General features: G+C 42.4%; 3 long non-coding RNA genes across 3 annotated transcripts; all 3 read right to left on the bottom strand.

Moving 5' to 3' along the window:
• Window positions 1-17,134: 17,134 nt before the first annotated feature.
• LOC311229068 lies at window positions 17,135-40,899 on the bottom strand. Its single transcript, XR_014619728.1, has 5 exons — window positions 40,827-40,899; window positions 21,257-21,357; window positions 18,086-18,140; window positions 17,770-17,828; window positions 17,135-17,191 (listed from the first exon to the last, which is right to left on the bottom strand). It is a non-coding gene; the product is annotated as an uncharacterized lncRNA (long non-coding RNA).
• A 90-nt stretch (window positions 40,900-40,989) lies between these two features.
• On the bottom strand, window positions 40,990-47,506 carry LOC311228848. The gene is made up of 6 exons (XR_014619700.1): window positions 47,429-47,506; window positions 47,020-47,080; window positions 44,881-45,025; window positions 44,621-44,685; window positions 42,971-43,068; window positions 40,990-41,058 (listed from the first exon to the last, which is right to left on the bottom strand). It is a non-coding gene; the product is annotated as an uncharacterized lncRNA (long non-coding RNA).
• A 5,198-nt stretch (window positions 47,507-52,704) lies between these two features.
• Window positions 52,705-66,907, bottom strand: LOC311228526. The gene is made up of 6 exons (XR_014619666.1): window positions 66,856-66,907; window positions 65,258-65,355; window positions 64,086-64,121; window positions 62,484-62,584; window positions 53,209-53,263; window positions 52,705-52,766 (listed from the first exon to the last, which is right to left on the bottom strand). It is a non-coding gene; the product is annotated as an uncharacterized lncRNA (long non-coding RNA).
• Between the last annotated feature and the right edge of the window lie 1,265 nt (window positions 66,908-68,172).

Raw genomic sequence — 68,172 nt, 5'->3', positions numbered from 1 at the left:
CCCCCCCCCCCAAAAAAAGAGCACCCTTTAGGAAGGGAATGTGTGCGTGGCATGTGCCCCATTGGGACAAAAGGGTGTTTCACCAGCTCATTGGTCTACTGAACTCTCAAAACATAACAGATCAGTGGAGCCTCTACTGTACTCTGAAAACAAAACGGATCAGTGGAGCCTCTACTGTACTCTCAAAACATAACAGATCAGTGGAGCCTCTACTGTACTCAAAACATAACGGATCAGTGGAGCCTCTACTGTACTCTCAAAACAAAACGGATCAGTGGAGCCTCTACTGTACTCTCAAAACATAACAGATCAGTGGAGCCTCTACTGTACTCTCAAAACATAACAGATCAGTGGAGCCTCTACTGTACTCTCAAAACATAACAGATCAGTGGAGCCTCTACTGTACTCTCAAAACATAACAGATCAGTGGAGCCTCTACTGTACTCTCAAAACATAACAGATCAGTGGAGCCTCTACTGTACTCTCAAAACATAACAGATCAGTGGAGCCTTCACACCACATTGAGTTCAACCTCTTAACACTTTCGCAGCCAACCACGTATATATACGTTATTGGGCGCCAACGGTTAACGGCCAAAAACATATATAGGCTTTGGATTGTTCTCCCCTTTTTTTTGATTTTATTATCCTATTCAATGTCAGGGACCTGTATGTTGCCGTTAAAAGGCATACTGGGACTCCGAAGGTGCAGTACCGGTCAGATCCTGCTAGTAGGCAGTATAGAGAGTGCAGTAAACCATGTTCCAGACCGGGTGCTACGTTTAAACCGCTCCGGGCGGACTTTTCTAGTAATGGGAAACCTAGGGCTTCACCCGATCGCATTGAATGTTTTCGGGACGCCCGATCCATATGTTGGTGGGTTATGTCGTGGACCAGATGGCGATCAAATAATTGGAATATTCTTTTTGGAATACCACCGACCACAGGTAAGGACAATCCGACATCAATTTCAGCTTTATCGTGCAAGGTTATCATACCCATCGCCCTGATCGCCGTGTGCTGTGGTAACGAATGGCGTTACTGGCAATCAATTAATCAGAAACGACCCCCGGCTAGCGGCTCCTTTTCCGGGCTCTTAGCAGACTTCTTAACATAACAGACCGACAGTAAGTTTGGGGGAACTAATGGGATAACTGGGGTTGCAACAAAAGTGCAACTAGGGCTAAAAACACAATGAAATAAAATAATAATAATAAATAATATATCCTTCTTAGCAGACTTCTTAGCTTAACATCCCAGGGAACTAATGGGATAACCGGGGATGTTGTTTGCTCCTGACAAGAATCTCAAGTCTGGGGTGATGGTAGACAGAGGAACAGATTGGACATTGAGCATGACCTCAGAGTTGCTTTGCTCTGTCTTCAGCTGGACCAGAGCCGAGAAGCCACTTTCACAAAAGATAGGTAGTGCAACAAAAAAAAAAGTATAAAAAAAAAAAACGCATCGATGCAAAAATTCATTGTCGCTTAATCGTTGCAGCCCTACTTTTTTTAAGTGTACAAAAGGTGATGGTAATTTAACTGTAATACAATGCCTGCTATACTGGAGATGCTAGAGAAAAGATAATAAAAAATAAAAATCCAATTCAAGTATGTAGTCTGCAAATTACATTGGGCATGAAATAGTAAAAAAATAAGCCCCATTTTTGCCCGATGCTCAAGTGGCTAAACGCATCATTCATTCTTAGCCTTCAGCCCCGGAGGCGAAGACAATTCCTGACCATTGACACTAACCCGATAGGGCGGGGTTAGACCAGGTTAAGTAGCTACAAAGCACTTGACCAATCTCAAGCCCCGCCCTCTTCTCTTGATCCTCCGCAATCACAACGGTTGCTCCCTTCAGACAAGTTGTGACTGGAGGATGGAGAAAAGAGGGTGGGTTGAGATGGGTACATATTTTGCACTATGCGAGTATGAAGGAGGAATGAGTCAAACACTCCAGTAATGGTAGGCATTTGCCCGAGGCAACATCTTACTTGGTAATGCATTTGTTCAAGAGTAATAGCCGGTTACATGCAAGAGCATTTTTTTTTTATTGAAATTTGATTTCTTGCTTTTAAGTGTACAAAAGGTGATGGTAATTTAACTGTAATACAATGCCTGCTATACTGGAGATGTTAGAGAAAAGATAATAAAAAAAAAAATCCAATTCAAGTATGTAGTCTGCAAATTAGTCGCAAGTAGGGACAGAGATCCAGTTACTGTGGAAAGCAGACAGGCTTCTCTACCAAAGAACTTTCAGTCCTTCACCAACACAACAGCTGGGAGGAGAGGGTTTCTTTGGCACGCTACAAAAATACATTGAATCCTGTGGAAATACAGAGTCAAGAGCCACACTCACGTCAGATGTTCAACTACTATGCATCATGACAATCTGCTTTGATAGAACAATCTAGAAGCACAGGAGGTGCAGGTGTGTGTGCCACTGCTCTCAGCTGGTGAAATCAGTTCTCATGATTAGATGTTTGAGTGGTTTCAAAATATATTCTGATCTACAATAAACTCTGCGATAAGCCGGGGCTCAGCGGTTTGCGTTAGTGTTACAAAGGGTCAGATTAAACCGAATATATATATTTATTACTTGAGATATATTGTATAGTATTTGTATATCGTCTGATATCCCTTGTATATTCTTTGTACATATACACGGAATATCCCTTTACCTAGTACAGGCCAGACCATAATATTCGTTCTCCTATTGGACAGCGATCCCCTAGGCGCCACGGCCATACCCCCAATGTCTAGTTCAAAGTCACCGCTGAGACATGCCTGGACATGCCTGGTTCTGCGCAGGAATACGAGACAGAAATAAGGCTGGTACTAGATTGTTCACCTTACGTATAAATACGTCGCAGGTGGATACAGCAGTTAGTTACCCCAATAAGTTGAAGCCTCACACCACGATACAACGTGCTGTGAAGTGGGCCCGTTTTGCCCCGAAATAGAGCCTTGAGACCGCGTGCGAATTGATAGCTGAAGTGTCAGAGTCTAACGCTGTATCGTCGAGTTCGACCTATTCTATTATTAAGTAATAGTCTATTATGTATAGTGTATCGTGCGGCTACCGTTCTACAGTGACCAGCATTACCAACGTTTCATCGTACCGAGCTAGTGTGCTTATCCAGGCTGGGCGGCCTAACCTGGTGCCATCATCCGAGGAGCCCTAGACGAGAACCGTGTGGATATGTACACTGGATAACCTACCCCGACGACTACAGAGCCCTTTTAGGCTGGATTATATTTGCTTTGGTCCTGTGGCTGTTGGAGCGGAGAATCGTCTACACCCACTACTGTGTGGGATCTACCCTGTGAGGAGCATCGTCGAGCCCGCCTCTAGGACTCTGAGGCTGGCTAGCTTTCCTCCATGCGGCACTGCATACCGGAGAATAGCTGTTGCTTCGTCTACGGATCAAGGGATTATTGCACTGTCTCCTGTACCTGGAGTCTCCTTATTCCTCGTTGACCCAGACTTTTGCTACCGACAAATCCTCTCCCCTGCTGGCTTACAACCGGAGGGAACCCCCTTAGTATCTCCAGCTGACCTACTAGTGTACCATATATAATTCTTATGATACAGGTGGTATTAATTATCTCCTGCGTAATATGCTCATGGACTTACGCTCTTGACCTATTCATGCACATTCTTCGCCTTACAAGCGCAACTCTCAATCTTGATAAGTAACGTAAGATAATCTTGGTGCTCTTCTAATAAATATTATTCTAAACAGTATTTCTTGTGAAGCCGTGTTATTGTGGGGGTGTTCATCTCATATACATGTGTACTGTATGGCCAGTAGTAATGTACATAACTCAGTAGTGGTTTAATGATACCATACTTATTCAATACAGTCAGGGAATTGTACCCCTCAGTTACAGTTAGGGATGCACCGATATGAAAATTGGCCACTGATACCGATTGTTCAACTAACACTATCGGCCGATACCGATATTTGTATATAAGTATTTGTATTTTTTATTTTTTTTATGAAACTACTGTATATTTGTATGTGTATGTTTGTATTTGTAGGCCTCTTCACTTACTTAAAAAAAGGAATCATCAAGAAATATGTTTATGGTATCACCATCTCTCTCCCAGTATCGTCTGGCGGCCTGCAGAGGGATACTATTTTCTCAACCAGAGCTTTCAACCAATGCAATGGAACCATTCTGGCGGCCTGCAGCGGGATACTATTCTCTCAACCAGAGCTTTCAACCAATGCAATGGAACCATTTTGATTGACAGTCGATTCGGCCAATTACGCCACACCGCTAGCACCCACCTCCTGCTGTTCTTACCACCAATCGGCAAGCGTTTATTCATTTTCTACTTTCGGGCATGCCGCCATTGATCTGCTTGCGACTCACTCGAGAGCACATCACAACAAACTTAACGTAGCTAATACCTTAGCTGCGGCCCGCCGACCAGCGCTCCACAGCATGACCAAATGAGACATAATGATTTTATTGCAACAAATGTTATAATAAAACAAAGCCTTTCTATACATTTGTCTGGTTGAAAACTTTATTAACAGACTGCAGAATGGGTAGTTTGGTATGGAATGAGCAACGGAGCTATGAACGGAATAATGCCTTGCTTACTTGCTGTGTTCGGGTAAATAATATGCTGATGTTATATTGAACGTGTAACACTAACTATATAACGTTATTAACTAACTAGCTACCGTACCGGGAGCTCACGTTGATGCCTGGATGGTGCTAACTAACTAGCTACCGTACCGGGAGCTCACGTTGATGCCTGGATGGTGCTAACTAACTAGCTACCGTACCGGGAGCTCACGTTGATGCCTGGATGGTGCTAACTAACTAGCTACCGTACCGGGAGCTCACGTTGATGCCTGGATGGTGCTAACTAACTAGTAGTGGGTAGTTGGGTACGGAATGAGCAACGGAATGGAACTGAGCTATGAACGGACTCGGAGTAATGCCTTGCTGCTATGGGTAATAATAATATGCTGATGTTATTGTCCGTGTAACACTAACTATATAACGTTAATGCCACAAAACGAATGCCTTGTTAATCATAAGTAGTAACTGTGATGCAGTAGCTTGTGTGTGTGTGTGGGGGACGGCGGGCGTTGTGCAGGTAGGTCGCGAGTGAACTTTTTTTGCTTTTGCCTTTTGACGCTACACAAATTGATGCTTATTTATCGGCGACTGCTATCGGCACATTTGTGTCACCTCACAGCGCTTTGTGCCAGATCTCTACATTTCAATTTTTCAGATTATTCCAGATTGCTAAAGTACAGAATCTAAGCTTTCAAATGATGTGTCATATGTTGAAATCTGAGAATGTTTTGAACACGATGTGTTCAATTATAACTTCTAAAACTGGCTGTGTTCTAGAATACTTAAGAGGTGAAAAGGCTTCTCAAAGGAAGGCCACTTTTCACACTTCAGACAGTTTCAACTGGGCGTCAACAAAACCCCCTCCAGCAACGCCCCTCACCTGAATAACATTAACATAATTAAGTGCTGCCATCAGAGTTCTCTCTCCTCAGGACCCCTGTCTCTCCAGGACCCCCTATCTGGACTGTATAGGACTGTGAAGCTATGTACCCCCCCCCCCATGCTGCTTTGACACCAGAATTATTGTTAAATCTATGTCACAACGAGAAAAAGCAACAAAGTCCTCACTCAGTGGCATGGGCCATTCTGTGATGCATAAATAATAAAATAATGTATGATTGAAGTGATGGATGTCAGTGTCACAGTTACACATACACACAGTCCTCATATCCCTTCTAGTTACACATACACACGGTCCTCATGTCCCTCCTAGTTACACATGCGCGCAGTCCTCATGTCCCTCCTAGTTGCACATACGCACGGTCCTCATGTCATGAGGTGATGAGCATCTTAAACTATCTGGACTCAGTGGTTAAGAGGTGATGCAGCATCTTAAACTAGCTGGACTCAGTGGCTAAGCGGTGATGCAGCATCTTAAACTACACACACAGTGCTCATATCCCTCCTAGTTACACACACACAGTGCTCATATCCCTCCTAGTTACACACACACACACACAGTGCTCATATCCCTCCTAGTTACACACACACACAGTTCTCATATCCCTCCTAGCCACCACAACCTAATGTTATGTAGCTCTCCACCTTGCTATCTGAAACAATAGCTATCAATATAACGTTAGCAACTTTAACTTACATGGCTGTGTGGCTAGCTAGCTAGCTAACGTTAATGTCTGGAAGGTTCTGCTATGACATCACTACTATGACAACATGTACATGTTCCAGAATGTACTAGCCTGTACACTAACCGGTTTTACTGTGACATCACACTGAAGCTTAACTTGAATTTCACTATGATTGCCATGACATGCTCTCTTAGACACTGAGTCCAGCAGTACTGTCTACCTGTATGTCAATGTTATGATGAATTGAAAATGGGGGACCCTGATGTAAACAAGACGAAAGTCTCTCTGGTCTGCATCCCCTTAACAATTGTGTGTATTGAGCTGTATTGTACTGTACCCATTCTGCAATCTGTTAATAACATTTTCAATCAACCCCCTCAAGACCCAACACACGCAGATATACAGATACAGTGCTGAGATTATAAACTTGTTGTTATTACACACACATGGACCCTGCATCCATACACTTTCGTCTTGTTTACAGCTCTCCACCTTGCTATCTGAAACAATAGCTATCAATATAACGTTAGCAACTTTAACTTACATGGCTGTGTGGCTAGCTAGCTAACGCTAACGTTAATGTAGCATGGGCTCGTCGTAATAACACAATAAATGTGACATGGTTGGACTTGTGGTCGGCAGAAAAACTTGGTGTAGTTTTATCAAAGATGCGGAATTGTAAAGAGTTGGCTGCTACTGTAAACAAACATTCTTAAACTTAACCATGCAGACGCATCTCGACCGATCTCAGTTAATTCCGTTGAATAGCGCAGTGTTTTCACCGGTGAGCCGAGACTGAATCAACTGGTTTAACAAAGTTCCTGTACTCGTTCATTAGATCCAATGCATTCATCTCTTTCTGATCCAGAGTGCAGCTGCTGCAACGTGATGATAATCCCATTGAAAGTGTAAACAGACAGCCAGTGCGTCGCTCTAACACCCCCCCAAAATGTAAATCTCTGCGGGCTTGATTCACATGCAAATAATTACGCCCCCGTTTCATTGAAATAAAGTCTGTGAACAACCAATTTTTAAACAAAGGAATGATACTATTTTTGATATTCTAACTGTTCGTTTTTATAGTAAACAAGTACTTATACATTCAATTTATAATAATATGAAGAAGAAGAGGGGAAAAAAAAAAAAAAAAAAAAAAAACGATAAGGTCTAGACGAGAAGGGGGCGGGCCGAGTTGTGGTCACTAGCGCTGCCAAGTTTCTCAAGTTTCAAGTTTCTTTAATAGTTGTCATACAGAAGTACAGAATACTTTTGTACAAAATGCTTCTTACTGTTGCGCTCCAGAGACTGTGCAAGACAAGATAAGTATGAAATAAAATAACATAGTCAAATTAGAAGTAAAAAAATGAGGTCACAGTGCCAGGTGTCACATTTGAGCTTATCGGCCGATAGGCCGATAGCAGTCAACAAGGCACTTATCGGCCGATACCGATACCCGACCGATATATCGGTGCACCCCTAGTTTGCGTGATGGCTTTTGGTCGAGCGGTGAAATAAGAAGTCATAAATACCTGCGTATGGCTTCCCAGTTCCTGGAAGATCTCCTAGATCTGGTCCTTGAACCCTCCGCTCAACATCTCGTCCAGCACAAACATGGTGTGTACTTGGAAGCTGGGCACGACAAAAGAACAACATTTAAATGATTGAATTCACCAGATACAAGTGTCAAATCCTATAGATACTCTTTCATACAACCCCCTTGCATCAATTGTAAGTCTAAGTAGCTTCATCCAAAAATATAAATACATCTCGCCTCCCTTTAAAGTTAATGAACTCCGTGACCCCAGTGCTTTCAGGATCTAAACGACGCTGTGTTCAGCCAGTGATGTTTCTGATCATGGCTCCAGAGCCTGGTGTTCTGAACACTCCAGCAAGCAGAACGCTGTCTGGGGAAACAGAACACTCAGGGGATTCAGGAGTCAGTTGACACGCATGGATTTCATCATTACACAGTCTTTTATTATTACCAGCCTAAAAAAACTACCAGCCAAAAATGATAAATAGCTTTTCATTATATCGCCATGTGTTATTACTATATAATACTCTCATATGCCATTTTCAATTAATATAATAAACGACAAAGAATATTAGCATCATTTTGAGTGGACTGAAGGAATGAGTCAGTGTTAATAGTTTAAAATACAGATTTATTAAAACATATATATAGTTTAAAATACAGATAATTTATTAAAACATATATATAGTGTAGGGCTGTCCCAAATGCCATTTTACAGGCTTTGAATACTCCTTGGTGTTTCCGAACACATATTCGAATACTCTCAAAAACTAACATTTCATAATTAACCAATCAATTACAAATCATAATTAACCAATCAATTACAAATCATAAGTGTTGGCTAACATTCTGTTCTATCCTGTAGCAACCAGAGACGTCACGTCAAATTGTGTTGGCAACATGCATTCTGAACACCGTTGTACTACCAGTATGCTTCTGCATGTATAGTGTGTACGTACATTCACACGGGGAACTGATCTTTTGAGTTTATTTAAAAAAAAAAAAGTGTCTGTGTTTCAATAGACTTCGCTCTTTTATTTTGAAACCCCCCGACCGGAAGTATTATTGTTATCGCTAGAAAGAAAGAAATCTGATGAAAGAGAAATTTACATTATAAAAAAGCAGATAATTCATTGACAGTTTTTGCTGCACGCCTGGTGATACCAAATCCAGATTGAACTCTGCCATTTGGCCCGATCCATAGACGTGCGACTTGGCCATGAGGTCATTTATAGGCCCGATATTCTATATTAAAATTGCATGCGTCCGGATGGCAGAATTCAGTACTGCATCTACAAAACCTCCTGTTAAAATCATCTGCCCTTTATTAATTTGCTTAGATTTTTGTACACGTGATCTCAAGAAGGTGCTGAATGAGCTCAGTGGCCATTTTTCATGTGGTAAAGAATTTTTATATTCTCCTTTGGTTCATTGCAATTTAGTAACAGAATATTTCTGACACTGGGAACACATTCTCAGAGATGTCCCGTACAGAGTATAAAAAATATACCGTTAACTGGAATATGTTGTTTCTTTACACATACCGGTATGTTGGATTATGTAATTGGATTGTCATGACAAACCAAAAAAAAATTGCAAATTAACCGGTGGCTTAACGGTATATTTTTTTTAATGATTCTTTACGGCGAAATCAATACTTCCATTTGTATAAATTGCGTTAAACGGAGCTTAGTATTGCTGCCTGGCTGAGGGGCTTGTCGCGGCTCATGCGCGCGGAGGGGCTTGTTGCTTGCCGAAAGTATTCACGCCCCCAGGCCATCAGGATGCTCAATGACACTATGTAACAACCCATCATCTACACAAGATTTTCAAACGGTTTGGTTTGTTATAAATGTCAGATGTAGTTATCATATTGCATACTTATAATGGACTTTCATGTGAAAATAATTTCAACATGTCCAAGCATCCTATTACTTAATGACATTAGTGACCATCTACCAATTTTTGTTGTGTATGATACTATGTATAGAAAAGTCATGGAGGCAAAAAATGTATACTATAGCCATGTAAGAAGTGAGGAGTCATTGACTGCTCTGAGAAATAACTTAATTGAACAGGATTGGAATACAGTATACCAAGCAAATAATATCGATGTCGCCTATGACTCCTTTCTGGAAATATTTAAAGCATCATATGACAACAAATGTCCAATAAAAAAACAGGACAAGAGAAGAAATACCACAAAGAATCCATGGTTAACAAAGGGGCTATTAAATGCCTGCAAAAAGAAAAACCTGTTGTATAGAAAATGTATTAAATACAGAACTAATGAAACAGAGTCTAAATATAAAATGTATAAAAACAAGTTAACTATTATTATGAGAAACTGTAAAAAGGAATATTATGCCAATCTACTAGAAAGTAAAAAACATGATATTAAGGGTATTTGGAAGGTGCTTAATAATCTTATCAGAAAGGGGTCTAATGGTGAGAACTATCCAGATTATTTTATTGTAAATGAAAAGTCCATAAGCAACATGGATGAGGTGGTTGATGGTTTTAATAAATTCTTTGTATGTATTGGACCTGAATTGGCAGAGAAAATTACATTCACAACTGGGTCACTGGATAAACTGATAGACTTCAATTCAAGCTCAATGTTTCTTTATCCGGTAGATGAAAATGAAGTAATGGACACTGTATTGAACTGTAAGAATAAAAAATCTAAAGATTATAATGATATTGATTAGGGGTGGGACGATACATCGATCCAGATCGATACATCGATGTAATTATCAACAATCGAATCGGATCGATGCGATGTAATAAGATCGATACTCTTATTTTGAAAATCCTGTGGCGAGTCTCATATCCGCCCAAGAACAACAGCAGTAGCTCCGTGTGTGTAGATGTTACAGCATAGCATTCTCCCTTTCTGTGTGTGTGTGTGCGCGCGTCTTTGGAAAGACCAGATGAGGTCAGAGGAGTTTGATGTTTAAATGTTATTTAAACATAAACAATATAATACATAATAAATGTAGGCCTATACATGATCATGCAACATCAACAAATTGTTGTAGGAACGGTTTGGGAGAGGGAGGTTGTGAGTTTTGAGTTCCAAAAAATGTAGCTTAAAGTTTAAAGCTCAATATATAAAAACGTGGCACTTTACAGTGAACAGGAGGTCTATTTGTATTAAAAACAATAGATTGATTTTCCTTTAAATGTCTGGAAGAGCTCAAAAATACAAATGTCAAATGATATTTTCATTACCTTTTTTTTGTTGATCTAAATGTTACTGATTGTGTTAAATGGGCATATGATATCATCTCATATCGATCGCAGGCACCTGAATCTAATCGTATCGTATCGTGAGAGACTTTGTGATATCGGCAAATATCGTATCGTTGTCCAAAGAATCGATATCGTATCGTATCATGATGAAACTGGTGATTCCCACCCCTAATATTGATATGGAGACGATTAAGAAAATTGTTGGGGGAATTATAAAACCACTAACTCACATTTGCAACTTATCCTTTCAAACAGGAACATTTCCAAATAAAATGAAAATAGCAAAAGTAATACCATTATTTAAATCAGGGGATAAACATACTTTTACAAATTACCGACCAGTCTCTCTCCTACCTCAGTTCTCAACTTCTAGAAAAGCTCTTTTCAATAAGACTTTTCAGTTTTATTGAAAAAAATAACTTGCTTTCCGACAGCCAGTATGGTTTCCGAAAAAATAGATCAACTTCATTGGCGCTTACAGACCTAATTGAGGAAATCACCACATGTATGGACAAGAAATTTGCTGTAGGAATATTTATAGATTTTAAGAAGGCGTTTGATACTATAGATCATGGTATATTATTAAAAAAACTGGATCGATGTGGTATTAGAGGAACAGTTCTAAATTGGTTGGAAAGTTATTTGGAAGACAGGAAACAATTTGTACAAATTGACAAACATAGGTCAACATTGAGGAACATAGTCTGCGGAGTACCGCAAGGGTCAATTTTGGGTCAGATACTGTTTTTATTATACATTAATGACATATGTAGAGTATCATCAATCATGAAATTCATCCTTTTTGCAGATGACACTAATATAATTTGTTCAGGGCAAAATTTGCAGGATCTTTTGCAGGTGATCACACAGGAGTTGATAAAGTTAAAAAAATGGTTTGATGAGAATAAATTGTCGTTGAATTTGAGTAAAACTAAATTAATGTTATTTGGAAAGCGAAAGTGATTTAACAGTGAAAGTTATGATAGACAATGTATGTATTGAAAGAGTAAAGCAAACCACATTCCTGGGTGTAATCATAGATGACAGGATATGCTGGAAACCTCACATCAGTCATGTAAAATCCAAGATGGCCAAAAGTGTGGGGATTATGTATCGATCCAAGAATTTTGTCAACCAAAGGTGACTTCTCATCCTCTACCATGCACTTGTAGTCCCATATTTAAATTATTGTCTGGAAGTATGGGGTAATACTTATCGTTCCAATATATAACTTCTTTATATTCTGCAAAAAAAGGCCATAAGGATTGTGTACAGTGCTAAGTACAACCAACACTCTACCCCATTGTTTTTACAAGCATCAGCTTTTAAATTATGAGACTTGATCAAAATGAAAACTGCCGAAATTATGTTCAAAGCTTCACATAACTCTCTTCCAACCCCCATCCAATATCGGTTCACTGAGAGGGTAGGAACCAGGAATTATAATCTTAGAGGGAAACAGAAACTCCAGCAACCGGGTGTAAGAACCACTCTAAAATCTATGTGTATATCTGTTTGTGGAGTAAAATTATGGAATGGATTGGACGAGGACGTTAAACTGAGTAAAAACATATACCAGTTTAAAAGAAAGTTAAAAAAAGGAATATTGGAAAGGTATAAGGAGGAGGGTGAACATGATGTTTGGCATTAAAAGGAGTATGTATATAAAATATGTATTGACGGGTCAGACTCATGCATGTCTTGTTGAGATGTCGGGGGATGTGGGAAGCGGAGCTGTGTTACATGTTGTATGTAGAGTGTTGTGAAGGGCCAGATTAAACTGAGAATCTACCTTTATTGTTTGATATACTTTGTATATTATTTATATATATACACGGAATATCCCTTTACCTGCGTTCAAACCAGAGTAATATTCGCTCTCCTATTGGACAGCGCCCCCAACGGCAGGTTCAAAGACAAGTTCAGGCATGTCAGAACATGCCCGGAGTCAGCGTATTGATACCAGACAAAGACTGCGGTTTGGGACTAGATATTCACTTTAGTATAAATACAGCGCAAGGTGTGCACACCGTGCCTCGTTCAGTACCTTACCCACCTTCACCACGAGTCAACGTGCAGTGAAGTGAGCAACCTTGCGTCTAACAGAGCATTGAGAACCACGTGCGAATAGAATAGTAAAAGTGTCAGAGTTTAATGAAGTAACGTTGAGTTCGACCTAATCTAATGTGAAGTAAATAGTCGTTCATTTATTGTATATCGTGCGGCCACAGTTCGTTCGTGTGTAGCATTACCCAGCGGTTCGGGGGGGGGGTTATCACAATTTAAGCAAGCCTAGTAATACACAATATTTCTGACACTGGGAATACATTCACTGAGGTGCATAGATGTCCCTAGATACCAAGAACATGCAAATGGCCCTTGTAGAAGTGGAGCAATCTTCCATTTACCTATGTATTTTAGACAGATTCAGAAAATATGGCTAGGGCTTAACAGGTTAACTATGAATGAACACAACACTAAGTTTTTTTTTTTTCTTTTTTTAATCTACTTTTTCTGTGAGTTTTCTCCGCATCCCAATTTAACTCTCATGCCAATTCTCCCTCCCCTGATCGTTGCTCACATATGCACCCCACTGGCCGGTTGTACGGAGGATAGAAGCCTTGCATCACATGTCCCCTCCGATACGTGTGGAGGCAGCCTGTCACATCTTTTCACCTCCCAGCGCGGACTCTCATTTGGCGAGGAGTAACGTGTAGGAGGCTCACACTGCCCCCGCCATTTTCCTGACTTTGCTGTGCAGGCGCCCCAACTGACCTGTAGGAGTCGCTGTTCACAACGACCAGACTACCACCCTTCGACTTCCCACCCGCTAACTCTGCCATGACTAACTCTTAATATGACAGCCGGCCCAAGCCGGAGGCAACGCCGACAGCCGGATTCGAACCCGGTGTCTCTTGCGTTGGTGACAAGCGCAATGTCCGCTGCGCCACCCAGCCGCTTTCACAACACTAAGTTAACATCTTTAGACGTTTGAAAACATTGTTCCACTGAACTTAACTTAATATGGTTCTTCCTCAGAGTCACCCGATAACATGAACACTCACCTTGAAAAGCACCAAGTAGACAAACAGCACATCCCTTCATGGCAGCTCAGGCTTGTAAATGACATCTAGGAAAACAAAACAAGATGGAAGTTGGTGAGATGTTAAGGCGAGACACTGCAGGTGAATAGTCAAATATTTTTTTTTTGTTGATTTTGAGATTGTTATATTTTGCTTCCTAAACATGTATTCTATGAAACTAGTGACAATAAAACGTCAATAACACACATTTAGTTGTTTATTTTACTTCATTTTGCCTTATTGCATCCTTAAATGTGCACATATTAACACTTTGACTGCCATGAAACGTGTTTAGACGTCATTGCTGGCCATGCTCAAGTTGCCGGGGGACGCTGTACAGCGTCCTTATATCAATATTTCAAAAATCTGCGATCGGATTCATATGTCCCCTCCGCTGGCCTGAGATCCACCAGCAGGACCCACTGAGCTCTCTGGCGGTTCAGGAGCGCCATCTGGTGGCCGATCGGCGCAATCGCTTAAACAGGATGTGCCATAGAGGTTGTGCTAGACGTCCGTATTGTTTCCGGCCACTCGGTACATGTCCCGGGACTCTGGCTCGTCACGCTACATAGCGATCGATTGCCAATAACTCGATAAACAACATGATTTGGACGTATATACCATTATACAAGCTGGAGATGGACCGGGTAAATCGCCATCCCATAATGATAGAATTTCTACTCTACGATGATCGGCCAACGGCGCGCGGAGACTGGGGTGAGTTTGAGCGTGTAACGTTACCGTCTTCGATACTAACTGCTATTATCAACATTTGCCCCACATTAGATGATTGGTATAACGCTGCCCACGGAATTATAAACGCCCCCTCGCCCATCCGGTCAACATCAGATGACGTGTAGTAACTTCTAGAAGTACGTCTAGTTGGAATTTTTTATATCGCGCTGATTGCCATCAAACTGTATTTCATCACGTTCTGGAGAAAGCTGCAGAAAGAGATGAAAACATACTTATACATTAGACCATACTTTACTATGAATATGTGAATGAAAAAGTTTAACGTTGCTACACAATGAACAATACATATAGGACTTTGAATGGGCCCTAATAATGGCAATGTAGCAATAGAATTTAAAAAGTTATAGCCCTGCAAAGAAGGGGACTTTCTCCATCGACAAATAGCGCTGGCAATCTATGGTATATCATGAATTTAACCTTAGGCAGCCAAAGTGTTAAATGGGGAAGTGCCTCATTTGCATATATAAACATAAATTTCAGAAAACTTGCAATATATTTTTTCTTAGTTTATATGTACATAACAAACTGGGAAAGTTTCATAGTGATATCTATTCAAATATTTTTTGCCTATTAGGGGGTACTACACTGTACTACACTGTTTGTAGCCTGTGTGTAGTTCTGTTCAGTTCAATAACATCATTATTATTATTATTATTCAGTTATCAGGCATGTGTTTAGGTTGTCTATTACTAATGGTTTGATTAGGTATTGTGTTTGTAAATATCTGTTTAAAAAAAAAAAATGGCATTTTACAATACAGAACTTTGAAGGCGTTTTCCCAAAAATGAGTTTTTAAGAGTTTTTCCTCATACTCTGAGCCAGAAATCTCCACTTCAGTAGCACTCACATACACCAAACCTTCCAGTTCTATTCATATCTATGTTCTGAAGGTATTTACAGAAGGGTTTGTTGATATCGCATTCATACCCTGATTTATATCACATTTTATTCCTAAAAACATGGCGAAATATGGAATTTTACCATAAAAATTGACTGAATGGAGTATTTTATGATTTATGGAGTGATAAAAAGAGATATCCAAAATCCCCTCTGTAAAAACCTTTGGCTCTAATATGTCAACAAAATGAAACTATAATTTTGAAAATGGCTTTATCCAATGTTCAGATTTCTGTCCTGGAATTATATGCAAATTAGTGCATATTTAAGTAGATAATGCCTCATTTGCATATTTAAACATACAATTTCAGAAAACTTGTAATACAAAAAAGTCTTGTCTTAATATAAGTAATCAACTGGGGAAGTTTCATTGTGATATCTATTTTTTTTTACCCTATTCACCTGTAGTGTCTCCCCTTAACATCCCAGTCCATTGAAGACGATACAGTCTGGTCACAACCAGGTCATGTTCAGAAAACCGAGAGTCACCACTAACAATCTGCCGGTAATTCCAGCATTTCAGTTTGGATTTCATCAGCACAGTATTTGATGGCAGATAAAGAGTTTAAGCTACAGATGGCGAGACTAGGATGGGCTAATAATTACCAAGCTGTAATAAGAGTGCATCTTATTCTGGCCACAGGTTCTTCTACAGCTGACTCTGCTTGCATTCAGCAACTCTGAAAAACAAGATGGAGGTTGGTGAGAAACAGCACAATCCATTTCACTGAAGACGAGGACAAGTCCAGGTAATGTTCAGAAAACCGAGAGTCACCACTAACAATCTGACGGTAATTCCAGCATTTCAGTTTAGGTTTCATCAGCACAATGACTGCTGCAATTCACAAGAGGGTCAGTGCTCGTTAAACCCACCTCTGAAGACGTCACCTTCAGACAACTTCTCTGGAGACGTCACCTTCAGACAACTTCCTCTGGAGACGTCACCTTCAGACAACTTATCTGGAGACGTCACCTTCAGCCAACTTCCTCAGGCTGAATCCCAACTGTAAGAAACAAAACGAAACGAACGTTATGAAGATGATCATATGATTCACAGAGAAGCCAGTGCAGGTTTGAAGCCTCAGAAGTTACAGAATCGTCAGTGTTGCATCAGACTCTTCCTATTTCATGTTTACATCACAGACTAAAGGTTTGAGGAACGAAAAATTCTACCTTTTCAGTGAAGAACCACATAAGTCAGTTTTAAAGTTTGACAGACTATATCGGCAGTTGTGAAGTTAATCTAAATCACTTGGTAGTGTGATATATCACAAACTACTAAACCTCTACTGTCTTTAACCATGAATGAAAACACTAAGTTACCATCTTTAGACAACGTTTGAAAACCTTGTTCCACTGAACTTAATATGGTTCTTCCTCAGAGTTACTCGATTAACATGAACACTCACCTTGAAAAGCACCAAGTAGACAAACGGTGCATCCCTTCATGGTCGTTCAAGCTTGTAAATGACATCTAGGAAAACAAAACAAAAGTTGGTGAGACGTTAACATCCCAGTCCATTGAAGACGACAGTCTCGTCACAAGTTGCGAGTGCTTAAAATATAATAGCATTAGATCTAAATAGTTGCTTCCAGTCAACATGCACGAAACAGATAATTTGTTCATACATTTTTCAAATAGACGCTAGACTATCGATATTATATGAGTCATCATGCACGAACAGAAGCGGCGTCTGAAAAATGTATTCTCCGTACTTCTCGGGTTTGGCGCCCAGAGCATGGCGGGTTAACCCGACTTTTCTCGGGTCTGGCCCCGAATGTGTTAATGTAGAACAAATGGCTGATGGGAGCATCATGCAATAATTCCTGCGATCAGAGGTTAGACCAATCAGTCATGAATTGTCAGACTGGGCGGTACTAATTAACTCATCACTTCCAGGAGGAAAAACAGGAAGAGTGTAACATTTATTAAAAAATTCTCAAACCGCTACATCAGTCCATTTAATACAAGCAAACATTGAAGCAAATTGGCAAACGAGTTTAACCCTTTCCCAACTTAATATTTTACAAGAAGCACCATCAAAAACACACCTTGCCGTTTCCCCAGTTTGTCAGCTGTTGGAGGCCAAAGACCAGCAGAATCACAAGACCTGAAAGAGATTTCTCTTAGTACAATGTAATGGTAAAACAATGTGCCATTAATTAGTGGTCTTGGATCAGAGACACCAATCAGTCATGCATTTTCAGACTGGGGCGGTAATAGAAACTCATCACTTCTCAAAGATTTAGTTTAGGGACTAGGAAAGAAATGAGAAATATTAATAGTGTCCAATGCTACAAAATGCTTAACGAGTTTGCATTCAACAGTTCACTACCACATATTTGTGAATGAGAACACATCACATACCAGTCAGTTAAAACGGGACCACAGGAACTCTCAAGACAGACCGTCCCATCTGCACCTGTCAACAGAAGACATTTTAAATGATTTAGACTAAAAAGCACCACCATGCATAAAACAGCACATTCTAGTTAAGCAGAACCAACGTTCCACTGTCTCAGTCATCAACGCGGGGCGGAGGTAAACAATGCGTGGAGAAAGGCTTAGCGAGTCAGCGCACACTGTATACGTTTGAAATTAATCGTTCCAGCAAAGTAGGCTTCCATTATTCGAATTACTTGTTTTAATGGGTATCATAGTAGTAAGTCCTACTGTAGAACATGACATATTAGCATGACGTCAGATTCATTAATGCCAATACTGGACGACAAGCGCAATAGGCTCTTGACAAGTGTAAACCATGGATTGGTCAGTAACGGCTAACTTCGGACCGTTTAGCTCAACGGGTTAGTCCCAGCAGGGCTGTACGCTAAGCTTTTTCACTAGGGGCACACTTGCCCCTAAATGAGAAATTTAGGGGCAAAAAACATTTTTTAGGGGCACATTTTTTAATAACAATTTTACCATTATTTATATCGATTGTTTTTGTTTTTTTATATACCGGTAATCATACTTGTAGTTGTATTATCTGCGAGACATCGCCACCACGCAACAAGTCAAAATGCTCGCTATATGCAACCAGCTCCACTGTCTGTGTGTACTCGAGTAGCCTCCAGCTACGGCCAGGATTCTCCGGAGCTGCAGCTGGACCCTATACTGTAGCCTCCAGCTACGGCCAGGATTCTCCGGCGCTGCAGCTGGCCCCTATTGACTATATTCAGCGTGCCCTCAGCTCGAATACGCATCGACTCAGTGTTATAACTTATAAGACATTGATATCAGGAGCTATCTGAACTATTTAGTTTAATGGGACGTTTCGTTTTGAACAGTAAGCTAACGCGAGCTATCATGCACTACTAGACTTGCTGGAGGATTTGTTGATATCAGTAGCTAGCCGGCTGGCAGGCTCACAGAGGTCCCAGTGTCCCACTAGAGACTAGTGTTTACAACAGCCACGGGTGCGGGAGGGAGGAGGAGCAGACGCCGCAGCTCTCTCCGTGTGTCTGAGTTCAGTTCAGTTCGGCTCACTATAGGAGGTCGAACGCGTCGAAAATATGAAGCAATACTAACTTTACTTTTCTTCATAGCTAAATCAGACAGTCAGCCAGTCTATCAGAGCGAGTGCTCAGTCGATTGTTCCCGCTGATCATACCTGCTGAGTGCTCACTGCTCAGCTCGCGTGAGTGGCGTCATCACACGCCTTGGATAATTTAGGAGTGAAATGCGAATGCAAGGCTTGAAAGCACTGCTCGCAAGCCCGCCCCCAGATAATATTTACCAATCGCAACGGCCAATTAAAGGGGCAATTCGCGACCATCTCGTCGCACTGTACAGCCCTGCCCAGGTTAAAATCTCGGTTACATTTTTTTTTTGTAACGTTAATTCATTTATCCACTCTGGTTGGATGGTGTATTGTACTCGTGCTGTATAATGTGACAATACATTTGAATTGGATCTCATCTTGAGATCGCTACCTGTTGAGTAGGGCTGACCCCTAGATCTATGTGCAGCCTTCGACAGTCAACCACCAGATCCTCCTCGCGGCCCTCGCAGGAATGGGAGTGGCTGGCTCTGCGCTGACATGGCTGACATCATACCTTAATGACCGCTCCTACCAAGTGTCATGGAGAGGGACCCTGTCGGCCAACCGCCCCCTGCGGACGGGTGTCCCCCAGGGCTCGGTTCTAGGACCCCTTCTCGTCTCCCTCTACACTAAATCACTGGGTAACATTATCACGTCTCATAGCTTCTCCTACCATTGTTATGCCGACGATACTCAACTCTTCCTCTCATTCCCTCCCTCAGATATCCACTAAATCACTGGGTAACATTATCACGTCTCATAGCTTCTCCTACCATTGTTATGCCGACGATACTCAACTCTTCCTCTCATTCCCTCCCTCAGATATCCACATCACTGAGGGGATCTCGGCCTGTCTGTCCGACATCTCCGCCTGGATGACGACCAATAACCTCAAACTGAACCTAAGCAAAACAGAATTGCTCCACCTGCCGGCCAAATCCTCCCCCGACCGACCTTTCCATCACAGTCGAGAATGCAGCTGTGACGGTGTCCCCGACCGCCAAGAACCTTGGTGTTGTCCTCGACGACCAGTTGAACTTCTCTGCTCACATCGCAGCGACAACCAGAACCTGCCGATTCCTCCTGAGCAACATCAGAAGGATCCGCCCCTTCCTGACAAAAGAAGCCACCCAACTCCTCGTCCAATCAACAGTCATCTCCCGCCTCGACTACTGCAACGCACTGCTCGCTGGCCTCCCGGCCACTGCCACTAAGCCTCTTCAACCTACCGAAGTCGGCCCATGTCACCCCACTTCTTAGGGACCTGCACTGGCTCCCCATTGCTGCACGTATCCGCTTCAAGGCCCTCGACCTAGCATACCGTGCGGCAAAGGGAACCGCTCCCGCCTACCTCCGGTCAATGGTCTCTAACTACACACCCTCAAGACCCCTACGCTCTGCATCTTCTGGCCGCGTCAGACCTACTCCTATCCGAGCTCTGTGAGGGTCATCAAGGAGAACCTGCCTTTTCTCAGTCCTTGCCCCACAATGGTGGAATGAACTACCCACCCCAGTTAGGACAGCCGAAACCCGTCCAATCTTTCGCCATCGACTAAAGACGCACTTTCAATCATTATCTGAAATGGGGGGGAAAATAACTCTAACCCTACTGTCATGCACTTGTCCTAATATACTAACCTACACTGTAGCACTCAACACTTTGATGAACATTGTTACTCAGCTGATAAGAGTTGTACCCTTCCTGCTGTCTTGTTGTACAAAACTTGTAAGTCGCTTTGGATAAAAGAGTCAGCTAAATGGCAAAAATGTAAAAGAAATATTAATCATGTTGCAAATTTACATAACTTTACCATTGGATGAAGACTGCTAGAAGATACATCGCAGAATGTTGAGCAGCGGGTCCCGTTTTAGACATTTTATTTAATCTCACATCTGTTCTGAGCAGGTTATAGTCATGAGTACCAACACAAGGCAGCAGGTACACAATGAGTACCAAGTACTACCAACATGAGCCAGTAAGCGTGCAGGGTCACCTCAAGTTGTTGGAAGACATCCTCTTGGATCTCAGCTCATAACCACCATCTTGGTGCTTCACTTCGGCCGGGAGAGGCTCAAAGCCACCACTCAGAAGGATCTACAGGGAGACAAAACATCCAGGCCCAGGTGTTTAGGATCCAGTGTGGATTCTGGTTTGAGGGGGTGGGGGCTTGGTAACAACACTGGGATGGGATCAGAAAAAAGACTCAGTCATTGCCCAACAACCAGCACCCTCTTTACAGGATTCCAATAGTCACCTTACACCTGAAGTTCAGGGTTCTCAGTGACATACTGGGCCAATAGAAGAGGGACAGTCTACTGGCTTAAGGAGGAGACGATACTCCACGACTGATCTAACCAATTCAACACTTCCAGCATCCCAGCATCATCTACATTTTAGCTGACGTAAAAGAGTTACAAGTTATGACAAGTCAGCAGGAAAGGTACAACTTCCCTTATTGAGGCCTTAAGCCAAAGACTTGAGAACCCCTGCCATGAACCCTTAAATTGTGGTCAAAAGTTGCACAATACTAAACTAAACAAATGGTGACTCTTGGAATTTATATCAATTTACCATTTAATTTTCCACTGGATGAAGATACTAGTCACAGGATGTTGAGACTGGTCCTGCTCTAGACATTTTATTTAACCCCTTAACACATTCAGTGCCAACCACGAGATTAGTCGGGTTAACTCGCCATGCGTTGAGTGCCAAGACCCGAGAAAACTCTGGTTTTAATAGTCATTTATTTTATTAGGAATATCCATTCATTTTTCATTGGGAATGGGTCTGACCTCGAAAAGGGCAAATACCGCCGCCTATCGTCTCCCGGATGGTATTGCACATCATTTGATTGGATTGGGTGGGGCTGTGCATCAGAAAAAAAGTCCGGTCTGGGGTTTTCCCTTCTCTGGCAAGCAGTATCTGTTACCACATTCACTGGGGAGGCTCGGAGCAGCTTTCGATTATGTGTTTTGGACTATAACGTTGGATCAATAAACACAATCAATATTTGGAATGGCGATCAGGAATTGGATTAATCTTTTTGCAGAACATCTGATGTAAGGTAAGGAATCTATGTTACCAGTCTTGGGTTAATCAGATGTTTTTTTCTCAGCCATCGCAGCGTGTCTGTGTGTATGACGTTAGCGCTGACCAGGTCATGGATAATATATTTTTCAGCCCGCTTCTCTAGCGTGCATAAGTACACATTATCGATAATCTAGCGTTCATTTGAAAACGATAAATCAGCTATTATCGCGGAATTTCTCTGGAATTACTAGAAATCTCCAAAAAGTCGCTTTGGATAAAAGCGTCAGCTAAATGACTAAATGTAAAACGTAAAACTATACTCTTATTCAAAACGGTATAAAACGGAAAAAAAAAAAATCCGTTTCGTACAGGTTGGCTGCAAGCAAATCATTGATAAGCGAGGGGTTTGGCCGGGTCCTGAAGGGACGTCACCTCTGATGGCCAAAGTGATTGACCACCTTTGTAGCCAATGAGATTCAACAAGTAAACAGAAATGATTACACAACTTTTACTTCAGTGTGTTCAAACCTCTGTAACTCATTTCATTAGCACTCGATTGATTCTTCCCGTTGTGGAAGAAAGATCAGAACGTTTCCTTTCAAGAGACGAGACTCGTGCATTAACCTCTTCCACCGTGCCATTCATCATGTGCTTTAACCTCTTTCACCGTGCCATTCATCATGTGCTTTAACCTCTTCCACCGTGCCATTCATCATGTGCTTTAACCTCTTCCACCGTGCCATTCATCATGTGCTCTAACCTCTTCCACCGTGCCATTCATCATGTGCTTTAACCTCTTCCACCGTGCCATTCATCATGTGCTTTAACCTCTTCCACCGTGCCATTCATCATGTGCTTTAACCTCTTCCACCGTGCCATTCATCATGTGCTTTAACCTCTTCCACCGTGCCATTCATCATGTGCTTTAACCTCTTCCACCGTGCCATTCATCATGTGCTTTAACCTCTTCCACCGTGCCATTCATCATGTGCTTTAACCTCTTCCACCGTGCCATTCATCATGTGCTTTAACCTCTTCCACCGTGCCATTCATCATGTGCTTTAACCTCTTCCACCATGCCATTCATCATGTGCTTTAACCTCTTCCACCGTGCCATTCATCATGTGCTTTAACCTCTTCCACCGTGCCATTCATCATGTGCTTTAACCTCTTCCACCGTGCCATTCATCATGTGCTTTAACCTCTTCCACCATGCCATTCATCATGTGCTTTAACCTCTTCCACCATGCCATTCATCATGTGCTTTAACCTCTTCCACCATGCCATTCATCATGTGCTTTAACCTCTTCCACCGTGCCATTCATCATGTGCTTTAACCTCTTCCACTGTGCCATTCATCATGTGCTTTAACCTCTTCCACCGTGCCATTCATCATGTGCTTTAACCTCTTCCACCATGCCATTCATCATGTGCTTTAACCTCGTCCACCGTGCCATTCATCATGTGCTTTAACCTCTTCCACCGTGCCATTCATCATGTGCTTTAACCTCTTCCACCGTGCCATTCATCATGTGCTTTAACCTCTTCCACCGTGCCATTCATCATGTGCTTTAACCTCGTCCACCGTGCCATTCATCATGTGCTTTAACCTCTTCCACCGTGCCATTCATCATGTGCTTTAACCTCTTCCACCATGCCATTCATCATGTGCTTTAACCTCGTCCACCGTGCCATTCATCATGTGCTTTAACCTCTTCCACTGTGCCATTCATCATATGCTTTAACCTCTTCCACCGTGCCATTCATCATGTGCTTTAACCTCTTCCACCGTGCCATTCATCATGTGCTTTAACCTCTTCCACCGTGCCAATCATCATGTGCTTTAACCTCTTCCACCATGCCATTCATCATGTGCTTTAACCTCTTCCACCGTGCCATTCATCATGTGCTTTAACCTCTTCCACCATGCCATTCATCATGTGCTTTAACCTCTTCCACCGTGCCATTCATCATGTGCTTTAACCTCTTCCACCGTGCCATTCATCATGTGCTTTAACCTCTTCCACCGTGCCATTCATCATGTGCTTTAACCTCTTCCACCGTGCCATTCATCATGTGCTTTAATCTCTTCCACCGTGCCATTCATCATGTGCTGTAACCTCTTCCACCGTGCCATTCATCATGTGCTGTAACCTCTTCCACCGTGCCATTCATCATGTGCTTTAACCTCTTCCACCGTGCCATTCATCATGTGCTGTAACCTCTTCCACCGTGCCATTCATCATGTGCTTTAACCTCTTCCACCGTGCCATTCATCATGTGCTGTAACCTCTTCCACCGTGCCATTCATCACGTGCTTTAACCTCTTCCACCGTGCCATTCATCATGTGCTTTAACCTCTTCCACCATGCCATTCATCATGTGCTGTAACCTCTTCCACCGTGCCAATCATCATGTGCTTTAACCTCTTCCACCGTGCCATTCATCATGTGCTTTAACCTCTTCCACCGTGCCATTCATCATGTGCTGTAACCCAGGGTTCGAAATTAACGGGGGCTTGGGGCAAAATGCCCTCGAAAATTTACCAAATGCCCTCGAAAATCAGTTAAGGGGGGCAAAAAAAGCCCCCGACAGTTTACTAATTATATAATTATATATATGCTCTACAGTGCGAGCATTTCCCTCGTATTTGCCCCTAATAATATGTGTGTGTGCAAACCGGAAAAATCATTTACTTGCAGTGTGCGAGACAGACAAGTGATTGTGAAGATTACAAAACAGCTCCGCTGTTAATAGTTCAGATTGAAACTGGAATGAAATTCAGTTTTTGGGTGGAATGTTTGTTCCAAGGAGGAGGGAGGCGGGGCCCGCTGCGTGTTTACAGGCACTTGAGAGGAATCAGAGGATGCGAACACAGACAGAGCGCTCTGCTCTCATCAAGCATTACACTGCTATCTTAACGTTAGCAAGCTAAACATCTGCATAGCGCAACCTGTGTAACGTTAAGTAACTTGTGTTCGGCGGGGAAAGACCGTTCCATTTGTAACACAACTCCAAAGAATAATATCCAAATCCGATCCCGATGCGCATTTCCTTCATTCCACAGCGCTGAGCGTGCAACGTATTTCATTGATCGATCTGGCCAGAGCCTATACTCACAAACGTTGCGTGTGTCGGGTTTTTCACGTATCAATTTGAAACAAGCCTCTTGACTGTTGGAATTAGGGATGTTAAAAATAAAATATCTAATAATATTATTCAATATTAGACATTCATTGATCCAGAGGCAACCGGTTATTCGTCTGCTATTTGTAGATATATCAAGACAACAACACAACTTGCCCTCAGGGACAATAATATTTAATCTATTTAGATAGAGTATGTATGTATTATTTACAGATAATTGAAGGTACCTCAAAACATGAAACCAAGCCATGATGTCACATTGTGTGTGTGTGTGTGTGTTACTTGAACAATTGTCACTGTGCTCCTAAATTTCTGTGTGCTCCTAAATTTGTATTTAGATTTTATTTATTAACATTTTATTTAGGAGCACATGTGCTCCTTGGGAAAAAGGTTAGCGTAGAGCCCTATATATGGAGACATTAACATTACGTTATCAAACATGGGGACGAAGACTGTAAAAAAAAGTGTCAAATGTTTTATAATCTTTATGTTAATTTTCATTATAAAAATTTTGTGCCCCCGAAATACAAAAAAAGCCCCCGAAAATCAATTAAGGGGGGCAAAAAAAGCCCTTGAATTTTTTTTTTAATTTCTAACCCTGCTGTAACCTCTTCCACCGTGCCATTCATCATGTGCTTTAACCTCTTCCACCGTGCCATTCATCATGTGCTTTAACCTCTTCCACCGTGCCATTCATCATGTGCTTTAACCTCTTCCACCGTGCCATGCATCATGTGCTTTAACCTCTTCCACCGTGCCATTCATCATGTGCTTTAACCTCTTCCACCGTGCAATTCATCATGTGCTGTAACCTCTTCCACCGTGCCATTCATCATGTGTAGGCCTGCCGCGATAAGCAATAAATCGATTAATTGCCGCGATAATTAAAATGAATGCAATGATTTTGACGGGCGCGATTAATTGCTATTTGCGCGTTTGTTTTAATGTGGCGGACCCAGTGCCCCTTGTCAGTCACTGTCCGTGTTGGGAGGCGGGCCGCTGGCTTTACTACAGAGCACAGCACAGGAGCTCCGTGGGGCTAACGTTACCCCTCATTGTGTCTACTCATACAAACAGAGTAAACACAGTTTTCAATCAATCAATCAATAACAACATTAACGAGACCCTCGTTGTGTCTATTCTGCTAACGCTAACGTTACCTCTCATTGTGTCTATTCTACAAGCGTTAACGTTAGCTAGGCTGTCTATGCTAACGTTAACGAGCATTAGGCTAACAAGCTGTAACGTTACCAGTCGCGTCTATTTGCTAACGTTAGCATTAGGTAATAACCGGTTTAAAATGGATGGTGATTACCTCACGTTGTGTCTATTCTACTAGCATTAACGTTACTCATACAAACAATCAATAGCGAGTTATATTGATCACGCTATGTACGATAGCCATGCTAAAACGCTAGCACAACATTAGCACCTAACCTAACAACAAGCCTTAACAAGTCAGCGATCTTTTTGCGAGACTAAACTCTCCGCTCGGTGGCAAATTGTGTTGATGTCGGTTTTGTTTAATCAATAAATGAGGCAGAATACACAGTGACTGTATCCTTTGTTTATTGCACTTGTGCCTGCTGCAAACATAATGATTATGAAATCCTAGAGACGCGTCTCTATTCGGTGGTCTGCAGTGTTTCACGTGACTTTTCTGGTACCCAAAAAGTACCTGATAATCACAATACTTCCGGTCCGGTCGGTGGGCTTCAAAATAAAAGTCTTAAACACCGGAAAAGACGGAGCGGTGGGCTTCAAAATAAAAGTTTTGGGAAATAAATTTATCCAAAAAAAAAATTCTCTAACCGGTCGCAATAATATCGCTTATCGCGATATTTTCGGGGGCAATTAATCGCCCAGCAAAATGTGTTATCGTGGCAGGCCTAATCATGTGCTTTAACCTCTTCCACCGTGCCATTCATCATGTGCTTTAACCTCTTCCACCGTGCCATTCATCATGTGCTTTAACCTCTTCCACCGTGCCATTCATCATGTGCTCTAACCTCTTCCACCGTGCCATTCATCATGTGCTTTAACCTCTTCCACCGTGCCATTCATCATGTGCTTTAACCTCTTCCACCGTGCCATTCATCATGTGCTGTAACCTCTTCCACCGTGCCATTCATCATGTGCTGTAACCTCTTCCACCGTGCCATTCATCATGTGCTTTAACCTCTTCCACCGTGCCATTCATCATGTGCTTTAACCTCTTCCACCGTGCCATTCATCATGTGCTTTAACCTCTTCCACCGTGCCATTCATCATGTGCTTTAACCTCTTCCACCGTGCCATTCATCATGTGCTTTAACCTCTTCCACCGTGCCATTCATCATGTGCTGTAACCTCTTCCACCGTGCCATTCATCATGTGCTTTAATCTCTTCCACCGTGCCATTCATCATGTGCTTTAACCTCTTCCACCGTGCCATTCATCATGTGCTTTAACCTCTTCCACCGTGCCATTCATCATGTGCTTTAACCTCTTCCACCATGCCATTCATCATGTGCTTTAACCTCTTCCACCGTGCCATTCATCATGTGCTGTAACCTCTTCCACCGTGCCATTCATCATGTGCTTTAACCTCTTCCACCGTGCCATTCATCATGTGCTGTAACCTCTTCCACCGTGCCATTCATCATGTGCTGTAACCTCTTCCACCGTGCCATTCATCATGTGCTGTAACCTCTTCCACCGTGCCATTCACAGGGATTAAAGCAAAAAAAAATCTCCTGACTGAAATTTTTTTCAGGCCAAGTCATATTCTTATTTTAACCTCCACTGTATTTCTTTTTAATAGCGTTGGCGTTTTAAGGGAGCCTACTTGTTTCGGTTTCGTCGATAATCCAATGTACAGTTACCCCCCCACCCCGCCTACCCAACCCTTCCCTCCCCAACCACCTCCAATGTACAGTCCCCCCCCCCCCCTCCACCCAACCTCCTCCAATGTACAGTTTCTTCGTCAAATGTATATGCTCTCTTTTTTAGACTCTTATTGTATCACAAACAATACTGTGTAAATCTGGTACGTCATAAATGTATAGATGTAGCAGTACTGTCTATCTGTATGTCATGTATGTCATATATGTTATGAATTGAAAATGGGGGACCCTGATGTAAAGAGGAAAGTCTTTCTCTGGTCTGCAACCCCTTGACAATTGTGTGTATTGAGCTGTACTGTATTGTACCCATTCTGCAATCCGTTATAACAATCAATCAATATTTAACCGATTGCAGAATGGGTACAATACAGTATGGCTCAATACACACAATTGTTAAGGGGATGCAGACCAGAGAAAGACGTTTGTCTTGTTTACATCATCAGGGTCCCCCATTTTCAATTCAGTGACATTTATGACATGCATGACATTGACATCATGACATTTATGGCATAGGGACATACTACAGGTATATAGTACTGTTACATTTGTGACATATACGATATGCAAATATACAGTAATGTTACCCATAGATCCTGACAGAATATATACGGTGGGGAGGAGACTGACTACAGATACACCTGTGTGATGTTGCTACGGAGTTAAGCTAATAAACGTATACTCACAACCACAGCAGGGGACTCACATATTGTACTGTGAAGTAACACGACAATGACAAACGTGTTGTTTCTGTTTTTCTTTTTGACATCGTTGCGGCACACGGAACAAGTTAACTCACCACTACAGCCCCCAGTAGCGCTGCCTAGCCAGTCTCTTCAAACGTCCTCTCCTCTCGAAACTTTTTGTTAGGTGGTCCCGCGCTGATCCTTTTCATCTGAGAACCCCGCGGTGGGTTCTCTTTTTAGTGGCCGGCTTACTCCTTCCATTTAACAGACGCTATTAAGCTAACGTTAGCTAATCGGTATATAGCAGCGAGTGCAAGCAGCGTGGTGGCTGTGACGTTGGTAAACAAACAGTTGACGCGTGAGGCTGCAAAAAAGGCGACCTGTCTCTCGAGTCGCTGAGTGATGATGACTGCTTGGCGCGATAGGAAAAAAAAGCCCTTTTCCATATTTGGCGCCTCTGATTGGCTCAATTTTGTTTCAATCTGTATGCATCTACAAATCATGCAAATACTTCCGTCAGACTGCGAATCAAATGGACGGATCTCCCCAATCAAATTGACGGAAATCCGTCTGGAGACGGAATGCTTTAATACATGCATTCATCACATGCTGTAACCTCTTCCACCGTGCCATTCATCATGTGCTTTAACCTCTTCCACCGTGCCATTCATCATGTGCTTTAACCTCTTCCACCGTGCCATTCATCATGTGCTTTAACCTCTTCCACCGTGCCATTCATCATGTGCTGTAACCTCTTCCACCGTGCCATTCATCATGTGCAGTAACCTCTTCCACCGTGCAATTCATCATGTGCTTTAACCTCTTCCACCGTGCCATTCATCATGTGCTTTAACCTCTTCCACCGTGCCATTCATCATGTGCTGTAACCTCTTCCACCGTGCCATTCATCATGTGCTTTAACCTCTTCCACCGTGCCATTCATCATGTGCTTTAACCTCTTCCACCGTGCCATTCATCATGTGCTGTAACCTCTTCCACCGTGTCATTCATCATGTGCTTTAACCTCTTCCACCGTGCCATTCATCATGTGCTGTAACCTCTTCCACCGTGCCATTCATCATGTGCTTTAACCTCTTCCACCGTGCCATTCATCATGTGCTGTAACCTCTTCCACCGTGCCATTCATCATGTGCTTTAACCTCTTCCACCGTGCCATTCATCATGTGCTTTAACCTCTTCCACCGTGCCATTCATCATGTGCTGTAACCTCTTCCACCGTGTCATTCATCATGTGCTTTAACCTCTTCCACCGTGCCATTCATCATGTGCTGTAACCTCTTCCACCGTGCCATTCATCATGTGCTTTAACCTCTTCCACCGTGCCATTCATCATGTGCTTTAACCTCTTCCACCGTGCCATTCATCATGTGCTGTAACCTCTTCCACCGTGCCATTCATCATGTGCTGTAACCTCTTCCACCGTGCCATTCATCATGTGCTTTAACCTCTTCCACCGTGCCATTCATCATGTGCTGTAACCTCTTCCACCGTGCCATTCATCATGTGCTTTAACCTCTTCCACCGTGCCATTCATCATGTGCTTTAACCTCTTCCACCGTGCCATTCATCATGTGCTGTAACCTCTTCCACCGTGCCATTCATCATGTGCTGTAACCTCTTCCACCGTGCCATTCATCATGTGCTTTAACCTCTTCCACCGTGCCATTCATCATGTGCTGTAACCTCTTCCACCGTGCCATTCATCATGTGCTTTAACCTCTTCCACCGTGCCATTCATCATGTGCTGTAACCTCTTCCACCGTGCCATTCATCATGTGCTTTAACCTCTTCCACCGTGCCATTCATCATGTGCTTTAACCTCTTCCACCGTGCCATTCATCATGTGCTTTAACCTCTTCCACCATGCCATTCATCATGTGCTTTAACCTCGTCCACCGTGCCATTCATCATGTGCTTTAACCTCTTCCACCGTGCCATTTATCATGTGCTTTAACCTCTTCCACCGTGCCATTCATCATGTGCTTTAACCTCTTCCACCGTGCCATTCATCATGTGCTTTAACCTCTTCCACCGTGCCATTCATCATGTGCTTTAACCTCTTCCACCGTGCCATTCATCATGTGCTTTAACCTCTTCCACCGTGCCATTCATCATGTGCTTTAACCTCTTCCACCGTGCCATTCATCATGTGCTGTAACCTCTTCCACCGTGCCATTCATCATGTGCTGTAACCTCTTCCACCGTGCCATTCATCATGTGCTTTAACCTCTTCCACCGTGCCATTCATCATGTGCTTTAACCTCTTCCACCGTGCCATTCATCATGTGCTGTAACCTCTTCCACCGTGCCATTCATCATGTGCTTTAACCTCTTCCACCGTGCCATTCATCATGTGCTTTAACCTCTTCCACCGTGCCATTCATCATGTGCTGTAACCTCTTCCACCGTGCCATTCATCATGTGCTTTAACCTCTTCCACCGTGCCATTCATCATGTGCTGTAACCTCTTCCACCGTGCCATTCATCATGTGCTTTAACCTCTTCCACCGTACCATTCATCATGTGCTTTAACCTCTTCCACCGTGCCATTCATCATGTGCTGTAACCTCTTCCACCGTGCCATTCATCATGTGCTGTAACCTCTTCCACCGTGCCATTCATCATGTGCTTTAACCTCTTCCACCGTGCCATTCATCATGTGCTGTAACCTCTTCCACAGTGCCATTCATCATGTGCTTTAACCTCTTCCACCGTGCCATTCATCATGTGCTGTAACCTCTTCCACCGTGCCATTCATCATGTGCTTTAACCTCTTCCACCGTGCCATTCATCATGTGCTTTAACCTCTTCCACCGTGCCATTCATCATGTGCTTTAACCTCTTCCACCATGCCATTCATCATGTGCTTTAACCTCGTCCACCGTGCCATTCATCATGTGCTTTAACCTCTTCCACCGTGCCATTTATCATGTGCTTTAACCTCTTCCACCGTGCCATTCATCATGTGCTTTAACCTCTTCCACCGTGCCATTCATCATGTGCTTTAACCTCTTCCACCGTGCCATTCATCATGTGCTTTAACCTCTTCCACCGTGCCATTCATCATGTGCTTTAACCTCTTCCACCGTGCCATTCATCATGTAGTCGAGTCAATATATGGTGTAACCCCAAAAAAATTGATACAAAAGGTTTTTCAATGGATTCTGGTAGTATTGGGCGTGCTAAATAACATACTAAAAGTCGACCAAAATCGACCCCTCCGAAAGCCGTCATTTCCAAGATGGCGTCCCAGATGGCGCCGGGGCGATTAAAATGGCTATATCTCAAATTAAGAAAATGGTGGAAAGGATTTCTCAACTGATTCTGGTACCTCTGGGCATGCTCACTAACATACTAAAAATCTAGGAAAATACACCTTCCAGAAAGGCTTCATTTTCAAGATGCCGTCCAAAATTGCGGCTGGCCAAGCTTAAAATGGCTATATATATGTCAATATAAAAATTATATAAATGATTGTCATTTGATTCTGGTTCCCCAAGTACCCCTAGACATACTTAGGAACATACTAAAGTTTTAGGGAAATACACCTTCCGAAGAGTCTTAATTTTCAAAATGGTGTCCAAAATGACGACTGGGAGCTTAGAATGCCTGTATCTCAAATGGGAAAAAATTTCTAAGGGATTTATAAACTGATTCTGGCACCTCTATACATTAATAACGAGCAAAATATCTAGCTAAATATATCTGCTAGGAATGCATCATTTGCATCATCAAAATGGCTGCCTGTAGCTTATTTTGGCTAAAATTAAAATTGGTTATTATATTCAACCTAGAAAGCTGGCTTTGGTGTTGAACACAAAATAAATGACCCACTTATTGTGGTCTTTAGGCCTACTCATCATCATCTTCAGGATCCTCTGGGAGAAACTTGTTATGTGGATTGTCACATTCATGAAGTTGACATGGTCCACAGACAGTAGTACAAGGTAGTCCATATTTTCTGCATGAGCAGCGAAGTGTCTTGCAGGCAGTGGTACAGTTACAATGAATGACCTTCAAGAGACTGTCTGGAGCAGCATTCATTGTTGACATGAGTGGGACAAATCTATTGTCCTGCAGGTTCCAGCCCCAGTCTAGAGCATCTATACCATCATCTGTTCCCATCCAGACCATGACCTGGTAGTATGCTCTACGACAGTGGAATTTGGTAGCAGATTCAGTTGGTGGTAGACGTTCAGGCGTTACCGTTGATGAAGCTGAGACAACCTTCTTGCTGAAAATGTTATATCTCATTTTTGCAAGCGAATCTGTGCACTTTCCACCAAAAAAGACAGCCATTGCTTGGCACCCAAGGTCATCGATCACATCTGTTGTCTGGTTTGGTACAGTGAATGCATTGGCACAAGCCTGAAGGACAGGATCCCCTTTTACAAGTTTTTGGAATGCTGTCTTTTTGCCAACTCCGAAGATCCGGGAAGTTGTGTCACAGCCAGTCACAGCATGGATGAACAGCAACTGAGAACACACATCCTGTCCGAGTACTTCTTTCAAATGGTTTATGGCGTACACTTTAAAACTGCCATCAGCTTTCGACTTGTCTGATCTGAAATAAAGGCCCTTGCTATCTCTCTGTGCATAGTAAAGAAGTAAGACGAGGAGATCAGTATCTTCTCCAATCAGCGTCGTGGTGTGAAGAAGAGATGATCCCACTGCGGCCCTTACTATGTCTACATCAGCATCTCCAAGTGAATTGACCACAGTGCAATCCCGTTCTTTCAGTTCATCACTTATCATGTGGATCAGTTTCTGTTTATTCAGATCTCTTGACAGGAACTCCTCCTTCTTACCTGAGAACTCTGTCTCAGCAGTGAAGTTGACAATGGGATGAATATTGTTTCCTCTTCTTTGATGTGTGTTGTCTTTAATGGATGGCCCATCCTCATAGCCATCAAACACAATGGTTGTAGCTGAGCCATAATGTTGGATGGTGAAGTCTGCATATGACTGTGCAATTTTACCATAGCTTTGTCCGTGCTTCCATTGTATTCGGTGAAGGAGTGAACCACCATCAAGAACATAATGCTCAGTTTCTGGTACAGAATCTAGGATTGCATCACTTGCATGATCACAGATCGCGTGCGCTAGTTGTGGTTTATCAGCTTTGCGGAAGACGTTTCCGGCTTCAAAGAGGGCAGGAGGGAAAGGACTGAGTTCGTAACGCATAACCTCCTCCAATGACAGCTCTCCAGTTTGGGAGACAATAAGGAAACGTTGAAAAAAGAAGTGCAGAATCAATGATTCGATCAGGAGCAACCTTGATAGACGATTTTTGTCCAAGGGTTATGGCTTTATCCTTTCTACTAAATGAAAATGTGAATGCCGGCTGTCCGATCATTTTGTGCATGATGTTGCGTCCAACAGAGTCATAATCATGCACGTTCACTCCATCCTCAGCGACAACACCTGTAACAACATTCCTTAAGAAGAGTCTGGAGAGAAAGGTGAACATATAGCAAGTTTTGAAGTGATCTTCTCCAGGTCAGCAGCATCCCTTTTCATCCTTGCCTCTGTTGAATCCTTGTGCTGTTCTGATGTTGTGTATGTCTGGTTTGAGAACTCCTGCATTGCGGTGTTATACTCTGATGTTATGCCCTTTGACATTGTCCAAAGGGATCTCTGATTGTCGGTCATTCCACTTCCATGTGTCATCCCTCCTGTAGTCTTCAATGACCTCATCAATGTTGTTTCGATTACAAGATCTGAGCTGAGGCCTGCCCATGATTGGCTGCTGCGACGGATAACATGAAAACCCTTTTCAAATTGTCTGAAGACATCTGGGTGGTTGATGTGAAGCTGACTCATCTCTTAGACATAAAAGTGTGCCGATTTCAAGTAATTGTAATGCCCAGCCGCAGCGAATATCGGTATGCATTCAGAAACAGCGCGTAGGTGCAAAAGCCAGGAACCTGTGCGATCTGCTGTTATCAGTGACCTAGCAACTTCTAACATGTGTTGGTAATTTAGCCACAACTGACTAGTTTTGGATCTAGCACACAGTTCCATCTTCCTTTTTCCCAGCTCTTCATTTATTGTAATGAGGGTCTCTGATGTGAACACTGTTTCCAATGGCATTTCACCCTTAACTATTGAGGTATACATTGCTTCAGACTGTTCAACCATTGCTGCAAATTCATGACTATCATCTACCATTTCTGATATTATCATGCGGTTAAGACATTTGTCAACCAGAAGATGGCCACGGAATGCTCTCTGAACTGATTTGCCTGTCATCATATGGGCTACCGAGTTCTCCCCATAGACTACCCCTAGAATGTCCTTAAGTCCTGTACCGTCCATCAGTGTACCAATTGCTCCTAGCAAATTCATAAATGTGTGAAATCCTCCTAGGAGCAGGACAAAGGACTTGAGGTGACTGCACTGTGGTGAATCTAGGATTATCTCTGCTGCTTTCCAATATAGGGGTTGGTCAAATGTAACTACTGGGGCAAGGTGGTGTTTGGATGCCAGACCACAAATGAACTCCAGTGTTGACAGAATGCATGTTTTGTCTCCGGAGTACATGTCTATCATTGGTAAGTATCTCACTGAAGACTGCCCTGGATGTTCATCTCCCTTATGAATAATGTGCATCATCCCCTGCCAACCAGGTGCAGGCTGTTTGAAATTGAACGATAACTCCCAAAGCAGATCAACCATCTTGTTACATTCTGCGAGTCTTGGAAGTTCTTTAAATGTGGTGTCTCTGCAAAAGTGTTTGGCAAAGTGATAATCTATTATCACAACTTTTGACCTCTGCACAAGATTCAGTTCATTAATTCTGAACCTCGGAATCCTTTGGTCCGTCTTCTGTCCTGGTGTCAAGGCAGCTATCATGCCCATCCCATGAAATGTCCCTTTCCCATCAATTGTTAGAATATTATGATCTACATTGTCTGCAGCAAATAAGACGGTCGTGTTCAACACATCAATATCCTTACCAAGCATGTTTGGTGCAGTACAATTTGCAGCATTCATTTCAAACCTCTGCAATTCAGAATAGGAAGAGCAGAATCCCATCTTATTCAGCATATCTACAATGAACCGAGACCGGTTTAAGTGGTGCATTTGCACTGCTAGGCCAATTTGCAAAGGGGCAAGGACAGCTCGTGGTCGGACTGCCTGTATGATTGCGTGGCCAATACTAGCAATTTTCTGCTCCGTCTCTTTACCGACAAACAAAGCTTTTAACACAATGTGGAGTGATTGTGGAATATAATCAAGGGCATTCTGTAGTTTTAGTGTCTCTGTAGTCGGGTACTCATTAACAGGTGGAACATTAGTCATTATGTCACTTTTTATGAGTTTTGCAGCCGTTTCGAGTAAGTGTCTCTTCTCAGACTCTTCATCACTGTTTTGTTTTGTGTTGTTATAGTAGGATCTGAGTATGTCTGATGTTTTCTCTCTTATTGTAACAATACAATCCAAGCCATCTCCTTCTGCAATAAATATGCTATTTGCATATCGTTGCATCAGCAATGTTTTTAGGTATTGATTACTATATGGGATGGAATCGGCCTTAGACAAATACTCTTGCATTTTACACCTAAGTGCAGAAACGGTCAGCTGTCCATCATTCGTTTCAAAGTAAGCACACATTTTTGAGAAGGCTTGCTCTTGGTCCTCATTATTTGGCCTTCCAGACTTTCTCCGCTTTGGATTACAATCAGGCTGAAATTCCATGGGAACATCACGGTCACACCGGAAATGTGTGCTACAAGCATTATGATACACACAGTCTGCAGCATGTAGATCACTATTATAGTATTCAATTCTACCTTTGACTTTGAATGACCACTCATCATTTCGTTCATCACAGCTTTGCAATATAGACTTTGCAAAGTTGTCTGTTTTCACGTAACTGTAGTCGGCACGTCCTTCATGAACATTTGTGCCGCAGAAAAGGCAATCAGTTTGGCTATTGAATAGAGCTTCAGACTGCCTAGTACTAGTCCTTTTATTAGTGGTACTTGATTCACCGCTCTGTTTCCTCTGTAAATGTAAATCAATATCTCTGCTATGTATGTACATTTTGCGGCATTCTGAATGTACTTTCATGCCAGCAGTCACATGAACAGTGTCACCTCTTTTAACACTAGCTTTATTGATCCCATCAGCACCTTTCTGACGAATCTCAACAAAATCACTTCCATCTTCCAATTTACAAATGGGACAGATCTGGGCACTGAATTCACTCATCACTTTAGAAATCAGATAATGGTCAAAAAGAAGGCTTCAACTATGCTAGCTTGAGAGCTGGAGAGTGCAAACACCTCTGGCAAAGACTAGGATGAAACTGGGGCTTAAATAACACTGCCAGGCCAGACACACCCAGGCATGCCCAAACACAGGACTAGGTCAGAAAAGAAAGAAACAGATTCAGAAAAAGAAGGCTTCAACTATGGTAGTTTGGGAGCTGGAGAGTGCAAACACCTCTAACTATAACAACTATAATGGTCAAAAAGAAGGCTTCAACTATGCTAGCTTGAGAGCTGGAGAGTGCAAACACCTTTTTTAGTAAGCTATTTGTATTTGTATAGTCATTTTAAGCTCCTGGGCGCCATTTTGGACGCCATCTTGAAAATATTTTCCTAGATCTTTAGTATGTTAGTGAACATGCCCAGAGGTACCAGAATCAGTTGAGAAATCCTTTGCACCATATTCTCAATTTGAGATAGCCATTTTAATATCTCCACCGCCATCTGGGACGCCATCTTGGAAATGGCGGCTTTCCGGGGGGTCGATTTTGGTCGACTTTTAGTATGTTATTTAGCACGCCCAATACTATCGGAATCCATCGAAAAACCTTTTGTATAATTTTTTTTTGGGTTAAGTGCTTTTTTTTCATAGATTGACTCGCCTAATGTGCTTTAACCTCTTCCACCGTGCCATTCATCATGTGCTTTAACCTCTTCCACCGTGCCATTCATCATGTGCTGTAACCTCTTCCACCGTGCCATTCATCGTGCTTTAACCTCTTCCACCGTGCCATTCATCGGCGGACTGCAAATAACATCACGTCATAAATCAATCTGTCTAGAGACTGTCTGACAAAAGTATCGTTTTATTTGTCAAACGTATTAAAGTATAAACATCATAACCATGTCACAACCGCAGTTATATTGTATATTATCATCAATATGTTAGTTTACCAATAGGTTAAAGTGTTATAGATTTTCGTTTTGCTGTTTAGTTAGCGAAAGTCGACCTTTTGGAAAAATTGAACGTCAGGAATTGTATTTTTATTTTCGTCATTTTGAGGACAGAGAATTCCGAACGACACTTCCCAAAGGCCTCCATGGGGTTTCAAGCTAATTACTTCTGTCGGGATAATAAACCACAAAACCTAACATTATTGGCATATATTTAAGCGCAGTTCATTTCTCTTCCTTATTCTTAGCACGTAGCAACAATTCGATTTGAAATTATTTTTAAAATGGTTGCACCCTGGCAAAAATAAAAAAGAGACTGTACATACAGTAGATTTAATCATCTGTTCTTATGCACGCCTGGTGATACTAAAACTCGGGCATTTGAAATATAAGATTTGGCACAATCCATAAATGTGCAAATTGGCTATAATAAGGTAATTTATAAGCCTGCTATTCTATAATATTTCAAATTGCATTGGTCCGGATGGGAGAATTCAGTACTGTATCTACAAAACCTTCAGTTTAATTAATCATCTTCCGTTTATTCATTTCCTTAGAATTTTTGTACACATGGAGCCCCATGGATTTTCTCAATACATTGAGACGTTTGTTAAAATGGTTACAGAGGTTTCTGCTGAGTAGTTCTGGAAAGAGCTCACCTATTTATGGCTGACGTTGACTTTAAGTTTGTGTTTGTAGGTTGGTGGCTAAAGCAGTACAGTAGGAGATCTTGCCATCCAAGAATGAGTCCAATCAAGATATTGGAATCTGGCAAAGTTCAAGAAGTCAGGAGATCGAGATTTAGCACTTAGGTGTTTGTGTGCATTACAAATACAATTTATTATTGTTAGTATTATTATTATTGATCTTTGGAGTTGTATCCAGTTATATACAGTTAACTTGTTAATAAATTTGATGGCTTTGTCATTATAAATGATTTCCCATATATTTTTTATCTTTGCAATTTTGTAATACAATACCAATGGGTTCAAATGGTAAAATCAGCCATTTTGAAATCCAAAATTATGCAGGTTATATTTATCCTATCCCAAAAATTACCTCATATTTGAATTCCCCATTAAGAAACACATCATTTAGACACCTTGCATGTTAGGATTTCCTTCAGATACATGTTGGCATCCATGTATGGCCAAGGGGTGAAAAATGGTAAAATCGGCCATTTTGAAATCCAAAATGATGTAGGTTAGAGTTATCCTATCCCAAAAATGAACTCATATTTGAATTCCCCATTAAGAAACACATCATTTAGACACCTTGCATGTTAGGATTTCCTTCAGATTCATGTTGGCATCCATGTATGGCCAAGGGGTGAAAAATGGTCAAATCGGCCATTTTGAAATCCAAAACAATGTAGGTAGGAGTTATCCGATTAGAAAAATAATCCCGTATTTGAATTCCCCACAAAAAAACACATATTTTAGACACCCCACTCGATTGATTTTCCAAAAAAAAAAAAGTATGGCCCGCCCTAGCGTGGCACCAAGACAACGCTAGACAGAACGTCCAGCGAAGTCCGAGGACCAGACCTGACTGCTGGGGTCAGTTGACACGCATGGGGATCATCACCAAACAGACCCAACACAACTAGAGCCATTTAACCAGAGTGGCTTTTTGGGGGGAACATTCTCGGAATGTTACAAGTATTCACTAAACTCTTTGAAAATTGTTATAAATCATTGTTAAAACACTTTAACTGCCAGAAGACGTGTTACAGCGTCCTTCCCGGCCATGCTCAAGTTGCCGAAGGACGCTTTACAGCTCCCGGCACTCTGGCTCGTCACAATAAATAGCGATCCATTGCCAATAACTCGATAAACAACATGATTTGGACGTATATACCATTATACAACCTGGAAATGGACCGGGTAAATCGACATCCCATAATGGTAACATTTCTACTCTACGCTGATCGCCCAACGGCGCGAGGAGACTGGGGTGAGTTTTAGCGTGTAAAATTACCGTCTTCGATACTAACTGCTATGATCAACATTTGACCCACATTAGATGATTGGTATAACGCTGCCCACGGAATTATAAATGCCCCCTAGCCCATCCGGTCAACATCAGATGACGTGTAGTAACTTCTAGAAGTACGTCTAGTTGGAATTTTTTATATCGCGCAGATTGCCATAAAACTGTATTGCATCATCAATATAATGCATTTGGGGCTATATATCACGTTCTGGAGAAAGCTGCAGAAAGAGATGAAAACACTTATACATTAGACCATACTTTAGTATGAATATGTGAATGAAAAAGTTTAACGTTGCTTCACCCTGAACAATACATATAGGACTTTGAATGGGCCCTAATAATGGCAATCTAGCAATATGATTTAAAAAGTTATAGCCCTGCAAAGAAGGGGAACTTATCCATGTTAAATATAGCTGGCAATCCACAGTCATTTTCCGGATTTCTGGCCGGCACCCAAAGTGTTAATGTCCCGTTAATTTTCAAACGCTTGTTCAACCGTACATCCAATAGGATGAAAGTTAACAGGTCTGTAGATATCCTAAAGACGCAAATGGTTGTATTGCCGGTATAGCTCAGGCAGAAATGAACAAACTTCAATCTAAGGTACATGAGAAGTTGCCATCACTCCTCACCTCCTTCCTGACGTTGATGTAGAACTGGGTTAGGGCTCACTGCCCGATACCCTGCAGGGTCAGCTCCTCCTCCACCAGGGTCAGCTCCTCCTCCTCCACCAGGGTCAGCTCCTCCTCCTCCACCAGGGTCAGCTCCTCCTCCTCCACCAGGGTCAGCTCCTCCTCCTCCACCAGGGTCAGTTCCTCCTCCTCCACCAGGGTCAGCTCCTCCTCCACCAGGATGCAGAACAACCTGCAGGGAGGGGTCAAAGGTCAGCATGTGTACTTACAGTGATCGACACATGATACAAGAACCTAGAGAATAGGAATGTAGCGTGTGCCGACTAGACAGCGGCAAAACAATCCCCCTCCCAATAAAGAGCACCATCTAGGAAGGGAACATGTGCGTGGCATGTGCCCCATTTGGACAAAAGGGTGTTTCACCAGCTCATTGGTCTACTGTACTCTCAAAACATAACAGATCAGTGGAGCCTCTACTGTACTCTGAAAACATAACAGATCAGTGGAGCCTCTACTGTACTCTCAAAACATAACAGATCAGTGGAGCCTCTACTGTACTCTCAAAACATAACGGATCAGTGGAGCCTCTACTGTACTCTCAAAACATAACAGATCAGTGGAGCCTCTACTGTACTCTCAAAACATAACAGATCAGTGGAGCCTCTACTGTACTCTCAAAACATAACAGATCAGTGGAGCCTCTACTGTACTCTCAAAACATAACAGATCAGTGGAGCCTCTACTGTACTCTCAAAACATAACAGATCAGTGGAGCCTTCACACCACATTGAGTTCAACCTCTTAACACTTAACACTTATGCAGCCAACCACGTATACGGTATATACGTTATTGGATTGCCGTTAAAAGGCATACTGGGACTCCGAAGGTGCAGTACCGGTCAGATCCTGCTAGTAGGCAGTATAGCGAGTGCAGTAAACCATGTTCCAGACCGGGTGCTACGTTTAAACCGCTCCGGGCGGACTTTTCTAGTAATGGGAAACCTAGGGCTTCACCCGATCGCATTGAACGTTTTCGGGAACCCCGATCCATATGTTGTGGTGGGTTATATCGTGGACCAGATGGCGATCAAATAATTGGAATATTCTTTTTCGAATACCACCGACCACAGGTAAGGACAATCTGACGTAAATTAGCAGCTCCTTTTCCGGGCTCTTAGCAGACTTCTTAGCTTAACATAACAGACCGACAGTAAGTTTGGGGGAACTAATGGGATAACTGGGGTTGCAACAAAAGTGCAACTAGGGCTAAAAACGCAATAAAATAATAATAATAATAATAAATAATATATACTTCTTAGCAGACTTCTTAGCTTAACATCCCAGGGAACTAATGGGATAACTGGGGATGTTGTTTGCTCCTGACAAGAGTCTCAAGTCTGGGGTGATGGTAGACAAAGCAACTCTGAGGTCATGCTCAATGTCCAATCTGTTCCTCTGCTTTGTCTTCAGCTGGACCAGAGCTGAGAAGCCACTTTCACAAAGATAGGTAGTGAAACAACAAGAAAAGTATTAAAAAAAAACGCATCGATGCAAAAATTCGGCGTAGACGTGTTTTTATGATCGACGTCGTCGATTATGTCAACTAATCGTTGGAGCCCTACTTTTAAGTGTACAAAAGGTGATGGTAATTTAACTGTAATACAATGCCTGCTATACTGGAGATGTTAGAGAAAAGATAATAAAAAAAAAAATCCAATTAAAGTATGTAGTCTGCAAATTAGTCGTAAGTAGGGACAGAAATCCAGTTACTGTGGAAAGCAGACAGGCTTCTCTACCAAAGAACTTCAGTCCTTCACCAACACAACAGCTGGGAGGAGAGGGTTTCTTTGGCACGCTACAAAAATACATTGCATCCTGTGGAAATACCGAGTCAAGAGCCACACTCACGTCAGATGTTCAACTACTATGCATCATGACAATCGGCTTTGATAGAACAATCTAGAAGCACAGGAGGTGCAGGTGTGTGTGCCACTGCTCTCAGCTGGTGAAATCAGTTCTCATGATTAGATGTTTGAGAGGTTTCAAAATATATTCCGATATACAATAAACTCTGCGATAAGCCGGGGCTCAGCGGTTTGCGTGATCGTTTTTGGTCGACCGGTGAAATAATAAGTCATAAATACCTGCGTATCGCTTCCCAGTTTCTGGAAGATCTCGTAGATCTGGTCCTTGAACCCTCCGCTCAACATCTCGTCCAGCACAAACATGTTGTACTTGGAAGCTGGGCACGACAAAAGAAGAAGATTAAAATGATTGAATTCACCAGATACAAGTCAAATCCTATAGACACTTTCATACAACCCCCTTGCATCAATTGTAAGTCTAAGTAGCTTCGTCCAAAAATATAAATACATCTGGCCTCCCTTTAAAGTTAATGAACTCCGTGACCCCAGTGCTTTCAGGATCTAAACGACGCTGTGTTCAGCCAGTGATGTTTCTGATCATGGCTCCAGAGCCTGGTGTTCTGAACACTCCAGCCAGCAGAACGCTGTCTGGGGAAACAGAACACTCAGGGGATTCAGGAGTCAGTTGACACGCATGGATTTCATCATTACACAGCGTCTTTTATTATTACCAGCCTAAAAAAACTACCAGCCAAAAATGATAAATAGCTTTTCATTATATCGCCATGTGTTATTATTACTATATAATACTCTCATATGCCATTTTCAATTAATATAATAAACAACAAAAAGAATATTAGCATCATTTTGAGTGGACTGAAGGAATGAGTCAGTGTTAATAGTTTAAAATACAGATCATTTATTAAAACATATATATTTAGTGTAGGGCTGTCCCAAATACCATTTTACAGGATTTGAATACTCCTTTGTGTTTCCGAACGCGTATTCGAATACTCTAAAAAACACTAATGATACCAATCAATTACAAATCATAAGTGTTGGCTACCATTCTGTTCTATCTAGTAGCAACCAGATACGTCACGTCAAATTGCGTTGGCAACATGCATTCTGAACACCGTTGTACCAGTATGCTTCTGCGTGTATAGTGTGTACGTACATTCACACGGGGAACCGATCTTTTTAGTTTTCATTAAAAAAAAAAAAAAAAAAAAAAAGTGTCTGTGTTTCAATAGACTTCGCTCTTTTCTTTTGAAACCCCCCGACCGGAAGTATTATTGTTATCACTAGAAAGAAAGAAATCTGATGAAAGAGAAATTTACATTATAAAAAAGCAGATAATTCATTGACGGTTTTTGCTGCACGCCTGGTGATACTAAATCCAGATTGAACTCTTGCCATTTGGCCCGATCCATAGACGTGCGACTTGGCCATGAGGTCATTTATAGGCCCGATATTCTATATTCAAATTGCATGTGTCCGGATGGCAGAATTCAGTACTGCATCTACAAAACCTCCCGTTAAAATAATCTGCCCTTTATTAATTTGCTTAGATTTTTTTTTACACGTGATCTCAAGAAGGTGCTGAATGAGCTCAGTGGCAATTTTTCATGTCTGGTAAAGAATATTTATATTCTCCTTTGGTTCATTGCAATTTAGTAACAGAATATCTCTGACACTGGGAACACATTCTCCGAGATGTCCCTAAATACCAAGAACATGCAAATTAACCAATCTTCCATTTACTTATGTATTTTTTAGGTGGATTCAGAAAATATGGCTAGGGCTTAAGAGGTTAACTATGAATGAAAACACTAAGTTAACATCTTTTAGACGTTTGAAAACCTTGTTCCACTGAACTTGATATGGTTCTTTATTTTACATGGTTACTCAATTTACATGAACACTCACCTTGAAAAGCACAAAGTAGCCAAACAGCACATCCTTCTATGGCATCTCGGGCTTGTAAATGACATCTAGGAAAACAAAGTTGGAGAGACGTTAACATCCCAGTCCATTGAAGACGATACAGTCTTGTCACAAACAGGTCATGTTCAGAAAACCGAGAGTCACCACTAACAATCTGACGGTAATTCCAGCATTTCAGTTTGGATTTCATCAGCACAATGACCGCTGCAATTCACAAGAGGGTCAGTGCTCGTTAAACCCACCTCTGGAGACGTCACCTTCAGACAACTTCTCTGGAAACGTCACCTTCAGACAACTTCTCTGGAGACGTCAACTTCAGACAACTTCTCTGGAGACGTCAACTTCAGACAACTTCTCTGGAGAAGTCACCTTCAGGCTGAATCCCAGCTGTAAGAAACAAACAGAATATTATGAGAAGAGACCCAGGGCTTCCGAATAAAAAGAAAAACTACACTTCCCAGCTCACGCCAGCTCCCATCAATCAAAATCAAGATTTTTTCTCATCATAATCTCACGGGTGGAACAAACCTGAACGTTATTAGAACGCAGTTAGTTTCTCTATCTAAAATTTGGCCCGATCCATAGATGTGTGACTTGGCCATAACAAGGTCCTTTATAGGCCCGATATTATATAGTCATAGATCAAATTGCATGTGTCCGGATGGCAGAATTCAGTACTGCATCTACAAAACCTCACGTTTATCATCTGCCCTTTATTCATTTGCTTAGATCTCTTGTACACGTGATTTCAAGAAGGCACTGAACGAGCCCAGTGGTAATTTTAGCATGGTGTTATTCACCGTTAAAGATGAAAAAAGAAAATGTATTCATTACAATACAATTTATTTCTGACACTGGGAATACATTCCCAGAGGTCCATAGATGTCCCTAGATACCAAGAACATGCAAATGGACCTTGTAGAAGTGGAGCAATGTCCCATTTACTTGGGTATGTACTTTTAGGCGAATAGGGCTTAAGAGGTTAAAAGGGGCGGTTCAAGCAGCCTTCTGCTCAACCCTCCAGTTAGATCAGACCTGGGCATTGTACGGCCGTATCCGGCCCGCGAAAGATTACATGATAATAAAAAAATAAAAATAATTTTTTTTTAAATATTTTTTTTTTTTAATTACTTTTTTCTTTTCATGTCAACATTCACACGCACAATATACGCTTAGGAGACATGCTCAGAAGATGTTGGTTCTCTTTGGATCCACCTACATATGTGAACAGACACTCAGTCATGACGTTTACCAAGTCATGGTACAGATCCTCTCTCACTGATGAACATCTGGCAGCTGTGCTTCACATCTCCACCTCAGACATGCAACCTGACTTTGATGGACTTGTTAAAGCTCAACAGAGACTGGATTTCTCACACTGAATGAAAAAAAAGAACTGAAGAACACTAAAATGTGGAAATATAACAAGTGAAATGGGACACTTGATATATTTTTCTTTTTTTGCACAGTTCTGAAAACATTAAATGTTTAATATAGGCATGTAAAGTAAAAAAGGCTACAAAACTGGGACACTTTTCTTTACACAGTTCAGTGACATGTCTTGTTTATTTTTGCTATAAGATGATGTGATGTCTTTAGAAAGCTAAGAAAATCCTTGTTTCAATAGTATATGAAACTCAAAATGCCCTTTGTTATTAATGTTTCACATTTTGGAAATAAATTCTATTTGAATAAATGATATTTTTGAAAGCTAACCTCACCTTTTAATTGCCAAATAATAACATACACTCTTACCAGGGGTCAAAACAATGCCATTTACTGCTTTTTATATAGAAATAAAATTTATATTATGCATAATTGAGTTTGGAATTTTGGCCCGGCCCCCCAACATATTTTCAGTTGCTCATTCGGCCCCCCGGGAAAAATAATTGCCCACCCCTGAGTTAGATGTTGTGTGGTATCTGCAGTCACTCAGTCTAATACAATGAAGCACTTGGTTTCTCAAAGCACCAAAAAGAACTAAAGGTGAGAAATGGCCTGATAATCCAAGTGATGGGTCAGTGTCTCAGAGTGTTCGAGCTACATCACATGATCAGATCTCAACCTAAACACAACTCATCATCGACACTCAGCTGTTATCTGGACATTTAAGGTGTTGGTGGAACGCTAACCAAGCCAGCTCTCTACTGGGTCTGAACAGAACGCTAACCAAGCCAGCTCTCCACTGGGTCTGAACAGAACGCTAACCAAGCCAGCTCTCCACTGGGTCTGACCAGAACACTAACCAAGCCAGCTCCCCACTGGGTCTGAACAGAACACTAACCAAGCCAGCTCTCCACTGGGTCTGACCAGAACGCTAACCAAGCCAGCTCCCCACTGGGTCTGAACAGAGAAGTAAATACCAATAACATGGCTCTCACCAGTTCCCTCAGCCCCTCTTGTTCCCTCAGCCTCGTTGATACCATCCGGATCCCAGGCGTCCTGACGAGGAAATAGGAGGAAGGATGGTGACAGAAGGATGGTGACAGAACAGAGGGATGGGGAGAGTGGGGAAGGAGTATTGTAGTTATTATCAGAACCACTAATGTAAATTAACAGAAAAGTCTGATTAACATGAGATTCAGAAAAAATATATTTGTTCCACAAATGTAAGTTCAGATATGTGCTTGTAACCATCATTATCTCAACGTACAACTACGAGTGTTTCCTCTGAGACGGTTTAGTAGCAGCGGTGACGGGGTTAACGTATATATATATAGATCAACTAGGTTCCATTACACCCGTACTACAGAGCTCATCCAGAGGACAGACTGTAAACTGTAAACTCACCCCATTCCCTGGGAGGAGAATCTGTTAGCGACAGCATCCCGTCCTCTCCCACAACCTCCAACCCCTGAAGACACAACGATAGGTTACAACACTAGATCCACAGTGTACAAGTTGGCTATAATAAGGTCATTTATAGGCCTCATATTCTATAATAATATTTCAAATTGCATGGGTCCGGCCGGATGGCAGAATTCAATACTGTACCTACAAAACCTTCCGTTTAATCTTCCCTTTATTCATTTCCTTAGATTTTTTCTACATGTGATCTCAAGAAGGTACTGAACGAGCTCAGTGGCAGTTTCTTATGTCTGGTCATTCACTGTCAAAGATGCAAAGAAAAACCATAATTCATATTCTCCTTTGTTTCATAAAAAAAAATAGTTTTTGTATGATTGATTTATGGGGTGATATGAATCTCGGCCCTGTACCGGGCCCGTCGAGCTTAAGATCGTGATCAACGAAGCATAGTCATCAAACAACTGTCGAGCAGCCAAGAAATATAATGTTAGTGTAATGTTGGCGAGAAGATGGTGAGCAGTCAGAAAAGATGTTAACCAAAAGATGCCAAGAACAGCCTATTATTCAACATGTGCCCATATTATGAAACAGCCTTTTTCCTCACAAAACTGAGATGGCTGGGATGAATATATGGACTAGTCTCTCTTCCCCTGCCAGATATAGGGTTCAGTGTCATGAAAGGACACCGCCTTGCCCAGTGACAGGGGGGGGGGGTATCACAATTTAAGCAAGCCTAGTAATAGACAAAATATTTCTGACACTGGGAATACATTCACTGAGGTGCATAGATGTCCCTAGAAACCAAGAACATGCAAATGGGCCTTGTAGAAGTGGAGCAATCTTCCATTTACTTATGTATTTTTAGGCAGATTTTCTGAAAATAGGGCTCCGGGCTTAAGAGGTTAAGCCAGAGCGGTCAGGGACCGGTAGGAGATTGATATCATGCCATAAATCCATCTCTACAGAATGTATGAATTAATGTTAATGTTGTACACGTGATCTCAAGAAGGTGCTGAATGAGCTCAGTGGCAATTTTTCATGTCTGGTAAAGAATATTTATATTCTCCTTTGGTTCATTGCAATTTAGTAACAGAATATCTCTGACACTGGGAACACATTCTCCAAGATGTCCCTAAATACAGTACCAAGAACATGCAAATGGACCAATCTTCCATTTACTTTATTTTTAGGTGGATTTTCAGAAAATATGGCTAGGGCTTAAGAGGTTAACTATGAATGAAAACAACACTAAGTTAAATTTTTTTAGATGTTTGAAAACCTGGTTCCACTGAACTTAATATGGTTCTTTATTTTACATGGTTACTCAATTTCCATGAACACTCACCTTGAAAAGCACCAAGTAGACAAACAGCACATCCTTCTATGGCAGCTCAGGCTTGTAAATGACATCTAGGAAAACAAAACAAGATGGTCATCCTTTCTTCCTCCCGAGGGAGTTAACGGCGATCGTCCTGATCGGAGTGTATATTCCACCGCAAGCCAGCAACAAGGTTGCGCTCTCCAGACTCCACGACGAGGTAAATAGAATACAAGTGGCGAATGTTAACGCCGCCATTTTAGTGCTGGGAGATTTCAATAGCGCCAATCTGAGAAAGGTATTGCCTGACTTCTATCAGCATGTGACTTGCAACACCAGAGGCGGTAACATCCTAGATCACTGTTACACGCAATTTAAAGGTGGCTACAAGGCTCATTCTGATAGTGGCTTTGGTAAATCAGATCACGCGTCCATCTTTCTTTCACCAAAGTACAAACGGAGAATTAAAAGTACTCCTGTAGTCTCGCGAGAGGTGCAGAAATGGGATTTGACGTCAGAGGAGACGATCCGGTCAGTGTTTCACTACACAGACTGGAATGTGTTCCGCGACACAGATAACATTAATGTCTACACGGAAACAGTGCTGGACTATGTTTGTACTAGGGTGAAAGAAACAATCCCCACTACCAAAATGAAAGTTTACCCAAATCAAAAACCCTGGGTAGACAAATCCGTCCGTGAAGCTCTGAGAGAGCGCACCAAAGCATACAACGACGGCCTAGTGGCAGGCAACATGAATGACCACAAGGTGGCGCGATACAACGTAAGGAAGACAGTGTCAGAGGCCAAACGGCGCTACAGGGATAAAATTGAACTCCAGTTTGAACAAGCTGACTCTAGAGCTATGTGGCAGGGGCTCAAAACGATGACAGACTACAAAGGCGCCTCCCTCAAACTGAACAGTGACATCTCCTTAGCAAATGACCTCAATACCTTCTATGCGAGGTTTGATGCTGGTAATAACAACACCAGCTCACAAGCCTCGGCAATGGGGGGGGGGGTCGGCTGCTGATGGAGGCGCAGTGTTCAGGGTAACAGAGCATGAGGTGAGGCGGACCTTTAAAAAAGTGAATATCAGGAAGGCAGCAGGTCCGGACGGCATCCCCGGCCGCGTCCTAAAAGTCTGTGCCGACCAACTGGCCCCAGTATTCACTGACATATTTAACCTGTCCTTAGAACAGGCTGTCATCCCCACCTGCCTGAAGAAGTCCACTATTATCCCTGTACCCAAAAAATCCAAGCCTGCTTGCCTCAACGACTACCGCCCTGTAGCTCTCACCTCCATAGCCATGAAGTGCTTTGAGAAGCTAGTAAAGGGCTACATCTGCTCCTCCCTCCCCATCAACATGGACCCCCTGCAATTTGCATACCGCCCCAACAGGTCCACGGAGGACGCCATAGCCCATGTGCTGCACACAGCAGCATCACACCTGGACAAGAGGCAGGGGAACTATGTGAGAATGCTATTCATCGACTACAGCTCGGCATTCAATACCATAGTCCCCTCCATACTCATAGCCAAGCTCAGGGACCTGGGCTTGGGCTATGACCTCTGCCAGTGGGTCTTGGACTTCCTGACTGGCAGACCCCAGGTGGTGAGAGCAGGCAACTGCACCTCCTCATCCATCACCCTCAACATAGGGGCCCCCCAGGGCTGTGTTCCGAGTCCCCTCCTCTACTCCCTGTACACACACGACTGTGTGGCTCAGCGGAGTAGCAATACAATCATCAAATTTGCTGACGACACAGTGGTGGTGGGCCTGATCTCTGCCAACGACGAGAGGGCCTACCTGGAAGAGGTCAAGGTCCTGGCGGGATGGTGCCAGGAAAACAGACTCTCCCTGAACGTCAGCAAAACAAAGGAGATGATTGTGGACTTCAGGAGGTCGGGGGTCAAGGACTACAGCCCCCTCAGCATCGACGGGGCACCGGTTGAGAGAGTCAACAGCTTTAAGTACCTCGGAGCCTACATATCCGAGGACTTGACATGGACCACACACATTGACAGTGTTGTGAAGAAGGCACGACAACGCCTCTACTTCCTCAGGCGCCTAAGGAAGTTCCAAGTCAGCCAGAAGATCCTTAAGAACTTCTACTCATGTACAATAGAGAGCATCTTGACCGGCAACATCACCTCCTGGTTTGGGAATAGCACTGCACAAGACCGAAGCAGACTACAAAGAGTGACACGTTCAGCCGAACGCACAATTGGAGGGGGGCTCCCCACCCTCCAGAACATTTACTACAAGCGTTGCAAGGGCAAGGCTAAGAGAATCATTAAAGACTCCAGTCACCCGAACAACTGCCTCTTTGAACTGCTGCGGTCAGGCAAGCGATACCGGAGTCTCAAGGCGAGCACAGAAAGACTCAGAAGAAGCTTCTATCCCCAGGCCATCAGGCTGCTAAACGAACAATGAATGAACACTACACAACAACAACCACCAAACGCACATAGCACACACATCCACACGCACACACTCACTTTAAACAAACACACTGTAGCACCCACTCCACACACTTTATAGCACACACCCACTTTAAACAAACACACTGTAGCACCCACTCCCCACACTTTATATTTATGGATGAAGGATTGCACTACAACTCGTACACCTTACTGTAAATTGTACCTAAAATTGTACCTCATCCCATTTCTGCTTTGCACTAGATAGTACTGTACATTAGTACACTGCATAGTATTGTGTATTGTATATTATATGGTAACTCAGAACATTGTACATATGTCTATACCGAACACTGTGACCTCATTTTTCTTCTTCTAAATTCATGCTATATTATGTTATTATGTTATTTGATACTATCTTGTCTAGCACAGTCTCTGGAGCGTAACAGTAAGAAGCATTTTGTATGAAAGTATTCTGTACTTCTGTATGACAACTATTAAAGAACTTGAACTTGAACTTGAAGTGGGTGAGATGTTAACATCCCAGTCCATTGAAGACGATACACTCGATACAGTCTGGTCACAACCAGGTCATGTTCAGAAAACCGAGAGTCACCACTAACAATCTGCCGGTAATTCCAGCATTTCAGTTTGGATTTCATCAGCACAGTATTTGATGGCAGAAAAAGAGTTAAGCTACAGATGGCGAGACTAGGATGGGCTAATAATTACCTAGCAAGCACCAAGTTGTAATAGAGTGCATCTTATTCTGGCCAGAGGTTCTTCTACAGCTGACTCTGCTTGCATTCAGCAACTCTGAAAAACAAGATTGAAGAGGTTGATGAGAAACTGCACAATTCATTTCACTGAAGACGAGGACAAGTCCAGGTCATGTTCAGAAAACCGAGAGTCACCACTAACAATCTGACGGTAATTCCAGCATCTCAGTTTAGGTTTCATCAGCACAATGACTGCTGCAATTCACAAGAGGGTCAGTGCTCGTTAAACCTACCTCTGGAGACGTCACCTTCAGACAACTTCTCTGGAGACGTCACCTTCAGACAACTTCTCTGGAGACGTCACCTTCAGACAACTTCTCTGGAGACGTCACCTTCAGACAACTTCTCTGGAGACGTCACCTTCAGACAACTTCTCTGGAGACGCCACCTTCAGACAACTTCTCTGGAGACGTCACCTTCAGACAACTTCTCTGGAGAAGTCACCTTCAGACAACTTCTCTGGAGACGTCACCTTCAGACAACTTCTCTGGAGACGTCACCTTCAGACAACTTCCTCAGGCTAAATCCCAACTGTAAGAAACAAACCGAACGTTATGAAGGCGATCATATGATTCACATAGAAGCCAGTGCAGGTTTGAAGCCTCAGAAGTTACAGAATCGTCAGTGTTGCATCAGACTCTTCCTATTTCATGTTTACATCACAGACTAAAGGTGTGAGGAACTAAAAATGTAACACTTTCAGTAAAGAACCATATAAGAAGCACCATCAAAAACACACCTTGCCGTTTCCCCAGTTTGTCAGCTGTTGGAGGCCAAAGACCAGCAGAATCACAAGACCTGAAAGAGATTTCTCTTAGTACAATGTAATGGTAAAACAATGTGCCATTAATTAGTGGTCTTGGATCAGAGACACCAATCAGTCATGAATTTTCAGACTGGGGCGGTAATAGAAACTCATCACTTCTCAAAGATTTAGTTTAGGGACTAGGAAAGAAATGAGAAATATTAATATCAACACTGAAGAAGGAACATTATAGTTCCGAAACATGTTTGTTTCAGGCTGCGATTAAATATACCAAAATCTGAGAGTGCTGGTCCAAGCGTATTGCTTTCTTTTTCTATTATACTCGACGGGATTTCAGCACGCAGTGTTATAATTTGTGAGCGCAGTCTATCTTGACTTTTAAATATTAATAGTGTCCAATGCTACAAAATGCTTAACGAGTTTGCATTAAACAGTTCACTACCACACATTTGTGAATGAGAACACATCACATACCAGTCAGTTAAAACGGGACCACAGGAACTCTCAAGACAAAGCGTCCCATCTGCACCTGTCAACAGAAGAAATTTTAAATTATTTAGACTAGAAAGCACCACCATGCATACAACAGCAGATTCTAGTTATAGTTAGGGATGGGAATCGAAAATTGGCCGATGCCTGGAACCGTGTGCCTCCCGTGACTTTCGATTCCCTTATCGCTGCCAGGTTTTCAAAACAACGGTAGCATGTAGCCATGGCAGACTTATTTGATTCCTTAAGGGCTCGAAAATGCCTGGATTTTGGTAATATGCTCCCGAAATGCTCCCGCTGTTTGGCTACTTCTATGTGCAGTGAAAACGACTTGAATGCTTTAGAACCTAGTCATTGATTTAGGTCAGGGCAGGGTTCGAAATTAACGGGGGCTTGGGGCAAAATGCCCTCGAAAATTGACCAAATGCCCTTGATAATCAGTTAAGCGGGGCAAAAAAAGCCCCCGACAGTTTACTAATTATATATATAATTATATATATGCTCTACAGTGCGTATTTGCCCCTAATAATATGTGTGTGTGCACACCGGAAAAATCATTTACTTGCAGTGCGAGACAGACGAGTGATTGTGAAGATTACAAAACAGCTCCACTGTTAATAGTTCAGATTGAAACTGGACTGAAATTCAGTTTTTGGGTGGAATGTTTGTTCCAAGGAGGAGGGAGGCGGGGCCCGGTGCGTGTTACAGGGAGATGCTTCCAGGCACTTGAGAGGTGCGAACACAGAGAGAGCGCTCTGCTCTCATCAAGCATTACACTGCTATCTTAACGTTAGCAAGCTAAGCATCTGCATAGCGCGACCCGTGTAACGTTAAGTAACTTGTGTTCGGCGGGGAAAGACCGTTCCATTTGTAACACAACTACAAAGAATAACATCCAAATCCGATCCCGATGCGCATTTCCTTCATTCCACAGCGCCGAGCGCGCAACGTATTTCATTGATCGATCTGGCCAGAGCCTATACTCAGAAACGTTGCGTGTGTGGGGTTTTTCATCAATTTGAAACAAGCCTCTTGACTGTTGGAATTAGGGATGTTAAAAATAAAACATCTAATAATATTATTCAATATTAGACATTCATTGATCCAGAGGCAACCGGTTATTCGTCTGCTATTTGTAGATGTATCAAGAAAACAACACAACTTGCCCTCAGGGACAATAATATTTAATCTATTTAGATAGAGTATGTATGTATTATTTACAGATAATTGAAGGTACGTACCTCAAAACATGAAACCAAGCCATGATGTCACACATCGTGTGTGTGTGTTACTTGAACAATTGTCACTGTGCTCCTAAATTTCTGTGTGCTCCTAAATTTGTATTTAGATTTTATTTATTAACATTTTATTTAGGAGCACATGTGCTCCTTGGGAAAAAGGTTAGCGTAGAGCCCTATATATGGAGACATTAACATTACGTTATCAAACATAGGGATGAAGACTGTAAAAAAAAGTGTCAACAATGTTTTATAATCTTTATGTTAATTTTCATTATAAAAATATTGTGCCCCCGAAATACAAAAAAAAGCCCCCGAAAAGCAATTAAGGGGGGCAAAAAAAGCCCTTGAAAAAAAATGTTAATTTCTAACCCTGGGTCAGGGTGAGCTAAAATTAGCCGCGGAGCTAACGCTATCTAACGTGAGCTAACGCTATTTAATCAAGCTCACAAAGAGAGATAAACAGCTGACAGCGGATAGTACAGGTACAAATACAATAAAATAGCAGGTGGGGGCTGTTGTGTAAACCTTGTACTCTTTAGTTCACATATAAGAGCCGCAGTGTTTGTTTACAAGTCTACACTGTAAGCCAGGAAGTACCATGGTGGTGCAACATACAAATGTGTCCGTGTAGCAACACAAGCCAATACCTTATAGGACAGGGGCCCGGGGAGGGAGCTCTGTCTCTGTCTGTGTCTGTGTGTGTGAGACAGAAGTCGGAGGAATAACGACCTGTTATTCAATAGATTAAATTAGTTTAAGAATAAAAAAATAAATACATTTTAAGAGAATCTCAAATACATTATTTTATTTAAGTGTAGGCTATAGTTAATGTTTCTGACATGGGGGCTCAACAATAAATGACAATCAGAAATGTCAAGTTGCATGTTGTTATTCTAACCAGCTTAGACCCCTACGCTCTGCATCTTCTGGCCGCCTCAGACCTACTCCTATCCAAGCTCCGGGAGGGTCATCAAAGAGAAGTCGCCTATTCTCAGTCCTTGCCCCACAATGGTTGAATGAACTACCCACCCCAGTTAGGACAGCCGAATCACGTCCAATCTTTCGCCGTCGACTAAAGACGCACTTCTTATATCTAATATATCAATACAATATATCTAACCCTAACTAACCGTACTGTCATGCACTTGTCCTAATAAACTAACCTACACTCAGGGACCGAAACTAGAGCGCCACCCGCCATTTGCGCTCAGTTTTTACGTTTGGCGCCTCCCACTGAGACGTCTGAGCGCCGTGTGACGGGCTATCAAATAGTCATGTGAAAACCGAAAATCATGATCCAATTCTTTAGCGGAGTTCTCACTCGCTGTCTCAGCCGACATGAAGCGCGCACCGCACACTGCTGCTAGCCCCTCCCCACCTGTTTCTGTATGCCTGCATGTAAACAGAGGCTATTGCCTCCGAGTCACCGTGACGTTAGTTAGCACTGCTGCTGCTGCTGCTAATGCCTGCATGTAAACAGAGGCTATTGCCTCACCGTGACGTTAGTCTAGTCAGTGTGGGACCTTCGTGAGATAACGTTAGCTACCGTTACAAAATGACCCAGTCAACTATTCACTTAGTTTAATACACGAGGCATTGTGTAACGTTATCCAGCCGGCTAGCTACGGATAGCTCCCGACATCAACAAATCCTCCAGCAGTAGTCCAGTGCATAATACCTCCGTTGGCTAGGTAACTAGTCACTACGAAATGTCGCAGTAAACTAAATACCGTAATTCCTCTAATAGTAACCCTGGCTTGTATTTGTTTCAACTGTAGTGGGTACCAGGCTTGTATTAGGAGGAGGCATGTATAAGAGAGAGGCCTATATTTCTAATTTTCAAACGGATCATAATGAATAAATCAACATTTTGTGTCAGTTTGAACCCAGTAAAATGTACTGGGTTCATTTATTGAAACCAAGTACTGTATGAAATAGTAAACAGTGCAATTACAGGTGGTCACTGGTCATTTCAACGTTTTCAAAGTGAAATCAAGTAACTAGCTCAGTATGCAGCTCAGTATATTAGTAACCCGGCTTGTATTAGGAGGCCGGCTTATAATTGCTTAGCTCAAGAGCGCACCCGGCCATTAATAGAGACCCGGCTTGTATTTGAATACCGGTTACTATTAGAGGAATTACGGTAGTTCACTGAGGCGTTGCCCCAACGCCATCCAGCAGTAGCTACAGATAGCTCTTGGCATCAATGTCCCTGGTTTACATCGCATGAGTGAGGGCTGCTGACTAGGGTCCAGGTGCAGCGACGGAGAATTCTTTTGCATGCTGAATGTAGCGTTTAGGGTCCAGCTGCACCCCGGAGAATCCTTGCTGGAGCTGGAGGCCACTCGAGTAAACACAGACAGTGGAGCTGTTTGCAGACAGCGAGGTGGCGATGTCTCGCAGATAACACAATCACAAGTATGATTATATAATATATATATTTTATTAAAAAAAAATCTATATAAAATAATAATAAAAAAAAATTTGTATCAAAAAAAGTTGGCGGGTAAGAAATATGCTTGGCGGGTAGATTCTTCCCATCTACCCGCCACTGGCCGGTGAGTCAAAAAGTTAATTTCGCTCCCTGCCTACACTGTAGCACTCAACACTTTGATGAACATTGTTGCTCAGCTGATAAGAGTAGTGCCCTTCCTGATGGCTTGTCGTACAGAACTTGTAAGTCGCTTTGGATAAAAGCGTCAGCTAAATGACTAAATGTAAATGTAGTTCTGTTGCATTTCCAATTTATTTATGTAAATTATAAATTGATCAGGTATCGATAAGGGTATCGATAAAGAATCGAATCGATAAGCAGAATCGATAATGGAATCGTATCGATAAAATCTAGGGATGCCCCGATCACGTTTTTTGCCACCGATACCGATCACCGATCGTCTTGAGCCATATCGGCCGATACCGATCCGATACCGATCGTTTTTGATTAATAATAAAAAAAAAAATTTATTATTAAAATTATATAATTTTTTATTTTTTTTTATAAAATATATATATTATATAATTAGACTTGTACTTGTAGTTGTATTATCTGCGAGACAACGCCACCACGCCACAAGTCAAAATGCTCGCTATCTCCACTGTCTGTGTGTACATACTCTGCTTTGATCAAATCACATTCGGCTCTGCAGATTTACCCTAGGCTCTGCAGATATACCCTACTCCCTCAGCTATCCCCGTTGCGTGTAGCTGTTCCGCAACAGTAAGTGACTTCCGGGGTAGGCCTGATTGGCCCCGACAGGCACGTGACGCGCAACTTTCTCTGCCGCGCGGCACGCTCCGCTCTTGCGGAATGATGTAACCGTCCAAATCCGCTATGACTCTCATTCGGCGCTTTAGCTCACCTCGCAGAGCAGCGGTCCTGCGATCCTGCGGTCCGTTGTTGACGAGTTCGAATCCCATTGAATTTTTTTTTTTTAACGTGATTTTTTTTTTAACGTGTATTCTTTCGCCGGTTAAGGTTAGGCATGGTTAAGGTTAAGGTTAAGGTTAGGCATTGTTTCGGAGTTGGTTAAGGTTAGAACGGTTAAGTTTAGGCGCTGTTAAGGAGCTGGTTAAGGTTAGAGTTTGTGTTAGAGAATGGCAATATTCTTTCTATGGTTAAGGTTAGGCATGGTTAAGGTTAAGGTTAAGGTTAGGCATTGTTTCGGAGTTGGTTAAGGTTAGAACGGTTAAGTTTAGACGCTGTTAAGGAGCTGGTTAAGGTTAGAGTTTGTGTTAGAGAATGGCAATAGACAGCCTATTTCCGCGCGACAGCTCTCAGCAGCCTCGTTGCGCGTCCTGAGTTTGCCGCGTCACGTGCCTGTCGGGGCCAATCGGGCCTACCCGGAAGTCACTTACTGTTGCGGAACCGGTACACGCATCCCCGTTAGTGACTGCGACGCAAGCCGGGCTTCGAATATGCATCGAATGAGTGTTATAAGACATTGATATCAGGAGCCGTCTGTAGCTACTGCTAGCCGGAAATATAACGTTAAGACAACGCCTCAGTGAACTATTTAGTTGAATGGGACATTTCGTTTTGAACAGTGAGCTAAGCTAACGTGAGCTAACAGAGGTATCATACACTAGTACTAGATAACTAGACGATTGCTGGAGCATTTGTTGATATCAGGAGCTATCAGTAGCTAGCCGGCTAGATACCGTTCAGTTAGACAATGCCTCATCATGTATTAAACTAAAAGTGAATAGTTGACTGGGTCATTTTGTAACGGTAGCTAACGTTAGCTCATGGAGGTCCCGTCCCACTAGACTAGACTACTAGACCCGTGTTTACATGCGTGCGGGAGGAGCTGGAGGAGGAGCAGACGCGCAGCACTGTGTGCAGCTCCCGGTGTCTGAGACAGAACTCAGCGAGTGAGATCTGTTTTGACGATAGGCGAAAATAAAGCATTATCACCGATCACCGATCGCATATTTATACTGATTATCGGCCGATAACGATCGGTGGCCGATCGATCGGGGCATCCCTAATAAAATCCTATCAATTCCCATCCCTAGTTATAGTGCATTAGATTCTCATGAAAAGCACTGCAGGACAATCCGTTGATTTACAATAGTTTGTTGCGGATCAGAGAGGGGTATCTCAGTCATTGCTCCAACACCAGTTTTTACATGTCAATCAGGACTCCAATAGCAGCCCTTTCACACCGCCAGCTCTGCTTCTAGCTCCAGCTCCGTTCTGGAGCCTCTGAACCTTGGTGCTCTCTGGCGAACCAGCCTGCGTTTACACCTATTTAAGCAGAACCAACGTTCCACTGTCTGTCATCAACGCGGGGCGTTACTCAGGCGGAGGTAAACACAATGCGTGGAGAAAGGCTTAGCGAGTCAGTGCACACTGTATACGTTTGAAATGAAATCATTCCAGCAAAGTAGGCTTCTATTATCCTAATTACTGTTTTAATGGGTATCATAGTAGTAAGTCCTACTGTAGAACATGACATCATAATTAATGCCAATACTGGACGACAAGCACAATTGGCTCTTGACATGTGTAAACTATGGATTAGTCAGTAATAGGAGTGGGAATCACCAGTTTCATCACAATACGATATCGATTCTTTAGACAACGATACGATATTATCCGATATCGCACAGTCTGCCACGATACGATACGATTCAGGTGCCTGCGATCGATATGAGACAATATTATATGCCCATTTAACACAATCAGTAACATTTACATCAACAAAAAAAAGGCAATGGAAATATCATTTGACATTTTTATTTTTGAGCTCTTCCAGACATTTAAATGAAAAACAATCTATTGTTTTTAATACAAATAGACCTCCTGTTCACTGTTTTTGGTTCGTTTCTTTTTTCTCTCGATATAATATCCTATTCACTGTCACAGAGCTGTATTTTGGCTGGAAAAGCCGGCCAGATCCTGTTAGTGGGGCTATCCCGAGAATGCACCCTCCTTCCCAGTCCCCACTTCTCTGTCTATGGCTCTGGGTTAGCTTGTTAGCTTACGCTAACGTAACGTTATCTTCGATCTTTAACGCGACGTGGGCATAATGGAGTGGTGAGGATTGCAAAGCAGGTTAGATGCATTGGACCTGTTGCGGAATAAAACAGCAGGGACATGTTTTGGGTCACAGAATAGGCACACTAGTCTTGCTCTAGTAGCGCTCTAGACGCTACTGCTGTGTGCTGTTGATGTTAAACAGAGTTTCACAACACTGGGCGATGATGTCGCCGGATTTTCAAAATAAGAGCAATATGAATCGATCTTTTTACGTTGCATCGATCCTATTTGATTATTGATAATAGATCGATATATCGATCTGGAACGATGTATCGATCTGGATCGATGTATCGTCCCACCCCTAGTCAGTAACAGCTAACTTCGGACCGTTTAGCTCAACGGGTTAGTCCCAGGTTAAAATCTCGGATAAATTTTTTTTTTTAACGTTAATTCATTTATCCACTCTGGTTGGATGGTGTATTGTACTCGTGCTGTAGAATGACAATACATTTGAATTGGATGTCGTCTTGAGATCGCTACCTGTTGAGTAAGGCTGACCCCTATTAGTCGACTAATCGATCGAAAGGAGCCGTAGTTGACTGCCAACCTTATTCAAAAATATATATATATCTTTTTTATAAATCATTCTTTCCAAAAGAAAGAGGCCTAGAAGCATGGCTAACGCTAATGGCATGCATACCAGAGGCTAACTGCCTAAGAAAACAGGCACAGAGGCACTGAAAGAGGATTTCACCCATCTAATGAACACACTAGACAAATATCAACATGTATCCATCAGTGGACCAATCTTTTGCAGAGGACGAGAAGCCTTCCGTCGACTCCTTCAGACATTAAGCACCCCCACAGCCCAAATGGAATGATACAAAAAATATATATTTATCAAAGTCGCCTATCCAAATCCTTAGTGGGGGACAGCCCTACTGTTGAGTGGATCAGCATGGTGCAATGCTGTTTTATATAGGGCACAATAATTTCACCACTGTCGTGTTCATATGGTTGTGATCCACTCAACAGGTAGCAATTTCAAAACGAGATTAGATTAAAATGTATCGTCATAATACAGCACAATACACCATCCAACCAGAGTGGATAAATGAATTAACGTTAAATAAAAAGGTTGTGTAACCAAGAGGTTTGAACCTGGGACCATTGGATCAGCAGTGCCACCAACCAGTTGAGCTAACGGTCCGACGTTAAGTGTGACCGACTAATCCATGGTTTACAATTGTCAAGACGAGCGCAATCTCTGCTGCGCCACCCAGCCGCTAGCCTCATCTATTCTCAAAAGTAACCCAATAGAAAATGAATACAAGGCAACAGCCATTGCCCATTAGGGATGAATCATGATAATTAAGATTCACAACCCAGTTTGTCAATATTGTGACATTCACAGTCGAGAACGCAGCTGTGACCGCGTCCCCGACCGCCAAGAACCTTGGTGTTGTCCTTGACGACCAGTTGAACTTCTCTGCTCACATCGCAGCGACAACCAGAACCTGCAGATTCCCCCTGAGCAACGTCAGAAGGATCCGCCCCTTCCTGACAAAAGAAGCCACCCAACTCCTCGTCATCTCGCGCCTCAACTACTGCAACGCACTGCTCGCTGGCCTCCCGGCCACTGCCACCAAGCCTCTTCAACTCATTCAGAACGCAGCAGCCCGCCTGATCTCAAACCTACCGAAGTCGGCCCATGTCACCCCACCTCTCAGGGACCTGCACTGGCTCCCCATTGCTGCACAAATCCGCTTCAAGGCCCTCGACCTGGCATACCGTGCGGCAAAGGGAACCGCTCCCGCCTACCTCCGGTCAATGGTCTCTAACTACACACCCTCAAGACCCCTACGCTCTGCATCTTCTAACTACACACCCTTAAGACTCCTACGCTCTGCATCTTCCAACTACACACCCTCAAGACTCCTACGCTCTGCATCTTCTGGCCGCCTCAGTCCCGCTCCTATCCGAGCTCCGTGAGGATCATCAAGGAGAACCTGCCTTTTCTCAGTCCTTGCCCCACAATGGTGGAATGAACTACCCACCCCAGTTAGGAGCCGAAACCCGACCAATATTTCGCTGTCGACTAAAGACGCACTTCTTCAATAATTATCTGAAATGAAAAAAATTTAAACTCTAACCCTACTGTCATGCACTTGTCCTAATATACTAACCAACACTGTAGCACTCAACACTTTGATGAAGATTGTTACTCAGCTGATAGAGTTGTACCCTTCCTGCCGTCTTGTTGTACAAAACTTGTAAGTCGCTTTGGATAAAAGAGTCAGCTAAATGACAAAAATGTAAAAGAAAGATTAATCATGTTGCAAATTTACATAACTTTACCATTGGATGAAGACTGCTAGAAGATACATCGCAGAATGTTGAGCAGCGGGTCCCGTTTTAGACATTATTTAATCTCACATCCGTTCTGAGCAGGTTATAGTCATGAGTACCAACACAAGGCAGCAGGTACACTGAGTACCAAGTACTACCAACATGAGCCAGTAAGCGTGCAGGGTCACCTCAAGTTGTTGGAAGACATCCTCTTGGATCTCAGCTCATAACCACCATCTTGGTGCTTCACTTCGGCCGGGAGAGGCTCAAAGCCACCACTCAGAAGGATCTACAGGGAGACAAACCATCCAGGCCCAGGTGTTTAGGATCCAGTGTGGATTCTGGTTTGAGGGGGTGGGGGCTTGGTAACAACACTGGGATCAGAGTAAGATTCAGTCATTGCCCAACAACCAGCACCCTCTTTACAGGATTCCAATAGTCACCTTACACCTTCAAGTTCAGGGTTCTCAGTGACATACTGGGCCAATAGAAGAGGGGAAATATGACTGGCTTAAGGAGGAGACGATACTCCACGACTGATGTGACTCCACGATTCATCACTTCCAGCATCCCAGCATCATATACATTTTAGCTGATTTAAAAGAGTGCAAAATGAAATTCAAGGACTTTCAAGTACCTTCCTAAGCACCATTTCTTATTTTAAAAGGGCATTTAACCTCTAACACGAGATCACATCATAAATCAATCTACAGACTTTTTTCTTCAAATGTATCCAAGAGTAAAGACCAGGAGTAAAGACCCTATAACCATGTCACAACAGCAGTTGTGTATATTTTCAGTGATAAGTTTGTATACCAATAGGTTCAAGCGTTAGTGAGATTAGTTTATGGAATGTCTTATTAATTTAGCGAATATCCACCATTTTGAATTAGCGACTCATCGCGGATTGTAGTCATGAGAGGGTGTACAGTTCCATTCTTAAAATGGATATGGCTACAGAAGGTAGACACTAATTGCGCTCCAATCTATGCCAATAACGTTCGTTTTGTGGTACAGAATCCAGAGAAATAAAAATGCATACACAGGTAATTTGCTTGCAGGAAGCTAGAATCGGCTGGGTACTGTAGTTTTTCTAAATGTCAACGCTCATCGAGAGCTCTGGATGCCCTCTTCTCAGACTACATTCGGAGACGTTTAGCTCATTCAAAATGGCGGATATTTTCACAATTATAAACGCATCCCATAAACTAAAATCTCACTAATAACACTTTACCCCATTAGTAAACAAACCTATTGTTGAAAATATACACTAGGACTGCCGTTGTGACATGGTTAGGGTCTTTACTCTTGGATACATTTGAAAAAGAAAACGCTACTTAATGTCAGTTTGGAGAGATTGATTTATGACGTGATGTCATTTGCGGTCCGCCGATGGACCGCTCGGCCTAAAGAGGTTAAGGACCTTGTGCGAACCCTGCAAATTCTGTACGACAAGTCGGCAGGAAAGGTACAACTTCCCTTATTGAGGCCTTCAGCCATCGACTTGAGAACCAGAGACACAAGATGGATACCAGTTTCCCTTCAGTGCGTTCAGTAGAACGTTTTCCAGCTTCTTACCTTAGCCTAGCTTAGCACAAGGAAGCAAAGCGTAAGGGTTAGCCTAGCTTAAACTTCAGGAGAGGTGTTAATTGGACAATGCCTAGGTTAACCGGTAGGGTCCACTTCCATTCATTGTGCTAAGCTAGGCTAAGGTGCAGCCAGATTACTATATACGACTCCCATACTGTTGGTGTTGCTTTAAATTGTGGTCAAAAGTTGACAATACTAACCTCAAATGGTCACTCTTGGTTTAGGATTGGAACAGTCTGAGAAAAGAAAATCCAAAGTCATTCAAGCTATTCCCACTACTAGGGCAGCCATTTTGTGTCACAACCTAGTCAATTCCCACTCAGACTGTTGGTCATTTCAAACATCTGGTCAATGTTAGCATTCACTGTCGAGATAGAACAAATATATATACTCCTTTGGTTCATTAGTGGAGCCTTCACACCACATTGAGTTCAACCTCTTAACACTTCGCAGCCAACCACATATATATACACGTTATTGGGCGCCAACGGTTAACGGCCAAAAACGTATATAAGTTTTGGATTGCTCCCCTTTTTTTGATTTTATTATCCTATTCAATGTCAGGGACCTGTATGTTGCCGTTAAAAGGCATACTTGGACTCCGAAGGTGCAGTACCGGTCAGATCCTGCTAGTAGGCAGTATAGAGAGTGCAGTAAACCATGTTCCAGACCGGGTGCTACGTTTAAACCGCTCCGGGCGGACTTTATCGTGGACCAGATGGCGATCAAATAATTGGAATATTCTTTTTGGAATACCACCGACCACAAGTAAGGACAATCTGACATCAATTTCAGCTTGATCGTGCAAGGTTATCATACCACAATCTGACGTAAATTTCAGCTTGATCGTGCAAGGTTATCATACCCATCCCCCTGATCGGCATGTGCTGTGGTAACGAATTATTTTACTGGCAATCAATTAATCAGAAACGACCCCCGGCTAGCGGCTCCTTTTCCGGGCTCTTAGCAGACTTCTTAGCTTAACATAACAGACCGACAGTAAGTTTGGGGGAACTAATGGGATAACTGGGGTTGCAACAAAAGTGCAACTAGGGCTAAAAACACAATGAAATAAAATAATAAATCCTAAAAATTTATTAAAAAAAAGGTATAAAAAAAACGCACCAAAGCAAGAATTGGGCGTCGACGAGTTTTTATGATCAACGTCGTCGAAAATATTAATCCAATTCAAGTATGTAGTCTGCAAATTAGTCGTAAGTAGGGACAGAGATCCAGTTACTGTGGAAAGCAGACGGGCTTCTCTACCAAAGAACTTTCAGTCCTTCACCAACACAACAGCTGGGATAAGCCGGGGCTCAGCGGTTTGCGTGATGGTTTTTGGTCGACCGGTGAAATAAGAAGTCATAAATACCTGCGTATGGCTTCCCAGTTTCTGGAAGAGCTCGTAGATCTGGTCCTTGAACTCTCCGCTCAACATCTCGTCCAGCACAAACATGTTGTACTTGGAAGCTGGGCACGACAAAAGAAGAACATTTAAATGATTGAATTCACCAGATACAAGTGTCAAATCCTATAGACACTTTCATACAACCCCCTTGCATCAATTGTAAGTCCAAATAGCTTCGTCCAAAAATATAAATACATCTGGCCTCCCTTTAAAGTTAATGAACTCCGTGACCCCAGTGCTTTCAGGATCTAAACGACAGTGTTCAGCCAGTGATGTTTCTGATCATGGCTCCAGAGCCTGGTGTTCTGAACACTCCAGCCAGCAGAACGCTGTCTGGGGAAACAGAACACTCAGGGGATTCCAGAGTCAGTTGACACGCATGGATTTCATCATTACACAGCGTCTTTTATTATTATTATGAGGGGGGGGGGGGGGGGGGGGGGGTGTCATGCTACCAACCACAGTAGGCGCCTCATCGCGCAGGTATTTACATAGTGGAGTTACATCATTTTGAGTAGACTGAAGGAATGAGTCAGTGTTAATAGTTTAAAATACAGAATTTATTAAAATATATATATATTTAGTGTAGGGCTGTCCCAAATACCATTTTACAGGATTTGAATACTCCTTGGTGTTTCCGAACGCGTATTTGAACTCTAAAAAACACTATTAAAAACAAGATTAACATTTCATAATTAACCAATCAATTACAAATCATAAGTGTTGGCTACGATTCTGTACTATCCTGTAGCAACCAGAGACGTCACGTCAAATTCCGATCACCGTTGTACTACCAGTATGCTTCTGCGTTGTATAGTGTGTACGTACATTCACACAGGGAACCGATCTTTTTCGTTTATTTACAAAAAAAAAGTGTGTGTTTTAATAGACTTCACTCTTTTATTTTGAAACCCCCCGACCGGAAGTATTAGTCGTTATCGCTAGAAAGAAAGAAATCTGATGAAAGAGAAATTTACGTTATAAAAAGGCAGATAATTCATTGACTGTTTTTGCTGCACGCCTGGTGATACTAAATCCAGATTGAACTCTTGCCATTTGGCCCGATCCATAGACGTGCGACTTGGCCATGAGGTCATTTATAGGCCCGATATTCTATATTAAAATTGCATGCGTCCGGATGGCAGAATTCAGTACTGCATCTACAAAACTTCCTGTTAAAATCATCTGCCCTTTATTAATTTGCTTAGATTTTTGTACACGTGATCTCAAGAAGGTGCTGAATGAGCTCAGTGGCAATTTTTCATGTCTGGTAAAGAATATTTATATTCTCCTTTGGTTCATTGCAACAGACAATATTTCTGACGCTGGGAACACATTCCCGGAGATGTCCCTAAATACCAAGAACATGCAAATGGACCAATCTTTCATTTACTTATGTATTTTTAGGTGGATTTTCAGAAAATATGGCTAGGGCTTAAGAGGTTAACTATGAATGAACACAACACTAAGTTAACATCTTTTAGACGTTTGAAAACCTTGTTCCACTGAACTTGATATGGTTCTTTATTTTACATGGTTACTCAATTTACATGAACACTCACCTTGAAAAGCACCAAGTAGCCAAACAGCACATCCTTCTATGGCAGCTCAGGCTTGTAAATGACATCTAGGAAAACAAAAGTTGGTGAGATGTTAACATCCCAGTCCATTGAAGACGATACAGTCTGGTCACAACCATGTCATGTTCAGAAAACCGAGAGTCACCACTAACAATCTGACGGTAATTCGAGCATTTCAGTTTAGGTTTCATCAGCACAATGACTGCTGCAATTCACAAGAGGGTCAGTGCTCGTTAAACCTACCTCTGGAGACGCCACCTTCAGACAACTTCTCTGAAGACGTGACCTTCAGACAACTTCTCTGGAGACGTCACCTTCAGACAACTTCTCTGGAGACGTCACCTTCAGACAACTTCTCTGGAGACGTCACCTTCAGACAACTTCTCTGGAGACGTCACCTTCAGACAACTTCTCTGGAGACGTCACCTTCAGACAACTTCTCTGGACGCGCCAACTTCAGGCTGAATCCCAGCTGTAAGAAACAAACAGAATATTATGAGAAGAGACCCAGGGCTTCCGAATAAAAAGAAAAACTACACTTCCCAGCTCACGCCAGCTCCCATCAATCAAAATCAAGATTTTTTTTCTCATGATAATCTCACGGGTGGAACAAACCTGAACGTTATTAGAACGCAGTTAGTTTCTCTACCTAAAATTTGGCCCGATCCATAGATGTGTGACTTGGCCATAACAAGGTCCTTTATAGGCCCGATATTATATAGTCATAGATCAAATTGCATGTGTCCGGATGGCAGAATTCAGTACTGCATCTACAAAACCTCACGTTTATCATCTGCCCTTTATTCATTTGCTTAGATCTCTTGTACACGTGATTTCAAGAAGGTGCTGAACGAGCTCAGTGGTAATTTTAGCATGGTGTTATTCACCGTTAAAGATGAAAAAAGAAAATGTATTCATTACAATACAATTTATTTCTGACACTGGGAATACATTCCCGAGGTCCATAGATGTCCCTAGATACCAAGAATATACAAATGGACCTCGTAGAAGTGGAGCAATCTCCCATTTACTTGGGTATGTACTTTTAGGCAAATTCTGAAAATAGGGCTCGGGCTTAAGAGGTTAAAAGGGGCGGTTCAAGCAGCCTTCTCCTCAACCCTCCAGTTAGATGTTGTGTGATATCTGCAGTCACTCAGTATCAGGGTTCGAAATTAACGGGGGCTTGGGGCATAATGCCCTTGAAAATGGACAAAATGCCCTCGAAAATCAGTTAAGGGGGGCACTTAATGCCCCCGACAGTTTACTAATTATATATATATATTTATCCGGTAATGGAGC

Source organism: Notolepis coatsorum (genome assembly GCF_963971535.1).
Source record: "Notolepis coatsorum genome assembly, chromosome: 5".
NCBI lineage: Eukaryota > Metazoa > Chordata > Actinopteri > Aulopiformes > Paralepididae > Notolepis > Notolepis coatsorum.
This window is presented reverse-complemented; position numbering and strand designations above follow the sequence as displayed.